We start from the raw sequence: 60,948 nt of genomic DNA on the forward strand, positions 1-60,948 counted from the left end.
ACGAAATGGAGATAGTATATTTAATTATGAAGGAAGTTACATGTCCTCCAACCTCACTTAGAAAGAATGTAGAGGACGTATCAACTTATGTACGGAATATACATAATTGTTAATTTATGATACTAATATACACACTGATTGACGTCTACAACGAGCCTATCATACTTGGTTGATGTGAAGGTAGTGTTTTTTACACATACATTCTTCACTAAACATATGTAAATAATGTCCCCCGTAATCATCTAGCATCATTGTCCGCTAATATTCTTAATTTCTTACTCATAGAGGTTTCAACGAATTTCAGTGAAATTTGGTTTGATTGATTTGACTATACTTTAATATCCATGTTCATATTAGGTTAAATTGATTGCATATTCGTTTGTTTGTTTACAAAGAAGAGAGATGGATGGTGATGAGACAGCATCAGGGGCATGGGAAGGCAGGGTTGAACCGTTGTTGAGTTGTATGAATGAGATTGATCATCTGTATCGAATGTCTGGCGAAGTTGCTTTGAATGATCTCAAGGGTAAACGATACCTTCTCTTTGTTTGCTTATACTTTCATTCCCAATCCAACATCGAATTCGAATTCGAATTCTTCTATCCCCGAGATTTCATTCCTGCGTGTCATGATCTCTATTCTTATATATAAATAAAGTAGGCATTTTTGGATTAATAATTTGTTTTAGAATTAAAAAATTCACTCGCCACCTAAGAAAAAGTGACGAATAAGATTTAAGAATTTTGCCACCTAGGTAAAAATAACGAATAGTGAACAATTAAAATTTAAATTATTTAAAAAACTAATAATTATCTTTTTTTACATATATGGATGTAAATCTTTGATCGTAAATATCTTTAATCTCCCTAGCAAATATTATAAAAATTAGATATTAATAATGTACTCATCGAAACGAATAAAACTAAATCTCATATCACTATGTTTTTCCTTACATATAGAGAGAAATTTAGAAGATTCCCCTAATTTTTTTAATAGTTAAAAGATTCTAGATGAGACTAATATTTTTGAAACATAACAAGTATATAAAAAAACGCATTTGCAAAGGACTTATTTTAACCAATAAATAAAATGATTTGCCATATATTTTTTAAAAAAATTAAATTGTCACTTAAGCAAAATTAAAGAATGAGGTTTGAGATTTTAAATTCAAGCGCCACGTAAAATAAATAAACCTACGAAAGATAACTTTAGTTTTAAAATTAAAAAAAAAAAAAAGAAAATTTATCTTATGATATTAGTAATTTTATCCAAATATCCAATGAATGATCTTCATATAAAAAAAAATTTAAATTAATAAAAAGATATACTAGAACCTTATATCTAGTATTCCGTGTATTGTAGGTTAATCACACAAGGTAGTCGGTTTTTCATGAGTCGTCGTCCCCTTTCTTTCTCAAGGAGAAAATATTGTTAATATGCGATATTAACAAGCCGCGTTAATATGAGGTTAAAACGGTCATTTCCAGTCTTTCAGTTTGGGTACAGTTGGAATGTAATGTAACTCACGTTAACTCACGTTAACTCCAGACATAACGAGTTTCTTTTGTTTAAAATGACGAGTCCGTTTTGTCCGCCATCTCCCCGTTCGAATTTGAACATTAAGTGAATCCTGGGAGTTAGAGGTGGAGACCTGGACTTGAATTCCGAAATTGTTTGTGGAGAATTTCCTGGCGATTTCAACCAGTCGGTGTTCGATTGCGGTGGTGAATTGTGAATTGAACTTCTTTCACGGGGTGAAGATTGGTTGAATTGATGGTTACTGGTTGAAGTCAAGCTCCCAGCATTACTGGTATGTGTTATCAATGCTAATTATCATGAAATTTTGTGCTTAGTATAATCAGATTATTAGGTTTGAATCAACTCCGGTAATTATTAATTGTAATTTCAAGCATGATTTGTGTTTTTGATTGAGGGACTTGGATTATCTGACTTGAAATTGCGCACACCCTAGATTTACATATTAATATACCTCGATTATTACCAAATTGAATTTGTGTATATACCAGTTAGTCTATGATGTATGTGTAAAGGAATTAGGAATATTGAGTTGTTGGTGATTGTGCTCAGCTAATTTCTGTTGCCGGTTTCAGCTTATTTCTGTTCTGTTGCTAGTAATTGTAATCAATGGGAAGCAGTAGCAGGAAGCGTTGTGTATATACCAATTAGTCTATCATGTATGTGTAAAGGGATTAGGAATATTGAGTTGCTGGTTATTGTGCTGAGCTAATTTCTTTTGCTGGTTTCAGCTTATTTCTGTTCTGTTGCTAGTAATTGTAATCAATGGGAAGCAGTAGCAGGAAGTGTAAAGTCAACATCAATCGAACTGAGTCTGAGGTAGTAGGATTTTGTTAAAATTAACAATTAATGGTCAAAAGTACTGTTCTTACTCCTTCTGCATTTCTTTACTATAGGAGTTAATTGGACCTCACATCAAGAAGCTATCTCCTGCTATATTTAAGGTAAACTTAAACTTATTGTGTGGGTTAATTGTAATTGCATAAAGTGATTTGGCCTTAAGTTTGTGCATTAACTTGTAGGATGATTCCTTAACTGTTGGAGGGGAAGTCAAAAGCAAAGGTGAAGTGTTGTTGCAGCATTTACAGAATAGATGTAGGGTAAGTGCTTTTTTTTATTATGTTTTTGTGTCGATAATGTTTTAGGCGTAGTTAGTTGCCATTTATTTGGTGCAGTAGTTAGTTGCCAAATAGCTTCCAATTCAGTATAGATTATATTGATATTCGATGTTTTATCTATGCAGCCGGCTAATACGAGTTGTCGGATCGAGTCGTTTGGTATAATATGCAATAGTTTTGACGATAGACGTAAGCGGTGGGTGAGGGAGATGGGCTTTGGTGGGTTGTTAGAAATTGGAGGTAATATGAACCTTCCAAGACAGTTGGCTTACTGGTTGATGACTCGTGTAGATCCCTTCAATTGTACTCTTACTGCCCAAGATGGCAGAGTGTACAGGCTTTCTCAAAACCAGGTTCATTGGGTCCTTGGTATTCCTAATGGAGGGTTACCTGTTCCCACATACCAAACAATAGACAATGTTGCACTTCAAAAGGTGAATAGGATTATGGATAGATATGGTAAAATATGGAGTAGTAAGTGCAGTAGAACTGGTCGTGAGTATATATTTGAGGGTATTCAAGTGAATGCTGATCTGATTGCTAGTGTGGAGGGGGAATGGGAGGAAGATCAGGCTGAGGAGTTCAAGACTGTTTTCTTGTTGTTGTCTCTGGAAATGTTGTTATGCCCTAATAAATCTTCAAGATTGGCCTCTGATCTTGTACCTTTACTAACATGTGCTGCAAGAGCTGCTGACTATGACTGGTGCAGCCTAGTTTTACAAAAACTCATGTGCAGTGTGGCGATGTTTGCACGCCGTTTTTATTCTGTTAGATTTGCAAGTGGCTGTGCCGGTTGCCTCATATTCATGGTGGTATGTGTGTATTTTCACCATTTGTTTGATACAATGTTGTCACCATTTGTTACCATTTAACCACCTATGATGGTTGATACAGGTTTTGTATTTGGATCGTCTTAATAGACATCCTGTTCATTGGGGCTATTTCCCTAGGTTGGAGGTGTGGAACATGGAAGAGATTCGGTTGGCTATAAGTGAAGATCGTATCCCGAATGGGGGTGACTTTGGGCAGCTTGGGGTATGTTTTTGACTTAGAACACAGCTATTTTGGTATTTCCATTGTATATGATAATTTTTTTGTGTTGTATCATGTAGACTTTGGATGTGGCTTATGGTGAAACTCATCCAACTGAAGCTAGGGTTTCGAATGGACCTGGGGGGTCAACTGAGGTTACTTTTGAACTGAGTTTTATTTTTTATGTTGTTTTAAAATTTTGTATTTTTGATGAATATTCATAGTTTTAATTGTACAGAGAAGCTGTTGTGTCAGTGTCTGTTTTAGGAGTAAGACAACACGAATGCGGAAACCAAAACTTAAGAAAGTTTACGGTAAACCAACTGCTGATATGAGTGGGAAGGTACACTGTGCTGATAAAAAGGCAATTATTGTATCTGGTAACAACAATATAGGTGCATTTTCAAATTTTGACATGATACGATTGCGCATGGATGTCATGAAAAGTTATATGATGTTGTTGTGTAATTGTTAATAATTTTATGCTCTTTTGCAATTTATAAGGAGACTGAAGTGTTGGTTGGTAATAGGTGCTTATCGGAAGATGCTTTCAACACACTGCTACGATTAACATTATTGGTTAGTATATGAATGTACGATTTACTTGTGTTGTACTACATGTAAGGTGACTTAAATTTTAGCTCATGCTACAACAGGTCGGTAGGTGGAATCATGGTAGGCAATTTCCTACTGCACCAGGTCCTTGCTTCTGGTCGTCATTGTTGGTTAGTTGTTAAATCTTTATATGGGCCTTTTGGCAATGATTGTATAATGCTCTTTTGTTAAAGGTTAATAGACGATCAATGTAAATGGGCCTTAGTAGTTGTTATTGATTGTATATGCATCCCAGGGAGAGTTCGTGTTGTTTCCTGGCACAATTGGGGCAGATCCCATGTCTAGAGAGTGCGTAGACTGCTTTGTGGCTAGTCCATGTTGTGCTTACATGGCTATTGTATCGGAGGTGAATGTTACTGCATTTATGCTCTTTATTTTCTAAGTGATAAAATATTAAATTTTGTTTACAAAGTACGTGTACGTGAATCGGTTGAAGGAGCTACAGGTCCCGGCTATCCAGCTTCTTTTTCCGTTTGTGTATTTGTAAAATACGGTAATGTACAAGATATGACTCTGATATACACAAACTCACTGACTTCCTCATCAACTTTACACAAGGTGAACAAGCGGGTAAGTTTTTATCACAATATTACTTGTTAAAGTTATGTAATTTAAGGGTATGCATTAATGAGAAGTCTTTGGTAATGTAGGTAGCAAATGTGGAACAATTTTAACAAGCAATACGCAGTATAATGAATGGGGCTTCCGTTGCCAACAACATCAGGAATGTGATCATCACGAAGGACTTCCGATGCCTGGCAAGTTGTTCATCTCATCTCAACGCACATCAGATATGATTAATTCATACTAGTGACACATTTGTTAGAAATAATGAAGTAATTCGTAGATGTATAAAATTTCAATATCGAATTCTTAGGTGTACAATAATTGGCAATTTTGGCCCTTTGGGCCTTGAGGCCCATGAGTGTTAGTAGATAATGGCCCTTGTGTGTGTGTCGAATTGAAATGAATGTCTAATATTTTCAGTTAATACGAAATTTGTGGGAGTTTGGATTAAAGTTTAGTGGACTGCTGGGCCTGGGCCTTGAGGCCCTTGATTGTTAGTTGATAACGGCCCTTGTTTGTCAGTAGAATCTAATTCAATGTCTAATATATTCAGTTACTGGACTGTGGGAGTGTGGGTCAAAGTTTACTGGACTGTTGGGCCTACAAAGCCTGTATTGTTTTCAGCCTTTCCTTAACTGGTATAGCTTGTGCTAAAAACAAGTTTGGGCCGAAATAACGTTAAGATCACATACAGCACGGGTAATTGTTCACTTAAAAAACTTAAAAACCTGACATTAGGTAACATTGATATGTTTTCTGATACAAACATTCTTAGTTAGGCAAGGTTAATTAATACATCATAAACTCATAAAAAACAATACTTCATTATTTACTAATCACATCCCCTAGTTTAGATTATTGTCCTGAACTAGATCGAAACACCAGCAGTATTGATTAGAAAATGCGCTTAGCAACTTCATAGTCATATCCCTTGAGAAGGAGAGCACTGCATATTCCCCTTCGCTATCATTTGTTGAAATTCCATACACTGCATAAGGGTTTAAAGATGCACAAATTAGGCGCGCCATGTGAATAGAGACGCGTGTTTCAGTTAAAATTATTATGTGAGGCATATGCATCTGAGTTGCAAACCTAAGCATTTGGAGGAAAGAGTCCCTACCCATATCACGGCAATTCCAGATCATATACCTTAAACCCTTTGTGAAACTTCCCTTCCACCAACTTAGGTTTTCATTAGCAACAACTTCAACTTCTACCTCAATTTCCCTTCCGTCAAATTTGGAGGAAGACTTTGAACTAGTATGCATGATTAACTTGGATACGACATTTGGATACTCAACACTAACAAGCTTGAAATCATTTCGATAGCTTGGGATCGTCATGAGGTGTTTCCCAACAGACAAGACACAACTTTCGATTTTAGGAGGTATTTCTGAAGAAGGGTCACTAATGTTTTTAACAGCGGTCGGCAGCACGTGTTGGTAACCAAACCCGTCTTTTCCTCCTTGGGTTGAGATTACCCATCTTACAAAGTACTTGACGGGTTTTGGTAGCAAGGCGAGATCAGATAGGTCCGGTAAGTGAGCAGTCCTGACCTTATTTGATGGTGTGATGACGACGATGTCTCCAACCCTCTTCCTATTCCCGGATATTATTTGGGCGGTTGTAGCTGCGTCTATTAACAACACCCTAATATCACCGGCAGAAGACATGACAGGGCTTTGGATCATCCCAAGCACGCCCTTGGGGAATGATACTTTGACAGAAGCCTTCGGGGTACAAGGGTTTATCATTTTGAGAGAATGTGTTTTGACAATTTTCGAACAAGGTAGTAATGATATGTTGTTTGTGGATATACTTTTGTGAAAAGGTTTAATGGAACTAGCTGGAATTGATAATCTTTTCTTTGCCCATGTTATTTTTTTTGAAAATTATAATTTCAAAGAGCTAATGGTGATGCTTAGATGTAGGGGTATCTTGTATATATAAGGTGCAACGACTTCACTTTCAAGTGGCTGGATTTGTACAAGGGTAAAAGGTTGATATTTAATTTTGGCGGGGACGGGGTCTGAAATATTTGGTGGGTAAATTTTGGTGGGAAAATTTCAGTGGGTGAATTTGACAATTGCATCATTTGGCAAGAACATGTCAGCCCTAGTTCCTAACAACTGATTGAGGGTTGCTCTTTTTGAATTGCTTCCAAGAAAGTATACCCTGTAAGATTACTTCATTCTAGCATGCACCAACTGTAACATCTAATAAATTGTTTGCGTAAGAAAATTGTGATGGATTTCATTTTCGAAAAACTACACTAAAAACACTTGTATAATTATGTGGAGACATCCTTGCTAGTTGAAACGAATGTGATCCTTATTTAATTTTTTATTAGACTTGGGTTTTGATTAGATTTAAATAATTTAGTGTTGATTACACTTACGTTATTTAGTTTTGATTATACTTACTTATCCCTATGTATTTTAACTTTATATTAATTATAAATGTTATTTAAGGCTATTTCATATAAATATGTCGATGTATCACATTTGGGTGTTATTTTGATTTTGTATACGGAATTAAAAGAGAAGATTGACCTTATATTTGTAGATTATAAAGTAATAAGTCATAGTATGAATTCTATTTGCGCTTGTTAGTAAATAAGTCATAGTATGAATTCTATTTGCGCTTGTTAGTAACAGCTTTATTCTAAACTAGTTTTGTGCCCCGTTCGATGCGCGGGTTGTGTATCGAAATTTAAATAATTTTTTTTTATCTAAAATACATTTGCTATTTGAATTTTTGTACTCATGGATTAATAATCACTTGTCCGTTTATGGTTATCAATGATGTACAAACAAAAAAAGTAGTGATCTCTTTTCATTTTCTCCGAATATCTAAGTAAAGGTCGGTTGCATTAAGACTTAAGAGAATGATTATATGTAGAATTTTGGTATGAAAATAAAATTCTAAATCAAAAGTCTTATTGAAAATAAATCTCTAAAATAACCTTTTTTTTCCTAATAATCTATCCCAATTTTATTGAAAATAAAACTCTAAAATAACGAACTTTTTTATTCTACGGAATCTATCCAATTTTTTTTTTATCCTATTCTGTAAACAATATATTCTAATAAATCCTACGTGTAATTATAATATTTAATCGTCGCCTACGTGGCGTGATACTTAGCGAAAAATTGGGACGCCAAGTGTCGATGTCTCGTATCCTGGCTAAAACTTTAGCTTTATATATTTGTTATATGATTAAGCTATAATGTTTTTAAATGAAATAAACATTTAAAACAAACAAACAATTAAAGCTATCTAATTAAACATACAAATTTAGATAAAACACAACATAATCAATGGACTACAACAAGGCATAGTAGGGGGGGGGGGGCACAGTACCAAATACATAGAAGTGAAGTATGGGCAGTACATATTGAAATAATTTTGCAACCCAGCTGGAATGCTAGGGTTCCAATTCGAAAATCAGGCCCAACCTTCATCATGGTGGGACGGATCACGGTCCATTCCTGAATCTATCCACCATCGTCTCATGTAATTGTAATCAGCATCATCCTCCGCTACAATAGCTTCATTTAAAGGAGGAGGTGGGTTGATGAGTGGCCCCGGCTAGCGTGTTACAAACAGGAAAGAAATTAAAGCCGCGGTCAGCCCAAAAATAACACAATATTTTCTCATAATTAACTCACAATGACAGTACACAAAGTGAATAAATATAATTAAAAAATTCTAACATAATCATGGTTTGATGGATGAAATTAACATAACCAAAAATAATGGAATCTTACCACCACTTGCACATTCATCACGTTTCCAGTCAGACAGTTGCTAGTGTAGTTAATCAATGGTTCAGCTTCTTTGTTCCAAAGCAAGAGTATCCCTCCGACTTGACCGTGGCCGAACTTGCGTGCTGGTATCGACCTGGCAGCTTGGGAATCAATTCCCAAACTTGGAGATGTTTTGGGCGCGCTTCGGTGATAATGAATAACATTGGACGATAGGAGTCGTACAACTTTCGAAAATTTTCAACGAAGGAAGGCCTTAAAACGTCTACCGCGTTCCAGCACAATACGAACGCCCCCTCTTGAAAGACAGGTGAATCATCCTCGGGCACATTACCACAAACTGAGAGGCTGCGTCAAATGTGGGAACAAGGTTAAAAATTGGAAGTAGATCTTTCGGAACAACCTCATCCTCCTCAAATTGGTGGCGGGTATAAAACCATTTCACAAAGGTCGTCACACCACGGTGCTGCAAGTAGCCGTGAATGTCAGATAGCAGCGGCACGTAAGCTGGTTGAATATCTCCTCCGGGAAGCTCCATCACTCGCATAACATTGGTATTGGAATGCCTTTGAACATCGTCCATGACGATCTTGTTGCGGATGGTAAGGGGGTCATGACGATCTCGTTGCGGATGGTAAGGGGGTCGATTTTTTTTTGTTCATAGTACTCTTTTTGGGTTTTGTAGTATCTTACTTGATTTAAATCAAGTTCATTGTTTGTTGTTGGGAAATAAGGATTGAAGTACATGAATGGTTCTCCAGGTAGGAGAAGCACAGTATCACGTACACGGCGACTCTCACAAGTCGCCGCAGCTAAAAACACGAATGGTGGTCTGGTGATTTCCATGGCTTGTTTGAGTTGAGCGTATGTGTTTGAGGAGGAGGGAGAAAGGTTCGTCTTTGAGTAAGAGGGTGAAACAAGTGAGGTAAAGCATCTGCAGCCTTTGTAAGTCATGTGACAATAGCTGAAGGGTTTGTTTAAAAGCAAAAGTGGGATAAATACTTTTTGTCCTTTTGTGAAGGTGGACTAAATTGTAAGTACAAATGTGGTGGAGTAAAATCATTCAAATTGAAATGGAGATTGTAATATTATTTTAGAGAAAATATTACTGAAAATATACTTGAATTATAAATTTAGAATTAGTATGAAGTCGGCAAATAATTAATATCGTTTCACCTTTAATTACTAAAACAAGTAAGAATAAAGGTAAATTAACATAATCCTTTCCCTTTAATGGACTGAAAAATACTTAAAATTTGTACATCATATTACAATGTGGCTCTTATAATTGTAAAGTATAAGAAAAAGAGAAATCGAAACGGAATAAATGTTAAATAACAGGGTAGAAACATAATCAAGGTTAATTAACACAATCATTTCCCTTTAATTACGAATTTTTACTTCACTTCCTTTTTTTGACTTTAAAAATTTACTTGTCTGTAGGCCCCGCAATTATTACCGACGTTTTTTTACCGAAATTTATACGAATTTTACCATATTCCCAGAACCCTAAACCCCCAAACCCCAAACCCTAAACCCTAAACCCTAAACCAACAACCATAAGAAACCCCAACTTCTGGACAAACCGAGTCGAGCTTTGACCGAGTCTATTACGAGTTACTACTGACTTTTCCCTTCGCAAAGTACAACCCGTTATGGTGTAACCGGCAACTGACCCGACCGGATTTTTAAAAACTTGAAACTTAACCGATCCAAATGTTTTAAAACTATTAAGAAACCAAACCCGTTTTTCAAGCGAACCGATGCAACCCGAAACCGAGAACAACCCGAACCGAGTATTGCCGAACCCGTTAGTAACCCGACCTAGTGTAAACCGAGACAGTTAAAACCCGATAAAAACCTGATTAACCCGAACCGTTTATAACCAGTTACGACCAAACCGTTTACAACCCTTACGACGGACTCGTTTACAACCTGTAACCGGTTATGACCAAACCGTTTACAACCCGTAACCGATTACGACGGACTCGTTTACAACCTGTAACCGGTTATGACTAAATTGTTCACAACCTGCGACCGATTATCACCGATCAATTTATAACCCATAAGTCCATAACCTATTATGATCAAATCGTTAAAAAAATTGATTGAAAAAAATTTGCCGATTTTCATTAGGTTTTTTAAATTTTTTTTTTTTTTTTGGTGAGGGGGATTTTTTTTTATTAGGTTTCATTATTTGGGAAGGTGAATAAGGCAATTGGATTAAAGATGAGTTTAATAAGCGGTTGTGAGGGTGTTTTGATAAGGGGGCATGGATTGTAATCCGTGTTTTTTTTTCGAGTGGTCACTGAGAATTAATGAATTATAACTCGATTTAATACTATTAAAGAGATTATAACAAACTAACTACCTAACTATTACTACCTTACTATTATTAGTAACTTACTAACTTGCTCGTTAAAACAAAATATAAATTCAAGTCTACAACTAATAAAATTAAATTATAAATAATAATTATCACTATAAGTATATAACGTGTTTATAACCCGACCAATTACAAGTTTACAACTCAATTCGTTCTTATTCATTACTCGATCTATGTTATTAGTTTCAACTCTTTAAACCTTTTCTCGTCTTTGACATGTTTAATACCCGTACATTTCAATATTTTATGACCCGATCAATCTATTATGTAATCCCTCGTATTTTTAAATATTTTATAAATGAAAATTAATTTTATTTATAATATTTATTTGTTATTTTTCATAATTTAATTTCAAAAGTTCCAAATTATTAATCTGGGTCGAAAATTATTTGAGCAAATTATTTTATGCACCGTTATTCTACAATTTATATCCAATCACACGAGCCTAACCCAGTTGTTTACTTAATCGAACCATTATTTTTATGAGGCCCAATTTTTCTTTTTACCCTACAATAATTCTCTCCTATAAATACTCCATGAATCTCCACGAATTTCCCACACAAAAAGGTTAGTCTTATTTTCATCCTCTGTTTCATTATTTTGCTTAATTTTAATTTAATTGTTTTGGGTTTTGATTTTAATATAAAGATTATATTTTTAGTATCAAATTATATTTTAATGGTATAAAGATTATAAATTTGAGATTATATTTATGTTATAAATTTCATATTTTATGAATTATAAACCTAGGGTGTCAATTTATTGAAAATAATGATTTTAGGGTTTTATTAACAATTGATTTAGGGCTTTTATAGTAATGATGTTTTGAAATTTTGGTGAGTATAACTACTGATTAGTTTAACTTAATTCCAGATTATTTTGAACACGTAGATTTGTGTTTTTATTTTTAGATTTTCGTTCGTTAATATTAATCCTGTTTTAATCCCGATTAGATTCTGAACTCATCCATGTGGAAACAACGTTTTATGAAAGACTCACTACCTTTGGTAGTGAGCACCACCCTGCTCGTGGCCAAATTCAGCCTCTAAATATGATTATCGGGCAGTTTTTTGATTTTAACGAAGTTTTATTTATACTTAAAATATTATCCTTGAGTTTGGTTAATAAAATTAATTTTGTTTAAAGTTAATTAAGCATAAATATATGTTTTTATTGAAGTTTTGAGTGTTGGAAATAGTTTCTAAGTACTACTTTTGGTGTTTTTTAAAGAGGGTTTAATCACCCATTAAAAAGGGAGATTTTTAGGGGTTTTTATATAGTTTTCAGATTTTTATTAGACTTTGAACTTGCTGTAGTTTCATGTATAAGAGTGTATTTTAAGGTTTTTATGAAGAAAATTTAAAGAACTATATATAAGCCTTTAATTTTAACTAAAGGGAAGGTTTTAAAGTGTTGTTTGATTTGGATTTTGAAGGTTTTAAAGTAAGTTAGTATTGGTGTAAATTTGATTGATTGGGTATTGATTGAGATGTTATTATTTGGCTTAGGAGAGGAGTTTATTGAAGGTGATTTCTAGTTAGTAAAGTGGCATACCAATTCGTTTACTTAAGGTACGTACAAGTTACGAAACCTTGCTTGTAGGTGCATGTTTAAGGACGGATTGAGAACTTAGTATCATGTATAGGATTGAATGGGTTAAATTGTTTGGTTATACATTGTGAATTTCAAATTATGTGCACTATTTTATATTGCAAGTATTATTTGTGCTCTAATTATGGAAGGTGCGCTTAGAGGCAAAGGTGTTGACTCTATCATTTAATGATGCATGATGATTGATTATTAGTAGCATGTTATGGATTTCTTAATTTATTTTGCATCTTTTGTGTACTCAGCTTTTCTGATTGCGTGCTTTGTGTGTCTTTCTTTGGTCATGGCCTTCGCCTTTCAATGGCCCTGTGACGATCCAATTTTTACACTTGTAATATTGGGGAGCAGAATTACCACAAGTTCTTACACATGCTGCATTCACCAGGGTTGTGGGATCTTGAGTAGAGAGTTGGTTGTTTGCATTTTTTTTTCTTTTTCAAGTTTGAATTTATTTTGATTCAATTTTATTCGACACTATTTCTTTTGGGTTTGAATTTATTTGAACACTGAATTTAATCAGTTACTACTTTTATTGAGTTTTGAATAAGGGCCTTAGTGGTTCCAAGTATGACTTAATTTGGTTTCATTCGTTGGTTTTGAAACTTATTTATAACTGATTTAGTTTTTCCGCTACTATTTTCTGATAAAGCCTTAACGTTTGAACACGTGGCGGTAGCACGCCAGTAATTCTCTTGAATATTGTTCAGGGTCCTCATAGGTTTAAAGAGAGAATTATTGGGGTGTTACATATTATCTATATGACCCGACCTGACTATGACTTGAGTCAATTGACTCATTTCAACTCATTATTCGATTAACCCAACTTATTTTTAACTCATATTAATTAACCGGGCATATTTATGACTCAAACCAAATTTCAACTTGTTCTTATTCAGCCTAACGTGTCTAATTTGATCTGATTTGAATTCGTGTATGAGTCGTAACCTTAGTCATTTGATTTGAATTCATGTAAGAGTATAAATGTATGAGTCATAACTTGTTATAGAACTATGCCTGATCCGCTTTATCCTCCCGGTTTCCATGGCGAAACTGCACCTGAAGCCACCTATGTGTGGTCTCGCAACCCTAGAAGTACCCAAGAGATGGACTTCAACAAGTACTTGTTCTTTTTCAGTGAAGATGGCAAGCTGAGCAACGACTTGGCTGATGCAGCAGAGCTACGTAAGCTGATTGGTGCTCCACACTTGGAGTGGCCTGAAAGGATGGATAAGCTTATGATGGCTGACGAGTCCGGGAACATCTTTCCCGTTCACCTGCCCTACATAGGTGATGTGACTTGGCTACCTGAAGTGCAAGATGCAATTCGCAAACTTGAGGGTTGTAATACTGTTGCTTATGACGGTATTACTCCTCTCATTCCATGTTTGCTTAAGGATAAAATTGACCCAAAGCCCGTCATCCCGAAATGTGGCCCTATTTTCAAATTGACTCTAAAGTCGTACAATTTTGAGGTCGGGCATTTTACTGATGCTTTCCAAGTCCTTCAAGTTCGTGCTAAGATGACGAACATTTCATTCATGGTCTTTCGGGACTGCATTCTGAACAATGAAGAAACCAGTCGCTACCACATTACTAGAGTCACTCCAGAGTACGAGGCAGGTCACACCCTCTTGGCTAAGGGATCTACTGTTATTCTTTGGAATGTGCATCAGATCACCCGGAAGTCCTTTTATGGTGATTTCGCTTGGGTCCTTCGAGTCCACAAACCCATCTTGATGATACTCACAGAAGTTCGTGTGCGAAAGATTTCTTGCACTAGGGTGATGGAGAAACTGAATCCTGCCATGTCGTGGAGGTTGGAGCCTGGAAAAGGCTGAAGTCATAGTGGCTGAGGGTCGTGACATAATACTCCGTGCTTTGGGATGTATCAAGCCAAGAGGAGTAAGTATTTGAATGATGGGTGTATTGTTTTTGTTAATCACTCCATTTATTAGTATAATGTGACAAGTTTTATTAATATTGTAATACGTGCAGGCCAATACTGTGAGCGGCGTGGGGACGAGCTCTTCCAATGGTGTTTAGTGGAGGCACGAGTCACGCACGTGAGGCCAAGCAATATATGAAATTATGTCTTATTAGTCTTATTATTATGGCTTATTAGTCTTATTATTATGTGATGTACTAGTTGTTTGTTGTTGGTTTAGCTGATCATGGACTTATTCGTAGTAATTTCTAAACTAATGTAATTTATATTATCCTAGGCCAGTGGGCCACAGTTGTGTTAAACTCCCTTATGTATGTTAACTATCTATGGTGTGAACTGCCTAGGCTACTAGGCTTATTAGTAAAATTTGTTGTGTGTTTCTAGTATAATTTCACTCATTACAATTTAACATCTTTTTCTTGGAAGTATGTGCTCAAATTATACTCCTTTACTGCGAATAGCCAAATTCCTAATATTAGGGGATTTTTTACAAAAGTAATCTGATACAATAATCTACCATGTGGTGTACACAATACATTAAGTATGTGATAAAATATAGTGCAATAAAATAATATAATGACAGTTTTAGAATCCGAAATAGCATTGCAGCTTGTACATTCATATAGTTCACATTTGCCAAGTACTATGTGATTTGACAATTTTAGTGTCCCATTAAATAATGTGGTACAATAATATAATTTCTAAGTATAGTTGTGATACATTAGTAAGATAAATACATTTGACGGTTGGTAAATATGCAATTTGAGTGAAATATTACATACATTTGTAATATTAAATTCCTTTAGAATTATGTTCATCGTTAGGAAGGATGAATATCTAATATGTCCATAATTTTAGTACGAAAATTAAGTAATATGATACAATAATACTCAATTTTTTTTAATTTTTTTTTTTTTTTGGGTTGAGTGAAATATGATACACTAATATTAGTAATCTAAAAAATAGAAGCGCTCTACACTCTTATGTACTTATCTACACAATAATAAGATCAGTTAACTCAAATAAATAGATAGAATAATAAAAATACATTATCAAAGAGATAAAATAATATGATACAATATTATTAGTCTGCTGAAATAAATACATAGAATAAAAAGATACGATATTATTAATTATCTGAATTTAATAGATAAAATAATATGATACAGTAGTATTAGCTAACTGAAATAAATAGCTATAATAATATAACACAATAATATTAGTTAACTCAAATAAATAGATAGAATAATTTGATACTATAATATTAGTGCAGTAAATTAATTAAATAGAACATTATATGGTTTGAAAAAACCGACTAGTAAAATACAAATACAACAGGACTAGAAAAATACGAATTCCATTACAGAATTATTGTGACTAGTAAAATTGAATATTGTCCTTCAAAAAATTGTTCATCCTTTATGAGAAGCGTGGTAGGTTTCCGTACGAGGTAAAAGCGAAATCTTGGTTGAAAAATTTCGTTGGTAGAGTACACATATCTACACATTACATGACAAAAACAACATATAATATATTTAATGTCAGACGAAATCGTAGTACAATGGCACATATCTTTTGGCTTCTACAGTTGGCAATAGGTGTAACTTTCGGAACTCTTCCCATGACGATGTGACTATACATGTATTGGTAAACACAATCCACAAATTTGACGGCACCTTTTAATTTTTTTTTTATGTGTAAAGAACCTACTTTTGCAGATGACGGCACCTTTTATGATGTTACTTCTTACGAGAAAATATGTACGGTACTTGGGTTGATCAGGTAGTTAAAGTCATGGATTGTAAATCGAAAAAGAATATTGTAACGTTCATTTTTTTTTATCCGAACAAGGGCAATCCGTTCTAATCGAAAAATACGAATTGAACGAAAAAATTACTTCCGATCCAACCCGATTTAAAATTAGCATATGATATCCGAAATGATAATTCATATTTGAATTCAATATTTTTTTCCCAAAATATTTATTTAAGCCACCTAGTAAAAGTCAACATTCGTATTGAAAAAGAGTGAGTAGTGTCCATCATATTAGTTGATCATAACATAGGTCATTCTAGGCTTAATTGTAAATCATTTACAGTCACATAAACTCATTCGTAGGTTTAACAGTAACCGATCAATTTATCATCAGTCATTCATAGCTATAATAATAAGCGATCATAATAACATAAGTCATCTGTGGCTCTAATCTTAAGTGATCATAATGAAATAAAGTCGTTTGTGGGATAAGCAATCGTAATAACATCAGTCAGTCTTACCTAACATCAATCATTGGTAACATATGTCATTCTTGGATATTATATTAGGTGATCAAAATAACTTAAGTGATTCTTTTGTTATTTCCCATAATCGTAATCGATCATAGTAACATAAGTGATTCGTAAGCTAGCTCAACCTAGGCTATAATATTAAACCATGGTATTTGAAAAAGTTGTTCTTTGCTATATTTGAAAAAATATGTCATGAGAAGTCAATAGTTATCCATAATTTGAATCCATCGTAATATCATAAGCGCTCATGGTTACCATAACTCAGTCGTGGTTATAATTAATCATAATAGCTGCACTCATTACCATAACTCATTTTTTGTTATACTTTATCAAAAGTTATTTAACGGATGATTTTAATTGATCATAATATTAAAAATCAATTTTTAAAACGTTTTATAAAAGTTAAGTGTTAAAAAAGTCGTAGTTGGGGGTGTGGCTATAATATAAATCGACCCAATATTAACCTAAAAGCTACCACCTAAACCCTAAACTCAAACCTCCACTTTCCAACAAACCCGGTGTGCATGACTAATCCTAATACAACAAATTTGAAATTATCATCTTCAAAGTTCATAGTTCTAACAACCTGTTCGTAACATGTGAAAAGTTGCAGTTCTTATACTCTATTGATTCAGCAGGTCAAACCCATGTCGATTTGACGACTCAAGACTGATGTTAGAGGTATTAGGGGTATTATTTTACACTGCATCAATTTGACAACACCCCCTTTTTTGTGTAAGGACTCTTTCTTTTCACATAAATCAAGCAGCTGTGTATCCAACAGATACCCGTGCAGTCACCCCCATTCTATTTCCATTGTGTGGTGTTGACGAACCCTAGAAAATGATAAACCGCGCTGCAGTGGTTGTTTGCAAAAAGATTTTGTTCAGAACGATTTACATATCAGCAGTATATGAGTACTTTTGGCCAATAGTATGCAAGATTACATTTGCGAGTTGTTGTTTCGATAAAGTTGTTGAGAAATTCAAGGGATAAACCACGAAAAATTCAAGGGAAAAGGCCATGGAGGGAAAAAATATTTCCAAGTAATTGTTGTTCTGTGCTTTGATTTTTTGGATTGTTTCGAAAATGTAAAATTTGAATGGAAAATCCATGACACCTCCTTTACCTAAATTATGTTGGAAAATTTGTATCCCAAGACGGTTTAAGATTAAGCTAAATGTGAACAATGTTTTTATTCAAGTGACGCGTACACCAATTTTGTGAAAAGTATAATTAAAGTAGGGTTATTTTATAGTAATATCGGTATTACATATTTACCTGTATTAAAAAAAAAAATTACAAAAAAAATAAAAAGTGAAGTCTTAGGTTTTGAATACCAGAATCAATTTTTTCTTTTATTAATTGTAAACACGCAATTAAGATCCGTATAACGTGTACGTGTTGTAAATTTTTTTCAATCCCCTCGCATCTTGTTTGTCTTAGTGTTTCCGGAATTTCCTTTGTTTTAGCTTTGTGTAGTTTATATTTTTGTATCTTTAACTTTTTATTCATGTATCTTTAACTTTTTATTCACAAATGTTTTAAAATTATTTTTTATTTATAATTTTTTTTTTTTTTTTTTTTGTATTCTAAACAATATTTTTATATTTGTTAAGTTTATTGAAGTTTTCCATGTCCTAATGTACTCGAGTCGGAATTTTTATGCTTTGCCTTAGCATATTTTATGCTTGAATTATTCGTAAGGGTTTTTTTTTTCCTTTTTATTTTTTAAATATTTTGTGGTGTCGAACAAGTTTTCAAATCAAATTCGATATTCTGAAAATCGTCTAGGCTATTTGATTTATGGGGCATGCTTAATCAGATGTTGCACCAAGTACTAAGTCAATGTATGGTCATCCTTAATTTATGGGGCATGCTTAATCAGATGTTGCACCAAAAAATCAATAAGTCAGTCCTGTCAAACCCACATTACCCTACTGCCTAATTCGTAAACCTTATGGATATTGTCCTGCTGCCTTTTTTCCTTGTTAATATGATTTTTAACCTACTACCTATTTCGACATCTTTTTTTTTTGGAAAGAACCTATTTCGACATCTAAGTTCTCAGCAATTGTAGATGTTATCTTCAAACTTAATTAAAAAAAATTAAATAATCTCTTGTCTCTTTAGTTTTAAGTAAACACATTAGAATCTTTAGTTGTGCATTTTTTGACAATTCAATACTCATAAAAATGATCTTTTTGTGACTATCAATTGGATTTTTATGGATCACTTGTTATAAGTATGAATAAATTTAAGGCAACGGATTATTTCTTAGTTTTCCAAAAGTGAAGTTATTAATAGTTATACACCTGTCCGGTTTGAGTTTACATCTGGAGAAATCAAATTCGGGATGGCTTCTCGGATGAAATCGGTGCCGGGATTTGGTTTGGATCAGGGTCATGCTTGGATTTGGTTTTGACACCTCTCAGTGAATTGGCATCAAAAACAAAAGATTTTACTAAAATCCAGTCAAAATAGGATAATTATTTTGTCTAATATTCCGTTTCTACCCTACAATTGTATAAACGCCTGTTATTACTGAACCTCTATTTTTTGCCTTTTTCTTATTTTGTCTACTAATTCTGATCATCAAATTAACACCGACATTGTCTTGAATTGTAAAAGTGTTTTTATGAATATGTTAAATCATTAGGTAATGGCAGACGTAACGTTACGTGTTTTGCATTTCTTCTATTGTGGTGATTCCTTTTTACGTTATCTACACATTTCCCTTTAATAACATTTCGTCTTAAACAATTTGTTTAAGACAGTTAAGCAATTTACATTTAGAATTTATAATTACACAAGAATATCGAATTATTAATTGTATTCATATGCGTGAACCTTATTTTTGTAAATACGAAATTATTTCTGAACTAATTTTTTCGAATTCATATGCGTCAACCTTACTTTTGTAAATACGAATTTATTTCTGAACTAATTTTTTCGAATTCATATTCGTGAACCTTATTTTTTATTACGATTTGAATATATTTAAAAATACCGATTTTATTTTTGAAATAATCTTTTGGCAACCTTGTATAAATTATACTAGGGATTTTCTCATAACAAATGGTTCACGCATATCAATATAATTTATAACCTTATGATTTGATTAAGGGAATCACTAAATTTGACATTACTTAATTGACAAGGATAAAACGGTAAGTTATGCGTAAATGTAATAATCAACATTATTATAATTTTAATTTCATAAAGCCTTTGATTTTTGGTAAGTGTAGTAATTAGAAATTAGGGTTCACACACGAGCCACAACATCAAACATAAGGCTGCCACGTGGTGGTGGGGTTTCGTATCACTGTATAAAGGGTGATTGGCCTCCCTTACAAAGGAAACAGTAACACTTTCTTCATTACAAACCCCTATAACCCTAAACCTTACCATGTCTAGCATCAACGTCCACCTCAATGGGAACGGGGGCGGTGGGGACGACAATAATCGTCGTCGGCGACCTGGAATCCCTCAACCACCAAAAGCCAAAAAAGATATTTCCAAACAAAAGAAGCGAAGAGAGCTGATTGCTGAGCTACTTGCCAGCTACAAGTACCCAGCAATACGTCTTGAACAGCCACCTATGCTGCCCTATAATGTGTCGTCGGTGACAAGAGTTGGCACTTCAGGAGGGCTACAAACTCAGGCTAGGGCAGCGATACCAAATGCTCTTGACATGATGGTAGCTCCATCTTCGCCACCCGTTGTAGCACCCCCTTACCCTAGAGATGCCATGACCCGCTTGGAAACAAGCTTACTCCCTCCTTTTAAGTTAACTGCAGCGGCGAAGGTTGAACAAAATGATCTCCCGCGTGTTGATCCAGATGTTCCTACTGAAGGGGAGGCTATGGGTGCTACACCAAATGTGCAACCAAGTCAGAATGTTCAGGGGAATGATGACGATAACATTGAGGTCGACCTCAATGAAGCTAAGCCTGCTGAGAATGGAAACGGTGTGGTGTACTCTATTATCTTAAGGGGCTACATGGTTGGAGACGTTGGTGTGATGTACACCATTCGTAGTGACGAGACATTCGAGGCCATATATGACAACTACGTGTTTCTCATCGACGTTAAGCCAGAAAAGATCAAGGTGTACAATGGCACCACCTACATCCCCCGCACTGCATATCCGGAGCCAATGAGTGTTGCAACTGGAAGTGTGCTCTACGTTCAAGGGCTGGTAAATGTTTATCACTTAAGCTTTTGTTAAATTTTGTGTAATTATAGATTTCATGTGAATTAATCTTAGTAATTGCCCTCTATACTTCCCATGGAATTTGAATTAGGTTCGTGTGCTTAAAATTTTATGGTAAGGTTTGCGAACATTATCTGGTAGTACACTAGAAGGAACAGATTAATTGTTTAGAGAAAAGTGACATTGGTCGATTGTAATGCGTACTATTTATTCAATCTCTATACATGCATTTCAATGTACTTAGCATTTTGTGTGTGTATTTTCTCCTTAAAAATCAAACTCTATAATCAATCTCTTGAATGTTCATTTCTATCTACTTAGGCACAACGTCCTAATTTATCTTTTATTTGTATAATTATGTACGTATGATTGTGTGTAAATTGATGATTTGAAATAAGTGCATCAAACTGTTAGTGTCTATGTCTAGTATGTCAGTAGGTGTTGGATGAATTAGTTAATTTGCAATATGCAATATAAGAGTACCATGTAAATTTGCTTGTTTGATGTAATTTGGTGTAGCTTAGATCGTCAGTATGAAATGTGTCACACTTCGGTAACACAACTTTAAAATTGTTTGCCAGGAGGGAGTGGTCAATACAAACACTCGGATCAAGAGGTTCTACCTTAAGAACACCGGACACCGGAGGACGATCAAATTTCGTGTTCAAGTCAAGTTAGACACACCACTTTGCCGCCTCTTCCACATCTGGGGAGACAAGACACATGTTGATCCGACTGACTTAGTTTTCTACCACCACTACAAGAAAACAGCAAAATTGCGACGGAAAAAGTTCGTCGTAACATATGTCAATTCCGTCGTAAAGTAGGGTTACGACGGAATTCCGTCGTAAATGGTTGTCGAAAAACCCTTTGTAGGAAAATGGCCATTTTCCGACAGAATTTCCGTCGTAAACATACTTTACGACGGAATTTACGATGGAAATAATATCGTTGGACTTGGAATTGGCCTTTATTGAAGATCTGTCGCAAACTTCCGACAGAAACAGGTCCGTCGCAAACTTTAGGTTACGACGGAAAATTCCGTCGTAATTTATAATTTACGACGGAAAAAAGCCTCGCAAAATATAATTTACGACGGAAAAAGCGTCGCAAAATATAATTTGCGACGGAAAATTCCGTCGCAATGTACATATTTACGACGGAATTTTTCGTCGTTATTTATAATTTGCGACGGAATTTTTCGTCGTAAATTTTATTTTGCGACGTCGCAAACTATAAATTTCCGAGAGAATTTTCCGTCCCAAATTATAAATAACGACGGAAAATTCCGTCGCAAATTATATTTCCAGCCCAAAACAAATTTCTGTAATTTTCTGCATTTTCAAACCTGAATTTTTTTAATGATAAATCGACAAAAAAAAAACTAAATATTGAGTCCTGAAATTGTTGTTTTAAAAAAATTAATTACCGACCTATGAAATTATATTTATGTACATATATATACAATAATTATGTCCTAGTACAAAAGATAGTCCACATTTTGGTATCTATACCAAACAAAAGCTAGGTTAGAGTGATTCTATGCTAGAATAAAGCTAAGCTAAGCAATCGCCTGGAAACCCTGGCCTGCTCCACCACTACCCGGGTCGTCCCTAGGGTCTCGATGCTGAGGATGAATGGTGGAACATGAGTCTTTGTTGGTGAGACGACTCATCATGTCATCCATACTCTCCTTGTATCTCCTCTCCATTTCAGCCATTCGAGCTTCCATTTGAGTTTGGAGATCTTGCACCCTGTGTTCCATCTGGTCTTGCATTTGAGAAATGACAGACGGCGTGTATTGCTGTGAAGAACGGGAACCTCGACCCATCTGTTTGCCATAGTAGAGCTCTGCACTTTGGCCAAGTCCCTTCACACGCCCCTTCTTATTGCGCCCACCCACCGACTCCCAGTACAACTCATTGGGACTCTTCTGAATCCCCTGACTCCTTGTTTCTTCGAGCTTCTTCTGGTAGGTCTCCTACAAAATATTGAAGATAATAAAAAATATTGTTAAAAAAACAACCAACAATATAAGGTAAGGTTTCTTTCTACTTACATTCCAATATCACATAATTTTAGGTGCCTAAGGATAGAAATAAAGAGAAATAAGCACATAAGTCAATTTTCGACCCTAACTCATCCAAAATCATCCAAATTTGGCCTATATGGCTAAAACCATGCCTATTTTCTATGTTTTCAATGAAATGAAAGGTTTCTTTCTTCTAACATTCCAATATCAATTTCATTTAGGTGCCTAAGGATAGAAATTAAGAGAATTAAGCACATATGTCAAATATCGACCCTAACTCATCAAAAATCATCCAAATTTGGCCTATATGGCTAAAACCATGCCTATTTTCTATGTTTTCAACCAAATGGACACGTTCTTTCTTCTAACATTCCAATATCACATACTTTTAAGTGCCTAAGGATAGAAATTAAGAGAAATAAGCACATATGTCAAATATCGACCCTAACTCATCCAAAATCATCCAAATTTGGCCTATATGGCTAAAACCATGCCTATTTTCTATGTTTTCAAGCAAATGGACTCGTTCTTTCTTCTAACATTCCAATATCACATACTTTTAAGTGCCTAAGTATAGAAATTAAGAAAATTAAGCACATAAGTCAATTTTCAACCCTCACTCATCCAAAATCATCCAAATTTGCCCTATATGGCTAAAACCATGCCTATTTTCTAAGTTTTCAAGCAAATGGACGGTTTCTTTCTTCTAACATTCCAATATCAGGTGCTTTTAAGTTCTTAAGGATAGAAATTAAGAGAAATAAGCACATAAATCAATTTTCAACCCTAACTCATCCAAAATCATCCAAATTTGGCCTATATGGCTAAAACCATGCCTATTTTCTAAGTTTTCAAGCAAATGGACTCGGTCTTTCTTCTAACATTCCAATATCACATACTTATAGGTGCCTAAAGATAGAAATTAAGAGAATTAAGCACATATGTCAAATATCGACCCTAACTCATCAAAAATCATCCAAACTTGGCCTATATGGCTAAAACCATGCCTATTTTCTATGTTTTCAATCAAATGGACTCGTTCTTTATTCTAAAATTCCAAAATAACATACCTATAGTTGCATAAGGATAGAAATTAAGAGAAATAAGCACATATGTCAATTTTCGACCCTAACTCATCCAAAATCATCCAAATTTGGGCAATATGGCTAAAACCATGCCTATTTTCTATGTTTTCATCTTTATGTAAGGTTTCTTTCTTCTAAAATTCCAATATCAATTTCCTTTAGGTGCCTAAGGATAGAAATTAAGAAAATTAAGCACATATGTCAAATATCGACCCTAACTCATGCAAAATCATCCAAATTTGGCCTATATGGCTAAAACCATGCCTATTTTCTAAGTTTTCAAGCAAATGGACTCGTTCTTTCTTCTAACATTCCAATATCAATTTCTTTTAGGTGCCTAAGGATAGAAATTAAGAGAATTAAGCACATATGTAAAATATCGACCCTAACTCATCCAAAATCATCCAAATTTGGCCTATATGGCTAAAACCTAGCCTATTTTCTATGTTTTCAAGCAAATGGACTCGTTCTTTCTTCTACCATTCCAATATCACATACTTTTAAGTGTCTAAGGATATAAATTAAGAGAAATAACCACATAAGAAATTTCGACCCTAACTCATCAAAAATCATCCAAATTTGGGCAATATGGCTAAAACCATGCCTATTTTCTATGTTTTCATCTTTATGTAAGGTTTCTTTCTTCTAACATTCCAATATCAATTTCTTTTAGGTGCCTATGGATAGAAATTAAGAGAACTAAGCACATATGTCAAATATCGACCCTAACTCTTCCAAAATCATCCAAATTTGGCCTGTATGGCTAAAACCATGCCTATTTTCTATGTTTTCAACCAAATGGACTCGTTATTTCTTCTAACATTCCAATATCACATACTTTTAAGTTCCTAAGGATAGAAATTAAGATAATTAAGCACATATGTTAAATATCGACCCTAACTCATCAAAAATCATCCAAATTTGGCCTATATGGCTAAAACCATGCCTATTTTCTATGTTTTCAACCAAATGGACTCGTTCTTTCTTCTAACATTCCAATATCACATACCTTTAAGGGACTAAGGATAGAAATTAAGATAAATAAGCACATATGTCAAATATCGACCCAAACTCATCCAAAATCATCCAAATTTCGCCTATATGGCTAAAACCATGCCTATTTTCTAAGTTTTCAAGCAAATGGACTCGTTCTTTCTTCTAACATTCCAATATCACATATATTTAAGTGCCTAAGGATAGAAATTAAGAAAATTAAGCACATAAGTCAATTTTCAACCCTCACTCATCCAAAATAATCCAAATTTGGCCTATATGGCTAAAACCATGCCTATTTTCTAAGTTTTCAAGCAAATGGACGGTTTCTTTCTTTTAACATTCCAATATCAGGTGCTTTTAAGTTCCTAATGATAGAAATTAAGAGAAATAAGCACATAAGTCAATTTTCAACCCTAACTCATCCAAAATCATCCATATCTGGCCTATATGGCCAAAACCATGCCTATATTCTAAGTTTTCAAGCAAATGGACTCGTTCTTTCTTCTAACATTCCAATATCACATACTCATAGGTTCCTAAGGATATAAATTAAGAGAATTAAGCACATATGTCAAATATCGACCCTAACTCATCCAAAATCATCCAAATTTGGCCTATATGGCTAAAACCTTGCCTATTTTCTATGTTTTCAAGCAAATGGACTCGTACTTTCTTATACCATTCCAATATCACATACTTTTAAGTGCCTAAGGATAGAAATTAAGATAAATAAGCACATAAGTCAAATTTCGACCCTAACTCATCCAAAATCATCCAAATTTGGGCAATATGGCTAAAACCATGCCTATTTTCTATGTTTTCAAGCAAATGGACTCGTTCTTTCTTCTAACATTCCAATATCAATTTCATTTAGGTGCCTAAGGATAGAAATTAAGAGAATTAAGCACATATGTCAAATATCGACCCTAACTCATCCAAAATCATCCAAATTTGGCCTATATGGCTAAAACCATGCCTATTTTCTAAGTTTTCAAGAAAATGGAATCGTTCTTTCTTCTAACATTCCAATATTACATACTTTTAAGTTCCTAAGGATAGAATTAAGAGAAATAAGCAAATCCATCAACACATCTGTGCGGAAAATTATACTCACACTTTAGGCTAGTGATTCTAGAAGCCATCTCTAACACAGACAATGAACTCCCTTCGTATAACGGTTGTTCAGAAGCCCTTAACAAATCAAAAAATGGTTTGGCTTGTGCATTAGGCTCCTCCTCTAATGAAACAGATGGCTCTTCGGAATGGCTTTGATCTTGAGACTGACCAAAGGCATCCAAAACCATTTCACGATATTCATTTGACTGCCTTCTATGAGTTCCTGGAAACCCTTCCCCATGACACATCCACTCATAGTAATTAGGTAAAAAACCGCTGCGATACAAATGAAGTTTGACCGTATCTGGATCCCAAAGACGTTTGTTTTTTGCATTTAAAACATGGACACCTTACTTCATTTGGGTTGCTACTCTCGGGATGATCTTCCACATATTTAAGGAATTCATCTACCCCCTTCAAGAACTCGGGATTAATAGAATTCCCAACCTTCCTTTCGTACATCCAGCTACGTTCTTTTCGTTTCATGATTACAAGTTCTACACAACTAACACATATGCCATTAATCACATTAGTCATAAAGCACAATATATATTCATTATAGATCAAACTGTTATGGAAATGCAAATGAGAAGAGAAATAATTTCCAAGGGTCCTTATCACTCCAACCTAACCCATCCTTGTACGTTCAATCTCACTAGTGAATGTATGCCAGAATTTCAATTCTATGGAAAATCCGGCAGCATCTCCCTACAGTTCCCCGAGTACACAATATAGGCGATTAGAAACACCTATATATGTACCTAGAGAACATTGTATACAAATGACAAGCAAGGATCTTCCTTAGAATTAAAACAAAGGAATACATTCACCACCTAAGTGAGAATAAACGTACAAGGACAGTCCTAACCGGGGACTATTCAAGACATACTCCTAATGTGTATGCCTTGAACGGGTATCTAGGCATATGATTATGCAAATGATTTATTTAAAGATATTAAAACTAAACTAACGTACAAAAAATTATACAAATATATCATAATTAAACTTAACATAAACAAACATATCATAAAACCATAACATTAATATAAACAAATCAAACCAAACAAAACCAAACTAAACTAACATATCATAATATTAAATATAGTAACATGCATTATAAAAAATTAAACTTAAGTAAGAAACATTATATTAAACTAAACAAAACTAAACTAGATTATAATGAACTAAAGTAATCTAACATACATCATATTAAAAAAAAAAAACAAAACGTACCTAAAGTTTCATAATATTAAACTAATCTAATATACTTTAGTAAAACTAAACTAAATTAAACCACATTATATTAAAACAAACAAAACTAAAGTTTCATAATATTAAACTAATCTAATATACTTTAGTAAAACTAAACTAAATTAAACCACATTAAAAAGTAAACTAAACTAAACTAAACTAACATACTTACAAAAAAAAAGTAACTAAACTAAACTAAAACACATTATATTAGGGTTTGTAATGTGACTAACCTTTAGATCTGCACTTCTTTTTGAAACATTGTACAAATCCTACATACAAAATATTTTAAAAAATAGTTAAATTAAATAAATAAGGGTTTATTATTAAAAAAAAATTAAAAAAAAAATTGGGGAAAGGACAACTTACCAACTGCTTCAGCCACGGCGAGGGAAGGAGGAGGCCGGAGGCTGCGGTTGTGGTGGTCAAGGGAGACTGCGGTTGTGGTGTCAAGGGAGGCTGCACCAGATTTGAATGTGTTTTAAAAAAAACGAATAAAAAAAAACAAAAACAAAAACAACTTACCTAGACGCGGCGCCGGCAAAAACCAGCAGCGTCAACGGAGGCTCGCCGGAAAACAGAGGCTCGACCAACGTTGTCTTTCTCTTACTCCTTCTCGTCCTCTTTCTCTTTCTCCTTTTCGTCCTCTTTTTCTAATTTAAGCAAATGCACCGTTTTGGTCTTCGTCGGCGACGGATGGGTGACGACCGGTGCCGGAATCGGGACGGCCGGCGACGGATGTGTGGCCCCTTTTTCTATTTCCCTCTCTATTTCTCTCTCCTTCTCTTTCTTCTGTTTGTAGCTTTCCCTTCAATTGAATTTCGATTTTTTAGGTTAAGTCAATTTGGGTATTTTTTTAAAAAAGGTTTATAATTTCCGACGGAAATATTTTCCGTCGTAATTTTTTTTTACGACGGAATATTCCGTCGCAAACATATTTTCGACGAAATATTCCGTCGTAAAAAGAAAATTACGACGGAAAATATTTCCGTCGCAAGAATTACTACGGAAAATTCGTCGTAGACATTTAAATCCGTTGGAAAGTTGCGAGGGAAAAAAATCCGTCGTAATTTTTGAATTTTGCGACGGAAAAACCGTCCGTCGGAAGTGATCCGTCGCTATTTTGCCTATTTCTAGTAGTGCACGAGGATAAGGTGCTGTGCACCCTAAACACCATAAGGGAGTCGGGAATTCTGAATGGTGACAAAGTTGTTGTGGCTCCGTTTGGGGACGAGAACAATTAATGTTCCAGCAGATTAGGATTGTTAGGCAACAAGAATTCAGGGCTTATGGATGTCATTTAATATGCACTGTTTTATGTCTTATGCTATTATCTTTAGATGCGACCACTTCTTTTGTTTGTAATATAGTTAAGCAGTAGTTAGCGTAGTTAATGAACCTGCTTTAAGTGGTCGCACTGCGAAGACTCTTGTTGTCCTATGTAGGATGTGTCTGAACTACTGAGTCTTCATCTTTTGTGACTTTTGTTGTCCTATGTTGCATGTCAAGGAACTACTTTATCAATGTATTTTGTTGTCCTACCGTATTCTGACTTGTAATGGTAATAGCACTTTTGTTGGACTCCATCGTCAGTTGTCTTTCAGTTTGTTATCGAGGAATGCTTGAATTCTCTAGTCATTGCTCTTTATGTGAACTTGTACATACAGGCCCAAAGAACAAACCTAGAACACATAACTAAGAGTTGGACGACATAAAACAAACCTCCGAGCACACATAACATAGAGTTGGGCAAAGAACGAAGCACACATAACTTAGAGTTGGACAAAGTACAATCCAGTAGTTAGCCAAGTAGGAATTTTTGCCCATACATAACCAAGGTCACAACATAGTGCATACATAGAAATAGAGGTGGAATAAGACCAAACCTTTATTTGGGCAATTATGAAGGGAAAACATACAGGCCCAACAAAACATACAGGCCCAACAAAAGATACAGGACCAGCCTGTATACAAACAATCCTTTAAACCCAAACTATATACATAAAATAGAGGTGGAATAAGACCAACCCTGTATTTGGGCAATTATGAAGGGAAAAAATACAGGCCCAACAAAATATACAGGCCCAACCATTACACATATGCTAACTGAAACCAAGTGATCAGAGGACGTCCCTGCTGTTTCAAAGCTTTGCATGTAAAAAAAAAAATAATAAAAAAAACATAAATGTCACAGCAAACACATTAATTAACTAACGCTTACAACTGTCACTTGCAAATTACATCAAGGGTTCGAGTGGGAATTAATGACAGCAGTACTAACATTTCCTACAACAATATCCCATACATAACCAAGGTTACAACATAGTGCATACAATACATTTGTCATTGGCCTCATTGCAGACTGGCAAAAATATCAGATAGATAACTGTTCTTTTGTTCAATTAGCAAAATCTATACTACAAAATGTGTCTAGAGGTACAAAGCACTACTTGACATCCTATGAGCAAGCTCGTTAACAAACACACCCCTCCGCAAAAGTTTACTCCCTCTCCCATCATAGATGGAACCAAGCAAGAACTGAGCTGATCAAAGGAAAATGCATGTCTACAGCATTATCACCATACTAAAATACCTGCCAAAGCAAATATATGTGAAGAGCGTGAAAAACAGATTATGACGATTAATCAAGGCAGATAATCAATGTAAGGTACAATTTTTTTAAAAAAATGGAACAAGTAAATGCATCTTTTTCCTTCTTAGGCAGGAACAGGCAGAGTTTCTTACTCAGAAGCCAGAAGAGGTAGCTTAACAGCCCAAATAAAGGGGAATTGTACTAAAGGCATAAGAAAATGACATAACCTATAACAAGTTTAACAACGTTGGGGGGAAAGAGAATTTAGAATCCAATACAGCACATGAACATACGAAGGGCTCTAAGCAATTTTGAAAAGAAAACTAGAGAAATTAAGAATGAATTGAACCTGTCCAGATAGACATAAAGATCCAAAAAAAAAAGGGTAAATATTTATTTGTGTGGTTAGACAAGTGACACCACCCAAGGCAAACAAACAGATTTTTTGCAAAGGAAATCAAGCCTACTTTGCATCATAGCCAACAGGCCAAGATAGGTGCACCGATACACCTTCATCTAATAAGAACTCAAAATTCAGCACATTAAAACAATGCAGCGTCCTCCTTGCAAGAACTTCTGTATAGTACTATTGCCTCTCAAATGACCAACTCCATAAAATAAAGTATGGCTACACAGGAAATCCAGTAACAATACCAATTCTTTGAAACCCTAGGCTTGGGGTAAAAGTATTATTCATTCCATAAGCCAATCATAGTCTTCACAAACTAAGCATAAATATTTAATTTCAAAACATACAAATTGCAAAGAAGTCAGATGACTCAGATCTTACAAGAGCAAAATCTATACCTAAAACCAGACTCAATTTTACACCGCTGTAGAGATACAGTGATTGAGATTAAGGCTTTCATTGATTGTAGAGGTGACATACTATTGAGTATTGAATAAGGAAGTTAGTCAATGTGACTGGATGGGATAGTCTTTCAGGACAAACCTTACTCATAAACACCAATTCTTGACTCACAAAGCAATCACTCAAAACTTTATCCTAGATAAGTTTATTAGTATCTTCACAAACTAATAGGATTCCTGGCTGGTCAGATTTAGATGACTAAATTCTTGCAAAGCAAACAGAAAAAAGTTCAAAGAAATTAACACTCTCTCAAAAGTTCATACCTAAATACATTTATGATGGTGAATTTGTGATCAATTTTGATATTCTACATTTGTCATTGGCCTCATTGCAGACTGGCAAAAATATCAACTACCTAATCAAGAGCAGAGCAATCAAAAACTCACTATTCGACTACTTAAATCCAAATATTTTAGAAGCAAATAATGTCGATTTCAAAGGAATCACTAATATAAGAACATATGCAGAGTAAAATAAAATAAGCAGCAAACATACCTAAACCATTCCAGTAGTTTAATTACTGCTGTTGATTCTGAGGTGGCTGTTGAGAATTTGGAGGTGGTGGCATTCTACAATGAGGCCAATGACAAAGGTGTGTATTAAAAAGTGTCAGAAGGAACAGACCACCCCAGACCGTTTCTCATAGGAATGTCATCACCAACCAAAGCGTCGTCTTCCACAAAATCGTAATAGTTCTCAATGGTGTTCTGTTGTTGGAGGACTTGTGTCCTTTTCCTCTTAGCCTGTAACAATGGAAATGAAATTATTTAAGAAACAACAACTGGTTCAACCAATATTTACCTGGATGTGGTTGTTGGATCACTTACAGGTAGCTTCACTGCGGTTGGTTGCTGGACAGCAGGGTCCATCTGACTTCCAGCAGTGTTTTTTCCTTTTTTCACACTCTTCTTCTTGTATCCCGTCTCTGCAAGAGATTTATGCCTTGATCCCTTAGGTCGCCCTCGAGGCTTCTTCTTGGATATAGGATCCTTCACTGCTGTTTGTGAACTGGTGTTCCCTTCTCCCACCACAGGCTTAGAAACAGACCCATGGGTCTCAATTGCCTGAGGGATGTTTGACCCAATTTCTGAGGATGGTAACAGGGTCCTGGGCATGGTGGGCAGACATGGTTGAGTTGCAAGGAACTTATCTATGCTTACCTGAACTTCCAAACGAAGTTTTTGAAGAGATTGCACAACTAGATCGCGTGTAGCCTTGTCCTGAACAGATGAAGCAAGGTCACAAATGGGCAGGAATTCTGCCATCAAGTTATTATATGTCTGAACAGCTACATTCTCAGTGGGATCGTGGTAAGCCACCTTCACCCGAGTATGTTTCCTACTTATGTCTTTTCGCCAGCGCCGGAGAACATATTTGGGTGGAATATCAAACACCAAATTTTGATCATAGACTCGGATGACATGCCTACATAGAATCCCGAATGTTTCAAACTTCCTACAATCACAAGAGACCTCCTTTGTAACTGTATTAAAGAGTACAGAGTAGAATCTCCTCCTATCAGTGATCACCTCTTCATTCTTCCCTTCGGGAATGATCCAAACCCTGTCTTCAAGTAGATATTGAATAATGTTCCCTCCCAAATCACGCTCTTCCCTCCCGGAGCAACGCATGAGTCGACAACACTCAATTTGAATCTCCTGAAACTTTGTATCAGTGTAAATGTCGTGGAAGAATTTCTCTACATGAAAGTCACTTACAAGACGTCTACGATATTTGCCACACCTAGCATCAGCCTCATTCTCAGCTTTCACACGCCTCGCCATGGCCCTTGTGTACTTCTCCGGAAATTCGTACAGCCTTGTTTTCCGATTCACAAACCCGTCGAAGAAACTATTTATGCTTTCGACCCTTTGTGTTGTCTTCATCCCTGCCCAAAAGTGTTCTTTCATAAAAGCTGAGACCCACATATGCCTTTCATCATACAATTCAGATAACCAATCATTCTCCTCTAGCTCATAAGTGGTCATTAATTCTCCTCATCTACGCTCAAACTCAGCAACGGTGAAGCTTTCATATATAAGGGTCTTAAGTGGACTTTTAAAATCTGCATAGCTATATCAAGTGCAACATGGAATTATGCAAATATTCAGAACATAATTCATTGAGAACAAAATGCATTCAAAAGAAAATGCATTCAGAACAAAGTGCATTCAGGCAGTATGTGTTCTGCCTTGCAACAGGGCTGCCCATTACCAGCATGTAATTAAATAATACTTACTACCAGTAACAAAAGAAGATCATCAAATCAGTAATACTTTCTACCATCACAATTAATTAAATAATAAAGATCCATCCCTCACTGATATAAAACAATACAAAACAACAGCAGAGGGGGTGATATGATTGCTATGATGCAAGCAAATCACAACAACTCACATATATGCTACACCAACTGTTTTCACCCATTAATTAGAATGAAATTGCACAAACATATAAACCTAAGTTAGAATGTATACTTACTGTTCACAACTCCCCAACTTGTCTGGGATTTTCCTCATTATGTGCCAAATGCACCACCGATGACGTGAATTAGGCATAACTTCTGCCAGAGGCTTCCGCATAGCCGCTGCTTGATCTGTCAAAATTGCACCCGGTTGTCTGTCACCCATGCATGATAGCCATTTCCTAAAAACCCAAGCAAATGTGTCTGAATCCTCGTGTGAAATGAGGGCACATCCCAATAATATCGATTAACCATGGTGATTAACGCCTACGAAGTTGGCAAACGGTAGCTCATACTTGTTTGTTATGTAAGTGGCATCAAAGAAAACCACGTCGCCAAATTCTTCATAAGAAACCCTACTACGAGTGTCAACCCACAGTACGTCCTTCAACCGGCCTTCACCATCTAATCTGTGTGCATGATAGAAATTCTGATTATCCGCTTGCATCTTATCAAAGTAGGCCATCATTGCAGCTGCGTCACCACCTTCCATTTTCAACCGCTTCTCCTTGTAGACTTCATGTTGTAGGTCCTTTACACTAGGAAGGTTATCCTCCCCAGTCTCAGTAGCTATACACCCATGTGCTTGCCTTACAGGAACACCTTCATCATAGAAATTCAGTAGTTGCCTTCTTACATTGGATGTATACTTCTTCATTCGATATTCCTTCACCAACTTAGCATCACTTGGTTTGGGGGTATGGTTATCTTGTTCGGTTTTCACCTTCCTTATAGCCCACAACCCATCATTATCAATCCCGGCATATAACATGGCACCACATTCACATTTCTTAGATGTTCTTTTGGCACGCTGCAGTATATCTTCTCCAATTTCACCGTTAACCACACCACCTGTGCCACACAACTCCATTGCCTTGGCCCTTTTCTTGGCCTCCCTCCTTGCCCTCATATCAGGTGGGCCCCAACACTCACACTTCCATGTGGCACCTCTCCTCTCCTTTTTATTCTTCGAAAATGCAGACGAAACTCTAGTTACTCCAAAGCCTTTCTGCTCTGCATATTCCTTGTAGTAGGTTTCTACATCTTCAAAGGATTTAAATACCATTCCTAACTTAGGAGACTCAACATAGGAGTACATGCTCACCTGGTTGGTTGACACAATGGTCTCCACAGTCTCAATGGTTTTCACTGGAGACAAGGCAGCTAGTCTCTTCTCAGCAGAGCTTGGTACAGTCAGTTGCATACATTCCATATAGGGGAGTTTTATGCTTTGGGTGTTGATTTTGAGATGGTAGTGGTTGTAAAGATGAAGAAACTAGCTGATTACAAGCAGGTTTTCGATCATTTCTTGTCGGCTTTCCCCCCTTCTTGTTTTGTAATACCGTTTGAGGACTTGAAGCGTCGAGATTTTATATGCAACTACCTTCAACTCGATTATTTTCAATGCCTGATTTTGGATAAGAAGGGTACGGATATGAAGAAGAACATTCTACTTCATGGAAATAGGTTTGTGGGTGATTATGGAGCCGATGCCTTTCCCTTCACTGATGAGAAGCTGCAGGAACTTCAAGCAGATGAAGAACCGAGATGGAAAACTTGTTCCACTAACAACCTTGTGGGACTTTTGAGGTGCAAACTGTCTGATGTTCTAAAAAAGACCAATGCAGAAGATGGTTGTGGCACGGTGACTATCTCAGACCTCAATAACAAGGATTTTGTTGGGTTGTTCTTGTGTATCAAAGGAGATCTCATTCCCAAGCTCAAGGAGGTATATCAACACTGCAAAACTCACCACAAGTCATTTGAAATTTTGCTGGTCTACATGCCCATGTTGGACTCTCTTGACCCACAAAATTACAAGTTGTTTGTTGATAATCAGCTGCAGAAGCACAATTTATCCTTGTGGTATATGCCCTTTGATAATTCTGTAAGCCGCAAGCTCTATCGACTTGTTTGCCCCTTAGAAGATGAGCTTATCATTTTGGGAACCCAGGATGGATCTATTGATCCTTATGGCCGAGAAGTATTGATCACTTTTGGAATTAATGCTTATCCATTTACTAGAAAGGAACTAGTCCAGCGGGAAGTAAACAAGTTCAAAGAACTCACCTTGGAGACATTGCTGGTGTATGAGTCACAGAGTTACCTTCTTAAAGGAAACACAAAGATTCCTGTGGCAGATTTGAGGGGCAAGAATGTACTTCTTTGGATGAGCTCTCTTTCTCCCAGTAATATTTCTTTCTATCATAAACTATTATTATGGTACAAAAACAATCGGACAAAGAGTCCTGATTTTGAAGTGGTATTTGTTCGCGAACATAATTCTGCTGCAAATGGATGATGATTTAGAACTGTCTGAAGTAATGCCATGGTTGGTATGCCCGTTTATCGCTGACCACTCAGCTTCCATAGAGAAGAAACTATTTCCAGATGGGGGCATGCATGGTTATGATGCCCTTGTTGAGTTTGGAACAGATGGCCTGGTTTGTTCGTTTACAGCTGATGAAGAGCTTCTAGATATTGGTGTTGATGAATCTGGAAAAATTCCATTTGGTCGTTCTAATCTGCGCCGCAGTGCAATTAAGAATCTTCGTGGCCCCCTGTTGTGCGACAGCGGAAGCAAAGGTCGAAAACAAACAAGAAAACAATAAAGAAATTCAATGCAAACAATAAGAACAACACCAAGAATTTACGTGGTTCACTATCGATGTGATAGCTACGTCCACGGGCACCGAGATCGAATGATTTCACTATAAACTGCAAAGATTACAAAGATGATTCTTGTATTTCTCAAGAACGGCTTTCACTCTGTCTCTCTTCACCCTAATACTGATATTAGGGAGGTTTTATATTAATCCCTAATTAAAAGATACTTGGGCAAAAAGATAATAAAATAAGATAACCTAAAACCGCAAAATCCGCGTTCCGTATTTTTCCTTCTCCGCCCGGTCAGACCGGGCAAGGTCTGCCCGATCGGGCGCGAGAAGAAGACTCCATACGAATGCTTCAACGTATCCAACCCCCACCGCCCGGTCAGACCGGGCAAGGTCTGCCCGATCGGGCGAAGGCTCGCCCGGTCGGGCGAAGGCTCGCCCGGTCGGGCGCGAGAGCAGCTTCTTCAACGAATTTGCCAGGCACCTCTTCTTCTTCCGCCCGGTCAGACCGGGCAATGTCCGCCCGATCGGGCGGACAAAGCTACGAAGTACGAGTCACCTAATATACTTATCAACAATCTCCACCTTGACGAGAACTCGTAGTCAGCAAACGACCCCATCAAGACATAGTGAAAAAACATCTCAAGCCAAACCTGATGCAGGACTCATGCATAAGCCATACATCCCGATAAGTCTTCAACCAAGACCCATCACATACTCGTCTCCAAGTATAACAACTCATAATGCTCCACCTGCATCACAAGCCCCGGGCAAGCTCCACCTTAAGGCCAACACACCTACACCAGGAGCTCCCCAACTTCGCCCCTCAGGGCCTACTACATCACGTAGTAATCAATATTTAGCAAGTCTAAGCAATGTTTAAACTTGCTAAACGGAACAGGCTTAGTGAAGAAATCAGCCGGGTTGTCAGCAGTCCCAATCTTCTTCACCTTAATCCTCTTGTCAGTACGTAAGAAATGATACCTGACATCAATGTGCTTCGTCCGATCATGGTGTACTTGATCTTTAGCTAAGCAAATCGCACTTAGACTATCACAATACACTGTAGCAAAATCCTGTGCAATACCCAGTTCACCTACTAGGCCTTTGAGCCAAATAGACTCCTTAGCTGCAGAAGTTAGAGCCATATACTCAGCTTCAGTAGTTGACAACGTAACTGATGACTGCAATGTAGACTTCCAACTAACCACAGAACCACCCAAAGTGAACACATAACCAGTCACAGACCTCCTGGTATCCACATCAGCTGCATAATCAGAATCACTGTACCCAGTGACCAAGCATTCCTTATCATTCCCGTACACAAGACCAATATCAGCTGTCCCTCTCAGGTAGCGAAAAATCCTTTTCACCCCTTGCCAGTGTTCCCTCCCAGGTCGAGCCATAAACCTGCTTACAACACTAACAGCATGCGCAATATCCGGCCTAGTACAGACCATAGCATACATCAAACAACCAACCGCGTTTGCATATGGAACTCTAGACATATAAGACAACTCCTCCTCTGATTGAGGTGACATAGACAAAGACAACTTACAACTAACAGTAGTTGGCGTACTTATAGGCTTCGATTTTTCCATCCCAAAACGAGACAGAATCTTTTCAATGTAGCTTTTCTGAGTCAAGAAAAGCTTACCTCTAGCCCGATCCCTGTAGATCTCCATACCCAAAATCTTCCTAGCTGCACCCAAGTCTTTCATGTCAAACTCCGAGTTAAGCATCTCCTTTAATCTAGCAATATCAGATTTATTCTTTGTGGCAACCAACATGTCATCAACATATAACAAAAGATAAATCATGGAACCATTATCCAGCTTACTATGATACACACAGCAATCATATGAATTCCTGTCAAAACCTTGTGAAACCATAAAAGAATCAAACCTTTTGTACCACTGTCGGGGGGATTGCTTAAGTCCATACAATGACTTTAGCAATCTGCAGGCATAGTGTTCCTTTCCAGGAGCTTCGAATCCTTCGGGCTGCTTCATCAGAATCTCCTCCTCCAAATCGCCATGAAGGAAGGCCGTTTTAACATCCAACTGCTCCAGCTCAAGATCAAAATGTGCTACAATTGACAATAACACACGGATAGAAGTATGTCGAACCACAGGTGAGAATATCTCAACAAAGTCAACCCCTTCTACCTGACTGAACCCCTTAGCAACTAGCCTAGCCTTAAAACGTATTTGCTCAGTTTCCGACAACCCTTCTTTCTTCTTGTAAATCCATTTACAACTCACAAGCTTCCTCCCTTCCGGTACCTTTACCAGTTCCCACACTCTGTTCTTGTAAAGGGACTGCATCTCTTCACCCATTGCGGCAAGCCATTGCGCAGACTCACTACAACTAATTGCTTGTTTATATGTGGCAGGTTCAAATGACTCTACATCATCAGCTACACTCAATGCATAACCTGTCATCGCATCAACACAGTAATTTCTTCCCTCCATCTCTTCAATCAATCTAACAGGCTTCTTGATAACTCGTTTAGGCATCTCAAGAATGGTGTCAGGTTGACTAGATGACCCCTGATTAGATTGCTCCACCTCATCCCCAGAGTTAGAATGAGTAGGAGTAATCTCAGGTTCAGGAGTACCCGGCACTGGAACATCAGCATCATCATCAATATATTGTACCCGAGGTAAATCAGCAATGGTAGACTGATGTACCTCAAGTACCCCATCTGTCTGTAATAAATTGTCTCCTTCCCTTCTCAAATCTGAAATCTCTGCATTTTTAATTGAATACATGGTGTTTTCATCGAAAGTAACATCCCTACTAAGAATGACCCGACCCTCCGAAGGTGAAAAAATTCTAAACCCCTTCACACCATCCCCGTACCCAACAAAACACCCCTTCTTGGCTCGTGGATCCAGCTTACCCTCAATAACATGATAATAAGCAACACAACCAAAAATCTTCAAATTCGAAAAATTAGGCAACTTACCACTCCAGATCTCAAACGGAATTTTGGAATCAATTCCAGAATGAGGACCCCTATTAATGACATAACAAGCTGTTAACACAGCTTCACTCCAGTACCTCCTCCCAAGCCCTGCATTAGAGAGCATGCATCGGACTCTCTCTAGCAGTGTCTGATTAACCCGTTCTGCTACACCGTTCTGCTGTGGTGTCTTCCTGACAGTATGATGCCGACCTATACCCTCATCTGCACAGAACTGATTAAACTCGTCTTTGCAAAACTCTAGCCCATTGTCCGTTCGTAGCTTCTTGATCTTCCTTCCTTGTCGATTTTCCACCAAAGCTTTCCATTGCTTGAAAACTTTGAAGGCCTCATCCTTTGACTTAAGCAACCTAAGCCATGTGTATCGGGACTTGTCATCAACAAATGACACAAAATAGTGGTAACCTCCCATACCTTCAACTCTAGATGGACCCCAGCAATCTGAATGGATGTAATCGAGCACTGCATCAGTAATGTGAGCACCCTTGCTGAACTTTGACCTGTGTTTCTTACCAAACACACAATGCTCACAAAATTCAAGGTTGGCAACCTTGACCCCGGATAGAAGACCCCTCTTGGACAATAGCTGCATCCCCTTCTCCCCCATATGACCAAGCCTCATGTGCCAAATCTTAGTCATCTCCTGGTGAGATACAGATGCGCAAACCGCAGAACTAGGCAGTGTAACACCCTCAAAAACATAGAGGGTGTTCCTTTTGATACCCTTAAGTACCAACTCAGAACCTCTGAAAATACACAACTCCCCATCTGAAAACACACCATTGTACCCCAATTCATCCAGGGTACCCAATGAAATCAGATTCTTTCCTAAAGCAGGAACATGCCGTACATTAGTCAAAGTTAACCTCCGCCCATCAACAGTCCTCAACCTCATGGAACCAATACCTGTGACCTTACATGGAGCATTGTTACCGACTATAACCATACCCCCATTGCGAGGTTCATATGTATCAAACCAATCTCGACGTGGACACATATGGAACGAACACCCCGAATCTAGAACCCAGTTATCAGATAAATCATCAGACCTAGCAGAACTGACTAATGCTAAATCTTCCTCTGAATTATAGCTCTCATTCGGTTTCTCTTCAACTACAGCAGCCTGGGACTTGTTTTTCCTCACCGGACAATTATTCCTAAAGTGACCCGGTTCTTTACAGTAATAACATGTTTTAGTAGTAGTTTTACTAGATCCATCCTTGCCGTTTCCAGCACCCGACCCAGCATTGTTCCCCTTGTTAAACCCCTTATTCTTTTTAGACTTTCCGGACTTAACAAATAACCCACTACCATTATCCCCATTATCACTCGTAGCTTTCATTCTGAGTTCCCTAGTATGAAGTGCTGCCTTCACTTCTTCTAAGGTTATAGAATCCTTACCAACAACAAAAGACTCTACAAAATTCTCAAAGCTAGACGGTAGAGATACAAGTAAAATCAACGCAGCATCCTCATCATCAATTTTAACATCTAAATTACGTAAATCAAGCAAAATAGAGTTAAGTTTTTCTAGATGTTCCCGTAAGGAAGTACCTGACTGCATCCGGAGGCTAAACAACCGCTGTTTCAGTAATAATTTGTTGGTCAACGACTTAGTCATATACAATGACTCCAGCTTCAGCCACAATCCAGCCGCCGTTTCCTGATCAGCAACCTCCGTGATGATTTGATCATCAAGACTAAGTAATATGGTAGAGTGTGCCTTCTCTTCCATAACTTCTAACTGCGAGTCAGTCGGTCCGTCTCCTGACTCCGAAGTAGTACTCTTTGGAGCCAACGGACGCCATATCTGCTGTTGTTTTAACAGAGCCTTCATCTTAATTTGCCATAGCCCGAAACTATTTTTCCCGGTAAACTTCTCAATTCTTATTGTTGAATCTCCTGCCATTGTTATCTTCAAGAAACTCTCCAAGGATTGAACCTGAGCTCTTGATACCAATTGTTGTGCGACAGCGGAAGCAAAGGTCGAAAACAAACAAGAAAACAATAAAGAAATTCAATGCAAACAATAAGAACAACACCAAGAATTTACGTGGTTCACTATCGATGTGATAGCTACGTCCACGGGCACCGAGATCGAATGATTTCACTATAAACTGCAAAGATTACAAAGATGATTCTTGTATTTCTCAAGAACGGCTTTCACTCTGTCTCTCTTCACCCTAATACTGATATTAGGGAGGTTTTATATTAATCCCTAATTAAAAGATACTTGGGCAAAAAGATAATAAAATAAGATAACCTAAAACCGCAAAATCCGCGTTCCGTATTTTTCCTTCTCCGCCCGGTCAGACCGGGCAAGGTCTGCCCGATCGGGCGCGAGAAGAAGACTCCATACGAATGCTTCAACGTATCCAACCCCCACCGCCCGGTCAGACCGGGCAAGGTCTGCCCGATCGGGCGAAGGCTCGCCCGGTCGGGCGAAGGCTCGCCCGGTCGGGCGCGAGAGCAGCTTCTTCAACGAATTTGCCAGGCACCTCTTCTTCTTCCGCCCGGTCAGACCGGGCAATGTCCGCCCGATCGGGCGGACAAAGCTACGAAGTACGAGTCACCTAATATACTTATCAACACCCCCATTATATGCTCATGAGTGATTATACAGATTGAATCTGTCAAATGTGGCTCTTTAGTACCAATTTCTTTAGAATTTGCTTAGTTTCTGGTATGTATTTTGACAAGTTTTAAGAGTTTAGTACTTTTACTGGAAAGATTTCCATTGCCAGTGTTGTTTTGTCGATATGAAACTATGATCAAGAAGCAGTCTGCTCAGTTGGTTTTTGTTCTTGTTTTTATCAGTGTTTCTCATTTCTTGAATAGGCTTATTAAAGCCGATTGATGGAATGGCATGATGAATTCATGTAATTGTTACCCTTTTGTAAGCTGTTGTGTATGCTAAAATTGTGTGCATGATTGTTTGCTAAAACATGCGAAATACTAATACTAGTGTATGGATTCATTTTTTCTTGTTTTCTTTTCGTGGTTTGAATTTCTGTCTGTTTTTGTTGCTGGGTTACTTGCTTCTGCTGTTCCCCGGATGATTGAGGTTTCAGTTGTGCTAAGTATATCAGACTGTACTACATTTGGTTTTGAGGTTGTTGCATTTAAGAAATTCATTTATTGATTAAGTTATCTTGCTTTTTATTAAGACATTGCTCTGGCTGAACTTCTGCCTACCCACGCAATCAAACTGGGGCTTGCTCTTGATTTCTCTGTGTTCAGATCCTTGGATTCCGATTGCCTTTTGTGTTGTTGAATGCCATTTTCTTCTTCTAAATAGGTCTTATGGGCAATTTCTGATATTGGGGACAGAACTTGTGGCATACAGAGTTGTTCAAAGACTTCAACTTGAACTTGAAATGATAGGCATATTAATTTCCAGGATGGAAAATTGGAAACGAGTTCTCATCAAATAGCTATTATTCTTACTCTTTTTTTGGCGTGTAGAGAACCATAAGGGCGGGGTGAGGATCGATCCCAAGATCTCCTGAAACCGGGAAGGAAGCTCTTACTACTTGAGCTATCCCTCACTCTCTATTACTCTTACTCTTTAAGGTTACAAGACGTATTAACAATTTCTATTCCCTCCCCTTTTCCAATATTCCACGAACATTATTAGTCGACAAAAAAAATATATATATTAAGAAACTCTCTTGACACCTAATCCAAGTTTATGATATAATATAGATCGAAGATAATTTGAGTATTTATAGTTTTTTTTTTAAAAAAATGTACATAGTAATAATCAATATAATTTTATTCCTCCAAAAACAAATTGCTACCCCACACAATTTTGAGATGGATCGGTTTTGAGCAACATCCATCTAGACAAAGTAATAAAAAGAGGTGTATTTGCAAAAAGTCAAAACTAAATAAAGTCAAATCATATATTAGTGGTCTAGTGGACGTAAATGTCAAACAAATACATTACATGTAAATATAATACTCCGTAGTATTACAAAGTCAACTCCAGTGCTAATTGACCCTTTATTTATATAAGTGTAGGAGCTAATTGATGTAATGTAAAATAACTTTGAGCTTTTGGCAGAATTGATTGGCCTTATTGGAGAAGATGACCAAACCATCATAAATTAGTGGAGTCAGAGTAATTAATTTAATTTGGATACCATACTTTTACGCCCAATTAAAAACAGAATTAGCATAATCATCTCATTTCATCATTTAAACTTAACCATTGTGCAGTGTTGTGGGACCCTGTATTTTTGTCTTCTACTCACATAACTAATCTTTTTCCATTGAATTAAAAACAGTTTAACTACTCCTTAATGGATACCTATAGTTGCTACTGTAATACAGTACTAATAAGAAAGGTGTAGAGTGTGTGTTTTTTTTTTTAAATATTCCCTATTTCTTTTCATGTAGCTCACTAGGTCTAGATAGATAGTAAAAAAAAAAAAGTATTCTAGTATGATATATGTTCATAATCGTAATTTCTTTAGATAATTCAAAAAATGCTTCGATATTTACTACATATAAACTACTTAGTGTTGTTTAAATATTCACTTATTAGCCTTTAATAAAGACGGTTATAGCATTTATATTTATCTACATGATATTTCATACCTAGTATAAAAAATGTTGAAAAGATTTTAAACAAGTATTTACCATTTAGTGCTAAAATATATTTCGTATCTAAATAAATGTATACCTATATACTGTACTTTATTCTTTTTTAACTATCTTTAATTTCTAATTAAGCATTTTTTAATAATAAAAAATAGAACTTTTGTGGGAAAAAAAAAGGTGAGAATTGATTCTAAGGATGAGTTTTAATTTAATTCTTAGCTATTGTAATAAAAAGATTATATCTTCCACTTTACTCATCTTCCCTTCCACTCTTCAAGACAAAATACCATGACCAAAAAGGGAAATAATAAGTAAATTACATAGGAAATGCCACGTGGCACCATTGTCTTTAACATGTCATTCCCTTGTTAGACAAAGCTGGCCACTACTAATGCATTTAACCCCAACATTCTCCATGTTTTATACGAGTACACATTTTGACTTGACTTTTATTTTCTTCTTCTAAAGTTTACTACTGATCTTTTGTCCCAAGTGTTTTTTCATTTACCAATATCAAATCATAAAACCCAAGAAACTAAACTATTTGATCCAAAACTTTCATCTTTTGTCTCAATCAATCAATTTGAACGACAAGTCTTTCACTCAAAATATTTAATACTTATGTACTAAGCTAATATATGAGCTATTGAGTTGTTTCTTATTGAAAGATGTGTGAATGCATAGTATAATTAACATTTTCCTCGTTAATTAGATTTGGAATACATAATCGGATCGTGCACTTGGACTTGTTCTCATTTTTTGATTTGTTAATCTAAATTAATTGTAAACTTGTAATTATTTATACTTTTTCTTTTGTGATCACATGTAAATTTTATTTGAAAATAAAGCAATAAGTTTTGATTTGAATCATAATCACAGCTATACATATAACTAAAAGATGATCAAATCCATGAGGTAAAACATGAGATGATTGTATTGCAGTACAAGAGTAATAATGATATCGTTCAATTCCTAAAAAAATTATTGAAATGTTTTTTAAAAAAAAAAAATACGTCTCACATCTTGTTAGGTTATAAAAATTTTGCAATTTACATTTTTCACAACTTGTTAGGTTACTAACATACTTTCTTATTTTCTTTATATATGCCTATAGCTATAGGTTTTCTTAAATTTAAAGTGAAATGTCTAAATATTTCTCTCGTGAAATGACAACAAAGAATCATTAAAAGAAAGGAAAAGAATGTGCCATATATATGCTTAAGAAAAGAATGATCCAAAACATGTATATCTACTTAGACAAATAACAATGTTTAATACTACACAGTCATTTTCGTAGTTAAAACTACAGTTTCTTATATACCGTTAAAAGCTAATTTTGCCGAACATGTCCTTAACCGATAGTAGAGTTGTAGACGCATCAAAGCCACCTCCCCCACATCCGAATTGCTTTATCTTTTATTTTTGTTATAACCAACTTTAAATGTCAACGCCCACCAACATTATAAACCAATAAAATAATATCCTTATATTCAAATAACTCATTACCCACTATCTAAAAGTCAACTCTTCTCTCCCCCTTTTCTCGATTCCCCCCAAACTCCACATATCATAACTTAACATAACTCTTTTCCCTTCTCTCAATTTCCAACCTTCTTTCTCACACACTCCATCAAAATGAACACCACCAAAATTCTTCTTCTATAAATCCATTTTTCTCTCTTGATTATTATTATTATTGTGATTCATATATTGGACAATTTGAATCAATCAAAAAAATGGGCAACGCGGCCGGGAAGCTAACCCCGTGTCTATGCCCGGCAAGCGGCGGCGGAGATATCTCCCAACGGCACGACATCGCGGTTATCCTCAGCAACCCGCTTCACGACGAAGGTTTAGGTCATTCCTTTTGTTACATCCCACCACCACCCGATCACCACCACCAATTTTTCAGTGGAAGCCTTACAACCACCACCGCAGCAATATCATCATCACCGGCAGCAATATTTAAAAATCTTTCCGGCGCTTCGTTAAGCGCCAACACTTCAACACCTCTGTCAACTACTCTGCTTTTGGATGATTATCCATCAACTATGGATCGTGCTTCTTCTTTTGAGAGTTCATCTTCTTTTGCTTCGGTTCCTTTGCAGCCTATTCCTCGGAACCTAATCAATTCTGGTCCACTTCCTTTGAGTCGATACTCGGGTTCGGGTTCTGGATTGATCGAAAGAGGGTTCTTATCGGGTCCGATCGAAAGAGGGGTTCTCTCAGGACCAATTGATCAGCAAAAGTGTAATCCAAAATTGGAGAAGATTAAGTCTAAGTATGAATTTAACAAGTGGGGTTCAATCAAAGGGATTAAAGATTCAATCTTGAGCACAATTTGGGGAAATGGTAAAGGGAATCTTAAAACAGGGTATGATTCCATTAAAGAATTGGAAAGCTACAATAGTAATAATTTAGATAGTGTTGGGAAAAACAGTAGTGTTGCGAATTTGAGCTGTGAAATGAGCTTAGAAGAAGAAAACGAGGTTGATAATTTGAATGGAAATGGAGGAATTGGAATGGAGTCTGAGAATGTTCAATGGGCGCAGGGGAAAGCAGGGGAAGACAGAGTTCATATTGTTGTTTCTGAAAATTATGGTTGGGTTTTTGTAGGGATCTATGATGGTTTTAATGGTCCTGATGCTCCTGATTTCTTGCTTTCTAATCTTTATTCTTCTGTCAATAAAGAGCTTCAGGGTTTGCTCTATCATGATTGTAGATCGGAATCGGAATTGGAATCGGTTTCTGCCTCGAATCAATCTACTATATCTAAGGATTCCGAGGAGGAAGTCAACGATTGCTCTAGGAGAATGAGTGGGTTGGATTGTTGTTCGTCTATTGATCAAGATGAAGAGGTCAATAGTAATGTTGATGTAAGTATGAAGAAAAAGCTAAGGAATAAGAATAGTTTTGCTACTAATAATAGTAGTGGTAGGCAAATATTGGAGATAGATGAAAAGGTAAGGGAAAGGCTTAAGCAAATGTCCAGTAAAATCAAGCATTCGGATGTTCTTAAGGCGCTTTCGAACGCCTTAAGGAAGACGGAGGAAGCGTATCTGGATATTGCTGATAAGATGGTGAAGGAAAACCCTGAGCTGTCTTTGATGGGTTCTTGTGTTTTGGCTATGTTGATGATGGGAGAAGATATTTACTTGATGAATGTTGGTGATAGTAGAGCTGTTTTAGGCCAAAAACCGGCTTCTGAGACCGAGTTTTCAGAAGAGTTTCCTCACATCTCTTCCCTTCAATTGACAGTGGATCACAACACCTATGTAAAAGAGGTATTCCCAATACTTAGCATTGTTAATATTTTGTTATGCTATGTCCTCAAAGACATACGCAATTAGTAGTCACGTTGATAGTGTATTGACCTGTACGTTCTTGACTTGGATTGTTGCAGGAAGTTCAAAGAATTAGAAGAGGACACCTAGATGATCCATTCGCGGTAGTAAACAATCGTGTGAAAGGATCGTTGAAGGTCACTCGTGCATTTGGTGCAGGATTTCTCAAACAGGTACCAAACAAAATGCTTAGATACATTCATTTTGTTTATGAAAGCTCTTTTCCTGTTAAATATTTATTCAGCAGAACATATAATTCCTAGGATTAATTTGCTAGTTGATGCTTTTACAGCCAAACTGGAATGATGCCTTACTAGAAATGTTCAGAATTGACTACATTGGTAGCTCACCTTATCTAACATGTTCACCATCACTTCACCACCACAAAGTAAGTCCAAGGGACAGGTTCTTGATCCTGTCCTCTGATGGACTTTACCAATATTTCACCAACGAAGAAGCCGTGTCTGAAGTCGAGCTTTTCATGGCATCCACACCCGAGGGAGATCCCGCTCAACATCTCATAGAAGAAGTCTTGTTTCGAGCTGCTAAAAAAGCCGGTATGTTACACAATGCAATGTGTATTTTTGATGCTTAAAGAGGACTGAAGTCGAGTCGAGTTGAGTCAGTAACAACAACTACTAAAAGAATTGTAATATGTTTTTGCAGGAATGGATTTCTATGACTTGATAGAAATTCCACAAGGCGAAAGACGAAGGTACCATGATGATGTGTCCCTTATTGTCATATCATTAGAAGGAAAAATATGGCGTTCACCCATGTAAATAGGAACAACTTCTCCATAACTAAGCACATATATAGATCATACAAGTTAAGAGATTGCAATTAGATAGATTCTATCATACCAATTTTGTTACAAAACTCCACCCCCCTTCCCCCTCCAAAAGAAAAAAAGGGTTTTGGTTGTTTTAAACTATTACTATACTTTCTTTCTTTCTTTCAAAAAAAAAAAAAAAAAAAAAAAAAGACTATTACAATACTTCCTATGAATTGTCATATCTACCGTATAATTTATAACAGTGATGTGACAATCAATATCCCAATGAAGGTTGTAAAATACTATAGTTGAAACTTCATCAAAATAGCTCTGGCGAGCTTTTCTTTTGATTTAGATAGCATGCATCATGGTTAGAGTGTAGGAGTATATGTTGTAAAAAAAAAACAAAAATACTTTACTATGGAGTATTTGACATTCTTTTATTGTGTTTTCTTTGGGTTCATATCGTGAACAAAATAATGAAAGTATGGTATTGTGGTGCATCATTGACTGAGATTGGTGATTGTCAAAATGTATAATAAACTAAGAATTGATAGTAGAAGAAAATCTGATTGGTAAAATCTTTGTTCATAGTACAATAATCCAATAAAGTGGCAAATTGTTGTAAAAAGTAATCCAATTGGCTAGAAAATAGGCTAATTTAATAGAGTGAGTTAGTAAAGTCAAATCTAACAATAATTAAGACTACCAAATATTTCTGCAGCTTTGTGATTTGTTAAATCTCTACTAACTAATGTTCTGTCAATCTACTGGAAACTGCCAAACATTGCATGACACCATCTTAAAATAATAATTACAGTAAATTAAATTAAACCAGAGTCTTCTTTTGACCTCCAATATTTTATTAATTTTTTCCAGGACAAACAGTTGTTATTCAATTTTTTTTTGTTGAATATGGCCAGATTATTCTTAGCCAGCTTCACGTGAATTGGTTATATAAGCTTTGCAAATTAAAATCACACAGGATCAAACCAAGATTAAAACTTTTCTCAATTGAAAAAAAAAAAAGATATAGATTATGGAGTAGTATTTTTAGAAAGGATCTTGCTAACGAATGTTCTCGGGCGTTGAATAAGCATTTAAAATATTACTTAAAATGGTATTAATTTGGAAATGCATGATAAAATCACGCGTCAATCGGTGTAATTAATATTAATTTGTAATTTTATTCTAGCTAGCTTATCCAACGTCCTCGGGGCGTTCGTTAGCTTTTACCACAAAGACACATTATCCTTCTACTTCTTCCATTTTATGTCTTTTATTTATATACTACTCCGTACGTATTAATCATCGTGTTTTGTTACCCTTTTGTTCACATATATATAATCCTTTTAAATGCGTTTTATATACACTTTTGACATAGCATAACAACGTACACTATAGTAATAATATGCTATGTCAATGGAATATTAAAAAAAAATAGCTAATTTTTATGTAACCATACTTTGTCTTGAAGTTTAAGCTCCTACCATTTTGGTTAAGTTTTGGATAATTCTTTCTCAATCGGCCGGATTATATAGGACTTGTTAAAAATATACTACGTATATATTTACAATTTACTCGTAATAAATACTTGAAAAATAGTGTAATTGAGTAGTTAACACTTTTTAAATAACATAATAAAATATCAACGGGGAAGGCACTAATTTAATCACAGAAGTCAACGGCTTTGAAGGCATGAATAAGAATACTTGAATAAGGTAGTGTAGTGGCTAATTATGCGTAGCTCATTTAGGCCAAGTAGTTTAGGTGTTTCCAAAGAATCAAATGTGCATGGGTGGGGTAGGAGATATTTTTCTGATTTGGCAAATACATGTTGGTTAGAGGTTGTGTTATTTAATGAACATAGTATAGTCTACATCAGATTAAGGCCCTGTTTGATTCACCTTAATTTTGCTGAACTAAACTTATTTTTACTGAACTTAAATTATTTTTACTGAACTGAAATGATTTTTACTGATTTTCTATTATAATTCTTCTATAAGAAAACTGAATTTTACTAAACTGAACTGAAATGATTTTTAATGAACTGAAATTAATTTTACTGAAATTGAAATTATTTTTACTTAATATTATTTTATTTTTTATTTTTTTTTACAACAGCAGAAACAAAAACAACACAAAGGAAAAACTAAAAAACATCAAAAATTGCCGAGGTTGAAAAGCTGCTAGCATTGGCCCGGCATTGATTAGCGATTTGGTGGGGAAGATTAACTTCTGTTCTATCAACTTTAAGGACGATGCAATGTTGAAAGGTGCTACCAATCTTGATAATTTCTTTCATAGTCCAAAGGTGATGAATCTCCGAGGGCCTCTTTTTCCTCAAAGTGGTGACTAATAGAGCAGAATCAGTTAAAATTTTAATAGAAGTATAACCATTCTCACTAGCCCATCTTAAAGCAAAAAGGCAGGCCCAGAACTCAGCCTGTAAGGCTGAAGAGGCAATTCCATAAGAGCCTCCAGCTGCCTTTCACCTAGTTGATGAAGCTCTATTGTCCAACCAACCCCATAGTGCTTACTTTGTTTGTGCCAAGATCCATCAACTCTAATAGTGGTTAGAACTATGGAGTCGTTAAAAAGAAGGGCGTGATACAGACGTCCAAGCGAGGCTTGTAAAAAACCCGGGGGAGGAATAGTGGGAATATCTATAGTGGAAAAAAGTTCGTGACATCTAGTGTCTATCTTGGTAAAATCATGTAACAACTTAGAAGCCTCTGCAAGATTTCTAAAGAGACATCTCAGATAGCCATTATCATTCTTAAAGACTCGCTTGTTCCTTGTCAACCATATAGCCCATAAAGTAACCACAAAGGTTTGAATACGATGGCTACGCATTCCATCCTGACTATAGAAGAGCAGGATATGACTTCGGATCCATTCTCGAAGGGGAGTGGGCCCGTAGGTTTTGAGCAGTTCGGTATTTGGCAATTATCCCAAGCATACCGAGCTATAGAACACTCATAGGTGAAAACCATTCTCCTCTTTTTCACCACAATAGTCACATAAGGTATCGGTGACAATTTCCCTAGAACGAAGATTGGTTTTGACGGGGAGGCCATTGACAGCCAGTTTCCATAAAAAAAATACGCCATTTGGGTGGGATCTCCAGATGCCATACAATTCTGAAAAAATCAAGATCTTCTTTTCTGTAGGAGGGCTCAGACCGATCAGCTATGTTAGCAAGAAAGGCATAACCTGTTTTAACCGTATAAGCGCCTGCTTTATGCCAAGGCCAATACAGGAAGTCTTCTTCTTCCTCAGAAGGGAGGTCGATAGTTAAGATTTCCTATGCACTATCCCACTCAAACCGTTCTCGGATAAGCCCCACATTCCAGGAGCGAAGAGGGGTAATGAAATCCTTGACCTTCCAAGAAGCACTCTGTCTTAGGTTTTGGTTAGTGATTAGGGGATTTTTATCCACCAATCAGCATCCGACACGTGGGCCAGCCAGGTTTCGCCACGTGTCCTTCATGTAGGCCAATAGGACTCTGCCACGTGTCATCAAGAGATTCGTCCTCCTTGGACCAATTGCAATATGACACGTGTCCACCCATGCCAAATGGGAAAACCGACCAACAAGGCCCAATCATTGTGGGAGGCCCAGTCAGCCTTAGGTTTAACCTAAACCTAGTACTGGCACGCATCCCAAGGCATATAAATATGCCCATTAATCCTCATTAAGGGAGATGACGCACATTTAACACTCTCCCTAGAGAGACCCAATTACTTTTATTTCCGCATTAATTACTCCTTAATCAAGTACTAACTTGACCGTCGGAGGCGGATCTCCAATCGTCCGGAGCATCCGTTTGTTTTGCAGGTACAGGCGTCCGGTTCCAGTCTCAAAATTGTAACTCTCCCGCAGGACATCAGAAAACCCCGAAACATTTTGGCGCTGTCTGTGGGGAGAGTACTTCTGAGATGGCATCCACGTCTGTACCGACTCCTGAAGAGAGGCGTCCCCTGGACGACCCTCAAGTTCAGTCGGACCATGATACTGATGAAGAATTTAAAGTTGAAGCTCACACAGCTTCAGACGGGACCCTAAGGGCCCGACGCACCCGTCATACCGAAAGGAGAGAACGGGAAGATCTTCAAACTGGACTCAGTGATCCAGCCGGCGCACCGCCTGTTCAGCAGCAGCCGGCTGATGGGTCTGCTCCCATTACAAGAAACGAACTCATGACCTTCATGAGGGGCTTCAAGGGAGAGATTCAAGAGTTGCTCAACAAGAAGCCGCCTGCTCCGGCCAAGGAGCAGTCGGCTAAGAAACCTTCCTCTTCAGGGAAGAGGAAGCCTGTTCAAGGGCGAGAGGCGACCCCTCATCCTAACTCTAAGAAGTGGGAGCCGCTTGTCCTTAATTTCACAAAGTACCGCTTTCCTACTCCAGGAAAGAGGAAACTTGTTCGTCATATTCAGGCGGACGGGTCGAAGAAAACATACACAGATGCTCGGCTATTGCTAGAGCAGAAGAAGAATGACCGATTGTCAGAGTCGGCCTCTACTTCAGACTTCCAAGACAGTCTACGCAATACCTCGATGAGTTATACTCAGTCGCATCATGAGAGTCAGTCAGGCGGTACCTCCCGTCAGTCCGGCTTTCATAGTGACCAGGCGGTACCAAACTTACCATTTGTACCGCAACAACAATATTTTTTGCAGCCACCTCTGTTTGGAGGGCATGCAGCAAAGAATGTCCAACCTATGGACTGGCAGCTACGGTTGCTTAGACTTGGGGAACATTCGTCGCCCTTCTCCAAGGAAATTACTGGAGTCGCTCAGCCGGCCAAAGTGAAAAATGTATTAGTAGGCGCCTATGACGGCACTACTAACCCAGAAGACCATTTGATGGCATTCACCAACCTGATGTACCTTCAAGGGCTGGATGATCCCACTTGGTGCAAGTGTTTTCCAGCGACTCTCAAAGGAATCGCACAACAATGGTTCGACAACCTGCCGACTGGTTGTGTGAATAACTTCAGGACGCTTGCTTACTTATTCACCTCCAACTTTTCCATGAACATACCTGCGAAGAAGAGACCCTTGATTTAGGAACGATTCAGCAGGGCGAGAAGGAGGGGCTTCGTTCTTACATCAGGCGGTTTAACCTGATGAGAATACAGATTCAAGGGTTACCGGATGAGGTAGCCTATACTGACTTTTTCAGAGGCCTCAAAGACGGGTCAACATTCAAATTTGATTTGGTTCGAAAGAGGGTGGCGACTCTTCAAGAGGCCTTGATTGAAGCGGAAGCCTATATACAGGCGTCTGATCTTTGTAGTATGGGAAAACAGTCGGACGGGAAAAGGTTCGACAAAAGAGAAGGACGACAGAAACAGTCGTCGAACAAAGATGAGAAGAAGAGAAAAGAGGTCTGGGCGGCTGATTCCTCTAAACAGCCGGCCCAGAAGAAGAGGAAAGAATTCAAACCATACTCCCCAAAGTATGCGTTTAAAAGAGAAAATAGCCAAGCTATCCTAAAGGAAATCAAGGGACGAATCTCAATTGAGAAGCCGGCCCCCATGAAGGGTTCTGCAAGCAACCGGAACCAAGAAAAATTCTGTGATTATCATGAAGATGTTGGTCATCACACCAACGAATGCATCAGTCTCATGCGGTATCTGGACCGCCTGGCTGAGCAAGGCGATCTTGACTCTTATGTCAAGAAAACTACGGGGAACACTTCCTCGAAAAAGCAGTCGGCCAAAAAGAGTCAACAGGCCGACAGCTCTGATACAGATGATGCAGTCGTCTACACCATTGCAGGCGGCTTCTCAGGAGGCGGCCCCACTATTAGGGGCAACAAAGACAATATCAGGCGGCTAGACGTAAATTCCGTTCACCAAGAACGGCCCTCCAAATATTCATTTCCTGAGATTGTCATCACTGAAGAAGATCTAGGAGGGGTAAGGGGGCCGCATGACGACCCTATCGTTATTGAATGTAAAGTGGCCAACCAGAGAGTTGGCCGAATCCTTATAGATACCGGAAGCTCCTCAGATCTTATCAGTAGCAAATGTCTGTCAAAACTCAAATATCAGACTGATTGCATACATCCGGCATCCCACCCTTTAGTAGGGTTTGGAGGAGGAGTCGTCCACCCAGTGGGACGAGTGGATTTACCCATCTGCCTGGGTGAAAAAGGGGAAGGACGACACATGGTAGTCCGGTTCCTGGTAGTAGAAGAACTCTCGGCCTACAACATGATTCTGGGACGACCAACCCTGAATAATTCCAAGGCCGTTATAATCCCATCTCTTATGTTGCTCAAGTTTGAGAGGGATGATGGAACAGTCGGGTCCCTAAGGGGAGATCAGAGGATGGCCCGAGAGTGCTATCTCTCGGATATCAAGCCCACTGTTATGGCCGCTGGGTCAAGTGGTGGAAAAACAGACCTTGACAATGTCAAGGAGAGTGCGCCTGTTCAAGAAGCAGGCGGCAAGAAGAGAAAGGCAGCCCAGACGGGGGCTGCCAAGAAAAGACAGAAAATAGAAATCATTGGCAGAGGAGCGGTCGGATGAATTCCGCCCTCAGCCGGCTGGTGAGCATACGGACCTGATCTTAGACGACTCGCGTCCTGACCAAACAGTCAAAGTTGGGACGACTGCTCTGAGAGTCCAGGGTGACGACTTTCACAAACTATTGAAAGAATACAAGGACATCTTTGCATTCGAAGTCCACAAAATGCCAGGCATTAGTCCTGACCTGGCGGTACATAAACTGGCTGTGGATCCGAAAAAGAAGCCGGTAAGGCAGAAAAAGCGGAACCATGGCGAAGAAAGAAGTCAGGCGGCAACAGCCGAAGTTAAAAAATTACTTGATGCAGGGTTCATTCGGCAATGTTACTTCCCAGACTGGGTTGCAAATGTGGTGCTTGTTAAAAAGCCGAATAGCACCTGGCGAATGTGTGTAGACTACACAGACTTAAACAAGGCGTGCCCCAAAGACAGTTACCCTCTGCCTAAAATTGATAACCTGGTCGACTCAACAGTCGGCCATGCTTTGATGAGCTTTATGGACGCCTACTCTGGTTTCCATCAAATTCCTTTATGGAAGAAAGATCAGGAGAAGACGGCCTTCGTCACTGGTCAAGGGTTATACTGTTACACGATCATGCCGTTTGGTCTTAAGAATGCCCCGGCCACCTTCCAGCGAATGATAAACACTGTGTTCTTTGATCAGATTGGGAGAAACGTCGAGGCATACATTGATGATATGATTGTCAAGTCTAAGCTTCAGATAGATCATCTGTCGGACCTCCGAGAAACTTTCGCCACACTCAGGCGGCACCATGTCATGCTCAATCCCAAAAAATGTGTATTTGGAGTTGAGTCTGGGAAATTTCTCGGATTCCTTATCAATCAGAGAGGAATAGAGGCGAACCCTGAGAAGGTACAGGCGGTCATCGACCTGCAGTCGCCTCGTACCGTCCGAGAGGTTCAGAAGTTAACAGGTTGTTTGGCGGCCTTGGGAAGATTTCTAAGCCGATCAGGCGACAAATGCTTATACTTCTTCCAGGCCATTAAGAAGAAGGCAAGGTTTGAATGGGGGCCAGATGCTGAGGCGGCCTTCCAGAAATTGAAAGTTCACTTGCATTCCTTGCCGAGGCTGGTCAGCCCTTTGCCCAAAGAAGTACTCTACATGTACCTGGTCGTCTCTGATCATGCGTTAAGCGCTGTTCTTCTTGCTGAAAGAGACGGTTGTCAGCTCCCGGTCTACTTTGTCAGTCACGTACTGAAAAATGTCGAGTAAAGGTATCCCTTAGTGGAGAAATTTGGTCTTGCACTCTTCATGGCTGTTAAAAAATTGAAGCCCTACTTTTTGGCACATGCAGTCGTCGTGTATACAGATCAACCTATCAAGCGGCCACTGACCACCATGGAGTCGTCAGGCCGGATGATCAAATGGGCCATAGAAATACAGAGCCTCGAAGTTACTTTCGAGCCTAGAAAAGCAGTGAAGGGGCAAGCCTTTGCTGACTTTATTGTTGAGATGACTCGTCCCCCTGATTCTTGAGATCCAGACCAAGTCTGGAAGGTATATGTGGACGGAAGCTCTACTTCAAATGGTTGTGGAGCAGGCGTCATATGTCAGTCGCCAGAGGGCGACAGGTACGAGTATGCTCTACGCTTCAGTTTTCAGGCCTCAAACAATGAGGCAGAATATGAAGCTTTACTAGCCGGAATCCGCATGTGCAAGGCGGCAGGGGCACGAAAGATAGACGCCTGTTCCGATTCGCAATTGATAGTGAGTCAGTATAGTGGCGAATACGAAGCAACCCATCCGGCCATGATCAAGTATTTACAGGCGGTACGACAAGCAGTCGGATCCCTTGAAGATTTTCATCTGATCAAGTGCCGAGATCAGAAAACAACCAGGCGGATGCACTTTCAAAATTAGCATCATCCGCCTCTTGTGATACTCCTCGAACTGTTTTTTGGGAAGTAATGGAGAAGAGAAGCATCGAGGAAGACCTTATTGGAATCCTAGACAGAAGCTCAACCTGGATGGATCCAATCAGGGCATATCTGACAGATGGTACCCTGCCGGATGATCATCACCAGGCGGCTACGCTGAAAAAACGGGCAGCCAGTTTTGAAATGATAAGGGGAGAACTTCACAAAAAAGGGTACCTTCAACCCTACTTAAAGTGTGTTACTCCAGAAAAGGGACGAGAGATACTAGACGATCTTCACTCTGGTTACTGCGCTTCCCATATAGGCGGTAGGTCGCTTGCTCAACGGACAAGGCGGCAGGGCTACTTTTGGCCTACTTTAGAAGCAGATGCAATGGAGATGGTGAAAAAATGTGACAAGTGCCAAAGGTTTGGCAAACTAATTCACCGTCCGGCTACTGACCTCACTACCATTCATAGCCCACTACCGTTTGCTAAGTGGGGCATGGATATTCTGGGTCCCTATACGCCTGCTACAGGCGGAAGGAGGTACATACTTGTTGCAGTCGACTACTTCACTAAATGGGTGGAGGCGGAGGCTGTAAAGGGAATCAAGACGAAGGATGTAATTTCATTCATCTGGAAAAATGTCATCACTCGGTTCGGGGTTCCCATGTCTATGGTTTTTGATAATGGTCCCCAATTTGAGACGCCTGTTCTCAAAACCTGGTTGGGTGACCAAGGAATTGCACACCACTTTGCATCAGTCGGCCGTCCACAAGAGAAAAGGCCAGGTAGAAGTCTTTAATAAAATCATCTCAGACGGTCTCAAGAAAAAGATTGAACGAGCAGGCGGCCTACGGGCGAATGAATTACCACATGTTCTCTGGGCCATTAGGACGACTGAAAAAGGGGCGACTGGAGAAACTCCATTCCTCCTAGCTTATGGTGCGGAAGCTGTTCTTCCAATTGAACACTACGAGCGGACTCTTCGAGTAATGCTATATGACGAAGAGGCAAACTGGGAAGCCATGCGCCTGGCATTAGACTCACTCCCAGAAAGGAGGGACAATGCTGTCTTGCGCCATGAAATTTACCGCCTGAGAATGACCAGATCATACAACAAAAAAGTACACAGGCGTCCACTCAAAGTGGGGGACTTTGTACTTAGAAAAATGGAAGCAGTTAGTAGGGCTAATGAGTCTGGCAAATTAACTCCCAACTGGGAAGGACCCTACCGAATCTATGAAGAGGTCAGGGACGGTACCTACCGTCTGGAAACACCAGACGGCCAACCGTTGCCTCGAACCTGGAATGTAGATAATCTTAAGAAATATTTCTTTTGAATGATGTAAATAGTCGAGGGCTACTTAATAAAAGTTTGCTGTTTCATTCAATTTTGTACTAAGAGGGGCATGCCTACTGACAAACAGTCGGCTACTCTCCATGTTTAATTTAAGAGGGGCACGCCGCTTGTTCCACACAAACGGCTACTCTCCCATAACACAGTTCACCAAGAACTATCAAAGGCTCATGCCTGAAATGATCAGACCAGGCGCCAAGCCAACTGATCCAAATATAAGTTTAATTCGACCTGTCCCAACATTATAGTAGGCGTCCGACGGCATCCATCCGGATGAAATTCGTCGCAGAGAGCAGCTCCCTTTTGGTGGAACATTGTTCTATAAAATCATTACACGACACCTATACGACTGTCTAACCAAGACAACCACGTAGCCGTTTCCCGGACAAGGATACCTCTCACTTAACTGACTAATCAGGTCAAACAAGTGTTCGCAGTAACCATCCGTGTCAACCAACCGACTGAACTACTTGGGATAAGAACAGTCGGTATCTTATGAGTTAATAGCCAACAAACATTGGCGAATAAAGGGGAACAACCGGTACCCACCGCTTGAAACCTCTACTACTCAGTCACTCGGCGACTAGGTAACAATCATGTTTACTTGGTCACTCCTTAAAAATTTAGTATGAAACTAAAAAGGTGTTCATACAGCGCCTGTTCACACTAGATTAAATGTGGTGGGGAACAGTCGGCCTGGACCGACTAGAGTCTCTAGCCTAAAAAAAAACAAACAAGGCAGGTAGGAAACCACCTTCCTACTTGGTTGAAGGGGATCCAGTCTTTAAAGTGGCCGACTGATCGCTTAGCCTGGAAACAGACAACCAGTCGTCCAGGGGCATAGGTGGCGTGACTAACTACCTCGTACCTGTCCGCAACTATCGGCCATGCAAAACAGTCGGTATAGTATGCAATTGGATATCAGAGTTTCGATACTTAGCAAAGTCGAAACAAATTCGAAACGAAACAAATAGGCGACCTAAAATAATGGTCGCCTGAGTTATATTAACAGTCGGCCAGAAGGACCGGCATAAATATTCATACCCCCGGCCCCTTGGCCGGGTAAAAGATACCAAAAAGAAGCCGGTCATTAAGACCGGAAAAATATTCAAAACCCCGGCCCCCTGGCCGGGTAAACAGAAACAAACGGCACGCAGGCCGTAAAAAGAAGACATAAAGCTTAAGAAGGGGGCAGATCTTCAATAATAGCAGCTGCCGCCTGGTCAGCACTCTTTTTGCTGGACTCGGCTTCAGCTGCATCCTTCTTCGATGCATCCACCCCAAGCGGCACAAGCGCCACTACCGGCTCCTCCTCCTCCAACGCCTCGTCCTCAGCAGCCGCCAGGATCTCTTGATTATATCTATCAGAACACTGGCGGTACGTTTTTTCCCATGAGGAAAAGTCGGCATTGGGGAAGAGGCGGCCCCAGGTCAGGCGCTGGATCTGAGCAGAGTCTTCCATCATCTCTCGGACCAGCTCCTTCTTTTCTTGCTCGGCCTTTGCCGAGAGCTCCTGAGTAAGACTCTTCTCCTGGGTCACCAGGCGTTCCTTAACGTGTGCCAAGGATTTCTCCAAGGTGTCGTATGAGGACATTTTTTGGCGAAGAGGTCTCAGCTCGGCCTTGAGATTGTTGATGGTCGCCTCCAGCTCATTATTTTTCTTCTGGGCCGCCTCCAACTGAGCCCGGATAGCAGAAGTAGCCTGCGCCTGATAATAAAGAATATCAGTTGTCAAAATCTCATTTTGGGCAATTTGAAACATTGCCTTATCACAGTCAGAGGCGGCCATAGCTTTTGCAGCCTTTACCTCTTTGTTCTTCCTGTCAAGCGGCTTGCGAAGGCCGTTCACTCGGAGCAGGGCCTAAGTAAAAGGGAACATGCATCAGTTTTCAAACAAAAAACAGGCGTCCTGGAATTTAAATAACCAAAAATATGCTAAGTATACCTCAGCAAGGACCCCTGCAATCCCGTCTAGGTCAAGGGTGCCGACACCCCTAACCGCCTCCCTCTCAGCCAGAGGGACGGCTTTGATCATAGACTTGGCCACCTCGACCAAGTCTGGCTCCTGAGGGCCGGCTACATCAAGCATAAACAAACGGATTAGACCTAGTAAAGAAGGGAGCAAGTCTAAATTCACAAGGACAGCTTCATACTTCTAGGCGGCCTGATTGGAGTTTTAGAAGGAGTGGACGACTGTTTCTCAGTCGCCGCATGTTTCCTGGAAGTACCAGGAGAGCTCGCAACAGTCGTCCTCCGGGTCTTGAAGTCCGGCTGTTGGGAAGAAGAGGTTCTTGGAGTGCCCGTCTGAAAAAAAAAAAAAAAAAAAAAAAAACACTCGGTCAGTATATGCATAAACCCAACTCCAAAAAGAGAGTGAAAGGTTCGGAGCTCACCAAGGGCGCCCCCTTGTTGGGGGAGTCGGTTGAGGATTGTTGCATAATAGAGGCTCACAACATGGCCGCCGCAGTCTTGGAAGCGGTGATCTTGCTCATGGCGTCCGCTACAAAGACAAGATACCAAGTTAATAAAAAGATAAACAGTAACTCATGGCAAAAAAGAGTATTCGACAGGCCAGCTACCTCTTGAACACCGACTTCTAAGGCCACAGGCGGCCAGAAAGTACTCGTCATAGTGCCATTTGAAGCTCGGGACGCAGTGCAGGGGTACTTGCTCTCGTACCCCTGTAGCAGAGTCGACCCTCGACTCTACTTTAAAGAGTCCTTTATCCAAGATCTCTTTCTTGGCTTTGGGGGGAACAGGCGTCATGCTGCGGCCGCCTGCAAGAAGAGGCGGATCCCTGTTCCACCTGTTGAAGCGCTTGTTCAGCTCTGTGTCTGAACTTTCAATGATAAGGAAGGTGCTTCGCCAATCCTTCCACTTGTTTGCTTTACCTCTTGTCATGAGGTAGCCTCTGTGGCTCGTCAATTGATACCAACCGGTACCGCCTGCCTTAGGGGTCCGGCTGAAGTAGTTCATGTGGGCGAAAGCCTCGAAGTTTGGCTACACCCCGTGCAGTTCGCACCCGGCCACATAGCCGAGTACGTTGACCCAGGAGTTTGGGGCTAACTGCCATAACCCCAACTCATACCCATCCAAGATCCGCTGAACAGCCGGATGTAGTGGGAAGCGCAGCCCAGCCCTGATGGCCGCCTCGTAGCAGCCAAAGCAGGCGCTATCATAACTAGTACCAGCCGGCCAGACGACTGTGTCTTCTGGATCCGGCACGAAAACTAAAAAGTCGGGGCCCATTGTGTGGTTCGCAATAAAGCTCCCCACTCTCTCTTGCATGGCCGTGATCCGGCCCCGTGGGACAGTGCAGTAGTAAGGGGTATTTTTCTCTCGGTAAGAGGCGGAT

General features: G+C 38.3%; 4 protein-coding genes and 1 pseudogene across 8 annotated transcripts in view; 4 read left to right on the forward strand and 1 right to left on the reverse strand.

Moving 5' to 3' along the window:
* The window catches only part of LOC110690723, a 9,019-nt gene extending 8,787 nt beyond the window's left edge, over positions 1 to 232 (forward strand). The window contains exon 12 of the mRNA XM_021867597.1: positions 1 to 232. This exon is cut by the window's left edge and continues 716 nt beyond it. The gene's annotated coding sequence lies outside the window, so the exon portion shown is untranslated.
* A 1,050-nt stretch (positions 233 to 1,282) lies between these two features.
* Positions 1,283 to 5,299, forward strand: LOC110690724. Of its 5 annotated transcripts, none has more exons than XM_021867599.1 (12): positions 1,283 to 1,810; positions 2,268 to 2,355; positions 2,433 to 2,480; positions 2,559 to 2,636; positions 2,780 to 3,466; positions 3,549 to 3,689; positions 3,767 to 3,841; positions 3,925 to 4,265; positions 4,343 to 4,411; positions 4,537 to 4,647; positions 4,738 to 4,871; positions 4,952 to 5,299. In XM_021867599.1, the coding sequence occupies exons 2-8, from the start codon at positions 2,302 to 2,304 to the stop codon at positions 4,159 to 4,161; spliced, it is 1,320 nt and encodes a 439-aa protein (XP_021723291.1). In that variant the 5' UTR covers positions 1,283 to 1,810; positions 2,268 to 2,301; the 3' UTR covers positions 4,162 to 4,265; positions 4,343 to 4,411; positions 4,537 to 4,647; positions 4,738 to 4,871; positions 4,952 to 5,299. The 5 variants fall into 5 exon arrangements, with proteins under 5 accessions (XP_021723291.1, XP_021723292.1, XP_021723293.1 ...); XM_021867600.1 differs by having other exon boundaries at positions 4,747 to 4,871; XM_021867601.1 differs by having other exon boundaries at positions 3,925 to 4,081; positions 4,217 to 4,265; positions 4,537 to 4,871.
* A 27,720-nt stretch (positions 5,300 to 33,019) lies between these two features.
* On the reverse strand, positions 33,020 to 34,552 carry LOC110690795 (protein FAR1-RELATED SEQUENCE 6-like). Its single transcript, XM_021867684.1, has 3 exons — positions 33,783 to 34,552; positions 33,504 to 33,668; positions 33,020 to 33,095 (listed from the first exon to the last, which is right to left on the reverse strand). Exons 1-3 carry the CDS (start codon positions 34,550 to 34,552, stop codon positions 33,020 to 33,022), a joined length of 1,011 nt encoding a protein of 336 aa, XP_021723376.1.
* Positions 34,553 to 34,607: 55 nt separating this feature from the next.
* Positions 34,608 to 42,524, forward strand: LOC110690796 (annotated as a pseudogene).
* A 2,543-nt stretch (positions 42,525 to 45,067) lies between these two features.
* Positions 45,068 to 48,257, forward strand: LOC110690726 (probable protein phosphatase 2C 4). The gene is made up of 4 exons (XM_021867603.1): positions 45,068 to 46,979; positions 47,099 to 47,212; positions 47,332 to 47,596; positions 47,706 to 48,257. Exons 1-4 carry the CDS (start codon positions 45,432 to 45,434, stop codon positions 47,819 to 47,821), a joined length of 2,043 nt encoding a protein of 680 aa, XP_021723295.1. The 5' UTR covers positions 45,068 to 45,431; the 3' UTR covers positions 47,822 to 48,257.
* Positions 48,258 to 60,948: the final 12,691 nt, after the last annotated feature.

Source organism: Chenopodium quinoa, unplaced genomic scaffold, assembly GCF_001683475.1.
Source record: "Chenopodium quinoa cultivar QQ74 unplaced genomic scaffold, ASM168347v1, whole genome shotgun sequence".
Lineage (NCBI taxonomy): Eukaryota > Viridiplantae > Streptophyta > Magnoliopsida > Caryophyllales > Amaranthaceae > Chenopodium > Chenopodium quinoa.

Excerpts from the sequence above, each read along its gene's own strand:
- LOC110690724 (XM_021867598.1), top strand. The coding sequence starts at position 2,302 with ATGGGAAGCAGTAGCAGGAAGTGTAAAGTCAACATCAATCGAACTGAG. Across the intron at positions 2,356-2,432 it reads TCAATCGAACTGAGTCTGAG|GAGTTAATTGGACCTCACAT; the intron begins GTAGTAGGATTT and ends TCTTTACTATAG. Across the intron at positions 2,637-2,779 it reads ATTTACAGAATAGATGTAGG|CCGGCTAATACGAGTTGTCG; the intron begins GTAAGTGCTTTT and ends TTATCTATGCAG.
- LOC110690726 (XM_021867603.1), top strand. The coding sequence starts at position 45,432 with ATGGGCAACGCGGCCGGGAAGCTAACCCCGTGTCTATGCCCGGCAAGC. Across the intron at positions 46,980-47,098 it reads ACAACACCTATGTAAAAGAG|GAAGTTCAAAGAATTAGAAG; the intron begins GTATTCCCAATA and ends GGATTGTTGCAG. Across the intron at positions 47,213-47,331 it reads GTGCAGGATTTCTCAAACAG|CCAAACTGGAATGATGCCTT; the intron begins GTACCAAACAAA and ends ATGCTTTTACAG.
- LOC110690795 (XM_021867684.1), bottom strand. The coding sequence starts at position 34,552 with ATGGTATTTAAATCCTTTGAAGATGTAGAAACCTACTACAAGGAATAT. Across the intron at positions 33,669-33,782 it reads GCCACTTACATAACAAACAA|GAAATGGCTATCATGCATGG; the intron begins GTATGAGCTACC and ends TTGGGTTTTTAG. Across the intron at positions 33,096-33,503 it reads AAGTTGGGGAGTTGTGAACA|CTATGCAGATTTTAAAAGTC; the intron begins GTAAGTATACAT and ends CACTTGATATAG.